This window comes from Pistacia vera, unplaced genomic scaffold, assembly GCF_008641045.1.
Source record: "Pistacia vera cultivar Batoury unplaced genomic scaffold, PisVer_v2 Contig462, whole genome shotgun sequence".
NCBI lineage: Eukaryota > Viridiplantae > Streptophyta > Magnoliopsida > Sapindales > Anacardiaceae > Pistacia > Pistacia vera.
Genome location: NW_022196293.1, coordinates 1,661,819 through 1,733,907, shown reverse-complemented (window position 1 = coordinate 1,733,907; position 72,089 = coordinate 1,661,819). Strand labels below are relative to the sequence as shown.

The 72,089-nt window shown below is 32.4% G+C and overlaps 5 protein-coding genes, 1 long non-coding RNA gene and 1 pseudogene across 9 annotated transcripts in view; 2 read left to right on the top strand and 5 right to left on the bottom strand.

Annotated features, from left to right (window-relative positions):
• LOC116145544 (disease resistance-like protein DSC1) overlaps positions 1–641 on the bottom strand; it is a 2,174-nt gene extending 1,533 nt beyond the window's left edge. Inside the window, exons 1-2 of one of the 2 annotated variants that reach the window (XM_031430993.1) lie at positions 475–641; positions 1–316 (exon numbers count right to left, since the gene is read on the bottom strand). The exon at positions 1–316 is cut by the window's left edge and continues 705 nt beyond it. In XM_031430993.1, the coding sequence (XP_031286853.1) occupies positions 1–207 (207 nt within the window). In that variant the 5' untranslated portion in view covers positions 208–316; positions 475–641. The remainder of the gene's footprint in view (positions 317–474) is intronic. The other variant, XM_031430994.1, reaches the window with a different exon arrangement.
• A 9,121-nt stretch (positions 642–9,762) lies between these two features.
• Positions 9,763–12,668, bottom strand: LOC116145539 (TMV resistance protein N-like). The gene is made up of 4 exons (XM_031430990.1): positions 12,485–12,668; positions 12,015–12,251; positions 11,287–11,795; positions 9,763–10,660 (listed from the first exon to the last, which is right to left on the bottom strand). The coding sequence occupies exons 3-4, from the start codon at positions 11,763–11,765 to the stop codon at positions 9,763–9,765; spliced, it is 1,377 nt and encodes a 458-aa protein (XP_031286850.1). The 5' UTR covers positions 11,766–11,795; positions 12,015–12,251; positions 12,485–12,668.
• Positions 12,669–24,813: 12,145 nt separating this feature from the next.
• On the top strand, positions 24,814–27,215 carry LOC116145538 (uncharacterized protein At5g08430-like). The gene is given in 9 exon segments (XM_031430989.1): positions 24,814–25,141; positions 25,343–25,438; positions 25,441–25,468; positions 25,470–25,500; positions 25,672–25,763; positions 26,137–26,213; positions 26,339–26,370; positions 26,622–26,692; positions 26,828–27,215. Coding segments are annotated over 9 exon segments (957 nt in total). The 3' UTR covers positions 27,030–27,215.
• Positions 27,216–36,548: 9,333 nt separating this feature from the next.
• Positions 36,549–37,687, bottom strand: LOC116145549. The gene is made up of 3 exons (XR_004130386.1): positions 37,581–37,687; positions 37,433–37,500; positions 36,549–36,690 (listed from the first exon to the last, which is right to left on the bottom strand). It is a non-coding gene; the product is annotated as an uncharacterized LOC116145549 (long non-coding RNA).
• Positions 37,688–47,981: 10,294 nt separating this feature from the next.
• LOC116145537 lies at positions 47,982–54,418 on the bottom strand (annotated as a pseudogene).
• Positions 54,419–64,233: 9,815 nt separating this feature from the next.
• LOC116145545 (uncharacterized protein At5g08430-like) lies at positions 64,234–66,991 on the top strand. Its single transcript, XM_031430995.1, has 7 exons — positions 64,234–64,420; positions 64,647–65,544; positions 65,716–65,819; positions 66,076–66,135; positions 66,416–66,466; positions 66,701–66,784; positions 66,933–66,991. The coding sequence occupies exons 1-7, from the start codon at positions 64,241–64,243 to the stop codon at positions 66,978–66,980; spliced, it is 1,425 nt and encodes a 474-aa protein (XP_031286855.1). The 5' UTR covers positions 64,234–64,240; the 3' UTR covers positions 66,981–66,991.
• Positions 66,992–67,504: 513 nt separating this feature from the next.
• On the bottom strand, positions 67,505–70,287 carry LOC116145591 (COX assembly mitochondrial protein 2 homolog). 3 transcript variants are annotated; one of them, XM_031431044.1, is made up of 4 exons: positions 70,022–70,287; positions 68,828–68,895; positions 68,000–68,104; positions 67,505–67,912 (listed from the first exon to the last, which is right to left on the bottom strand). In XM_031431044.1, exons 2-4 carry the CDS (start codon positions 68,870–68,872, stop codon positions 67,817–67,819), a joined length of 246 nt encoding a protein of 81 aa, XP_031286904.1. In that variant the 5' UTR covers positions 68,873–68,895; positions 70,022–70,287; the 3' UTR covers positions 67,505–67,816. The 3 variants fall into 3 exon arrangements, with proteins under 3 accessions (XP_031286904.1, XP_031286905.1, XP_031286906.1); XM_031431045.1 differs by having other exon boundaries at positions 70,072–70,287; XM_031431046.1 differs by lacking the exon at positions 70,022–70,287 and adding an exon at positions 68,973–69,148.
• Positions 70,288–72,089: the final 1,802 nt, after the last annotated feature.

Here is a 72,089-nt window from a genome sequence, read left to right as displayed (position 1 = left end):
TGAGTCTAAATAAAGGCTATATAGACAATCCATACTTCCTATAATCTCTGGAAACTTCTCCAGTTTGTAGCAAAAAGATAGACTAAGTTCTTCTAGAGATTCCATATGAATCTGGTTTGGTAGAGTTATAAGACTTGCACAAGATTCCATATTCAAATAAGTAATCTTTTTGTGAACCAACAAAGACGGGTGAATCTCACTCAACATTGTACATCCTTCAAGAATCACCGTTTTTAGATTTGGCAAATGTGAAATCTGGTGTTTTGATTAGGTACTTACATTTTTCAAAACTGATGGATTCTAAATTGTTGAAAGGCTGTTAAAAGAAAAAAAAAAAAAAAAAAAAGTTAGACAAAGATGTGGGATGTCTTAATTTTCCATATTTATTAAACAATAAAAAGCATAAAATATTCTATATATAGTTATTTTACCCATAAAAATTAAAATAGGAAAGTGTAATTGAATTAATCTTACAGTTATTCCATGCTGCAATTGTTGAATGCGGCTCTGATCCATTTTCAGCTCAATAATTTTGTCCAATTGCAAATTTGGTGGTAAGGATTTTAAAGGATATCCTTTCCAATCAAGTAAATGCAAGTTGTGGGAAGGTAATCAAGCCTTCTAGAAATTGAACCTGCGGATCTTGAGGAATCTTAGATTATCATTTTAAAATGCTTTAGCACAACGGATTTTCTTGGAAAAATCGAGTTTTATACTTTCAACAACTTCAGTTCCCTTGAAATAAAGGAAAAAACAAAAACAAAGAGAGAGAGAGAGAGAAGCAGAAGTACACAGCATATAGAAGTACATATAACACATGAATTTATCTATATAGATAAGAAGTAAAACACAACAATTTATAAGTTTGCTATTAAATTTTAATATAATCTAAAAGAAGTATTTTATTTACATATTTAGAAATTTGTTAAACATATGTTTCCGTCATTTTATATTTTATAGGTTTTTTATATTTTTTTAATTTAAATATATGTTTCCGTCATTTTCACAAAAATAAATAGAATACTTATTACATATTTAGAAATTTGTTTTCATAAAATGATATTAAAACATTCATTAATTTTTAAAATATATATTTAATTGATTTTTTTCCTATTCTTTTTCAAAATAATAAGAATAATTACGTTTTTTTTAAATTATAGATATTACTATTCTAATAAATGTACAAATGTTTTGTTTCATAATATATTTGTTAAGTAAAGAAGCCTATCGTTAATTCTTTGTTAGTATGTCATGTATATCATAGATATCTAAACTAAGGAGAAACAAAATTAACTACAAACAAAAAGATAATTTTGGAAATAAAAGTGCTTTTGAGGAACAAGAGACTTTAACATGCTCAATTGGTCTACAAATTGGTCAACAAATATAGAAAATAATTAAAAAAGAAAACGAAAATTAAACATGCATGTGTACTCTGGAGAGGCTAACTACAGTGCTAACAATTGCTACTAGATATTTAACTAGTTTAAAGCAAATGATGATGAAAATGTGCACATGATTATAACAAAATTGAATGTTACCGTGTTTTTGTCAATACAGACGAATGTCTGCTTCCATCCACAATCTACTGCTTTCCAGGCTTCCGGGCACTCTCTCTTGAAATTTGTTGACCCATTTGTTGTAACAAATCGTGCATCCCCAATGTATTGTTATGAAATAATTATGAGCGATTTATCGATTAGAACATCTATTCCAACAATTGGAGAAAAATCACAACTTCAAGAATTCTTGTCACATAACTATATCTTTCTTTAAAGAAACATGCTATATCAAGAATATTTTTTTCTCTGATTCTTCCAACCCATCAAAGCCTATTTGAAGTACCTCCAGTATTTCTTTCTTACAATCTCTTTTTAGTCTTTGCAATGCTCTTTCATACATGAACTTCTTTTCCACAAAAAAGGAGCCCAAAACTTTAAGAGCTTGGAAGACCACTAGCATATGTACAACACATTTGGATATCGCAATCTTTCTGAAGGTTGTTGTTCTTAAGGCTTTTGAAATGAATAATTGGAGGGCATCATCATCATTTAATCTGCCTCATAAACATCATCTACTCATGGGAGTTAACAATCCTTTGTCTCTTGATGTTTTATGATCCTACTGCCCCTGCCAAACCAATCAGCTTGTTAGCTATTTTTCTAATTGCTCTGGATTGTTCACATCATCTATAACAATAAGAACCTTCTTACACGACAACTCTCTATCATCATTTCCATCAAAGTCATGTATATGTTGATGTCATCTATTTTCATAGCTAGAATGTTGGAAAGAAGCATCTTTGTACATAAAAGCTTCTTTTTGGAATTTTCTTAACATTAGCCAAAAAACTACTACCTTCAAATTCATCAGAAAAAAGTCATAGGCAACTCTAGCATTGTTGTCTGCCTATTCCCCCCATTCCACAATCCCAATCATACGACATCAGAATCATATCGATCATGTGACTCAGGACTTATAAATTTTTTAGTTTTTCCAAACGTGAATCTAGCCTACTAGCCCTCGACACTTGGGTGTTTTGAAAAACTTAATTTACTTGAATTTCCTTCAAAATGTCTGAATAAGTTGTGACTCAACCTGAAGAGTGGAAAATATCAAGAAAAAATGTTGGTTACAACACTAGGTAGTCATGATATACTAATGAATATATAGTGCGTATCATAGAAATTATCTACGACACCTATAGGTTTATACACATGAAACTTTCATTTTTGCTTTTTTTAGGTTTACTTTTAGCATTCAGTCACTATTGTGTTATATTTCTATACTTTTCGTATTATATACTATATGTTTTAGTTACAATAACAAGGAAATTGAATAAAAGTATTCATGGTTGTCTAAGAAAAACCAAGTTATTAATACTGGCCTCCTCATTTTCTATCATTACTCGGTGAAATATGAAAACTATTTTTTAATTATCTTTACATTAATTAATTTATAAATACTGTCTCTACAAATTAAAATTTTAATTAAATATTCATTGTATGAAACTATGAATACCTTAAATTTCTGATAAAGATAAAACTTGGTTTGAATAAGAAATTCAATGCTTAATCTGTAGTATCAACACTAATGACGAACGCATTTAAACAATCAAGTCATAAATATCATTTTCATAATTCATTTTGATAACTAGGCTTTCCACTATAAAGAAGAAGAAAAATTGTCACATACCCATCCTTCAAGTCAATCCAGAGTGATCGGCCACCTTTGTCAAGCATCTCTCCAAGTTTGCACTTCAATATCCTCTCTAAAGTTTTCATGTTTGAAAGGCTTCTCCATATTCTCCTGTTTGTTTTCTAACCATGGAAGGATCCACGTTATAGAAAACTGGAAAAATTTTTAATTCTTGCAATGAACAATTTGAACAAGTTCATCTAAACACCATGGGAAGATGCAGTTTGGAGAAACAACAACCGCAATCTTGATTCTTCAATTGCATGAAGGAGCTCTGGTGATAAACGGTTTTCCTCTCTCAAGTTCTTGTCATCCCTAAAAACATGCAGTCCTTTCTGTTTGAAAGCAGTACAAATGACTATGAAGCTCTTCCTTGTGTCTTCACCTCTAAAGCTTAGAAAGACATCAATTTCCAAGACAAGAAGAAGATGTTGATGAAGAGGCTGTTTGCATGATGAGTTTACAATACGTCCTCTAAGAACCTGAAAATTAATTGGAAAGGTAATTAACTTCTTGCAGACCATCTATAGTATTTTCAATTTCCAGAAGAGAATAAAAATAAAAAAAAAAAAAACAAAAAAAAACACAATTTTCTGTGCATAACCCAATCAAAAACAGACAACAACACAAAAATCACATTTTTATCCATGTGTAACTTAAAACAAAAGAAAAAAGAAGCAACTACCTCCAGAAGCGAAAAGTCGCAAATGTAGCCCTCTCTTAAACAGCCTCAGCAATAACAAAGTCCAATCTCGCGACTCAACAGCCTAACTCGTGAGTGAAATCGCTTCAAAGCCCCAAAGTCAAAAACTCCGTGACAACAACTCTAAACCTTGTTGCACCAAATTTTTACCAACCCAAAATCCAAACTCGCCAACCTAAGTCCAACCGTCACTGTAACTCACCGTCAACACTCAAAAATCATCAAAATATGTATTTTCAATTTCCAGAAAATAATAAAAAAGAAAAAAAAAAAAAAAAGAGCCACTAATTAAATCTTGTAAATCTAAACAAACATGATCAGCTAGCTTGTTAAAATTATTTAATGTTTCACTCTTAAGCAACTAAAAAAAAGTTGAAAATTAAGAAATCAAAGATTGTTGAGAAATTAAACTTACAGTGCTATGAGGGTGGCACTGCATTGTATTGAGAAAGTGTTTTTGAGTGATCAGTTTCAATTGGGTAATTGTTTCAAAGAAAGAAATGCTTCTGTCAAAATTTCTTCGATTTTCTCTCTTCTTAATTTTCACGCTCTTTTAAAAAATATATAGAGAGGAAGAGTAAGCAAATACCACTCAACTTTCAAGAAGTTTTGAGGAAATTACACAAAGGATATTCTCTCCAGTCTTTGAATTTCACTTTATGACAAGTTTTGAATTACTTTTACTTTTCCCTATGCGAGCATGTCATGTGCCTGCTTTCATGCTTTTTTTTTTTTTTTTAATTGATAATTAAATGTTACTCAACCCAAGTAATGTGAATGCTTTTTTGTACTCACATAATCACACTAGAAGACATTACTGTTCTCTGTCCCTCCCTGTCCCCATCAAAAACAAGACCAAGACTATCTCACGTCTTTTATAGACTTTTAACCTCTATCACATCCTTTATTCCTATTTAAGCATATAGATTATCACATAATAATATTTATTAGATGATATACAAATAACGTGTTATAAGTAATTTATTCGAAATTTCCACGTAGATTCCATTAGAGGGTATGAAATGAAACAGTGACGGTGGTGGCAATAACACTTATGACAAGCCCACATGAGAGAGAGAGAGAGAATAGTTTAAATTGTTTGTAAATAAATATCTTGAAGTATAGATGAAGATATTATTGTATTTTGAATTATTCTATTAGTTCATTACTTCATTTAAAATACTTTTAGTTTGTTCTTTTAAAAAAATTATTAATTATACAATAAGATCGTTTTGGATTACTAATTTGTATCGTATCTTAATTAATTTTTCGAAGTCTTAAAATTGACAATCAAGTAAATGACCCATAATGATCATTCTATTAACACCTATACCATACCTAGGTTAATGAATTGTGACTAAGATGACAGTGATACATTAAAAATTGGATTATGATAATATATACTTTTAAGGGTCCTAGATAGATATTAGATAATCAAGATCCTAAGATGCTTTTATCCACTTAAACATATTACATATCTTTATTATAAGTGGGAAAATTAAAAAATTGGTATCATCTATTTGCATTAAGGTGCTGCTAAAACCCTATTGCTTGACTTTGACAAAAACGTGTTTTACACAGTAAGATTTTTTTCTGCAAATTTCATTACAATTATTAGCTTTTCTTTTGTGATTTTTACTTTCACACGCTATCAAAATTCTTGTTGTTTCTTTGCAAATACGTGTGTTCTAATCCAACAGCATAAAAAAGAAGGGGTTGACCCATGTCATATATGACTGTTGAAATCCACAACCAACACACGTATAAAATAAACAAAAAAATAAATAACACATTTTGATTTATTAATTCCTTTTGATAAGAATTATATCCATCATTCAAATAAAGATTTGTATTAGTATCAGAACTCTACAACAATTAAAAATATAATAACGGTAACTACTCTCTATTTTTTAACTAGATTTTCATTGTAATAAATCAATAACAAATCAAAAAATCACGATTAAACTTATCAAATATGGGAGCGGGATCCGAATGCATCTGGGTATAGGACTTTAAATCCATACAAAGTATAAAACATATCTAACCGTTTAACAAACACTTTGACATCATAAAATACGATCGTTTTGGATTCAAAGATTTTTCGCTCCTTAATTCTCACACTCTTCAAATAAAACTATACAGGAAAGAGTAGAGTGAACACCACCGAACTTCACACACATCCCTCTGAGTCTTTGATTTTCCAAGAAGTTCGAGAAAATTACACAACAACTATTCAGTCTTTGACTTATGACAAATTTTTGAATTACATTTTACTTTCCTGCATGTGATCACCCAACTCCATATACAGCAGACCCATGTGCATGCTTTCATCATTATGCTTTTTTTTTTTTTTTTTTTTTTAAATTGATAATTAAATGCTATATTGTTACTTTTTTGCCTTTGACAAACACAGTAAGATTTTTTACTGTTATTAATTTCTACTTTATCATACCAACAACCTTACTAGAGGTTTGGTGGAAATTTCATTACAATTATTAATTTTTACTTTATCAGAATTTACCCTTTTTCTTTCTTGACTTTTGACAAACACCGTATTAGAAATCGCGTCCACAGCTATGCCAAATTCTGGTCATTTCTTCACAAATACGTGCGCTGCTCTAATCTAAAAGCAACACGAAAGAAGGTGTCAGACAAAGACTTATCGTTTAACAAACAATCTGACGCCATACAACAGCGTCATTTTAGATTCACAAAATTTCTTCAATTTTTCTCTCTTCATAATTTTCACACTCTTAAAAAAAGTAATAATAATAAATAAACTACCACCAAACTCCCAAGAAAGTTTTTAGGAAATTACACATCAATTATTTTCTCTCCCAGTCCTTGAATTTCCACTTTATGACAAGTCTTTGGATTACCTTTTTACTTTTTCGGCATGTCATGTGCATGCTTTCATGCTTCTTTTTTTTTTTTTTTAGGGAAAACGACTTATGCATACCTAAAATTTATCGAAACGATAAGTTAGTACTCAAAAGGTTTTGAAACGACAAATAGATATCTTCTGTCATATTCTATTAGTGATTTCTGTTTAATAATAGTGAAATGACTAGAATGTCCTTGAAAGTTTGATATTTTAGTTTTTTATAAATTTAAAAATTTCTAAAAAACCTCATAGGTTTACTAATTTAACTAAATACCCTAAAATATAAAAATTTTATAAAATAACAAAAATACCCCTGTCACTCGCAGTGCCGGATTCTGGCTACCATCGTCGGAATCTGGCCGAAAAATTACGTTACGACACATACCTGTCGGATCTGTGTCGTAATGCGTCGATCTGGTCGGAAAAGGTCAGATCTATGACCAGATCTGGCTGTCGACACCGCAGATAGAGTTTTGCGGCCTCGACGGCCAAATCTAACCGTGTTCATATATTAGGTAAAAAAAAGTGAAGTTATATGACTTAACAATCACATTTTACATTGAATTGCTTCATATATTAAGCTTGACACTTTGAGAGTCAATCTCATTTGTACACAATTGATTGTGATTATCATCATCATTTTTTCATTTTTGATGAATTTCTTTTCAATAGGAGTACTGGAGGTAATTAAAGAACAACAATTTATCCCTCCCTGACAAATAAAAAGGATGCCTTGAAAAGATGAATATTAGGAAATGGACCACAAAAATACTAGAAAAAAAGGAAAATATTCAAATGGTTATTTTCATTGGAGTCGTCAACACTCAAAAATCATCAAAATATGTATTTTCAATTCAGAAAATAATAAAAAAAAAAAAAAAAAAAAGAGCCCCTAATTTAAATCTTGTAAATCTAAACAACATGATCAGCTAGCTTGTTAAAATAAATATTTAATGTTTCACTCTTAAGCAAACTACAAAAAAGTTGAAAAATTAAGAAATCAAAGATTGTTGAGAAATAAACTTACAGTGCATGAGGGTGCACTGCATTGTATTGAGAAAGTGTTTTGAGTGATCAGTTTCAATTGGGTAATTGTTTCAAAGAAAGAAATGCTTCTGTCAAAATTTTTCGTTTTTCTCTCTTCTTAATTTTCACGCTCTTTTAAAAATATATAAGAGGAAAGAGTAGAGCAAATACTCAACTTTCAAGAAGTTTTGAGGAAATTACACAAAGGTATTCTCTCTCAGTCTTTGAATTTCCACTTTATGACAAGTCTTTGAATTACCTTTTACTTTTCCCTATGCGAGCATGTCATGTGCCTGCTTTATGCTTTTTTTTTTTTTTTTTAATTGATAATTAAATGTTACTAAACCCAATAAGTAATGTGAATGCTTTTGTTACTCACATAATCACACTAGAAGACATTACTGTTCTCTGTCCCTCCCTTGTCCATCAAAACCAAGACCAAGACTATCTCACGTCTTTTATAGACTTTTAACCTCTCACATCCTTTATTCCTATTTAAGCTATATAGATGTCTACATAATAATATTTTATTAGTGATATACAAATAACGTGTTATAAGTAATTTATTCGAAAATTTTCACGTAGATTCCATTAGGGGTATGAAATGAAGTACAGTGCACGGGTGGTGGCAATACAAACTTATGACAAAGCCCACATGAGAGAGAGAGAGGAGAATAGTTTAAATTGTTTGTAAATAAATATCTTGAAGTATAGATGAAAGATATATTTGTATTTTTGAATATTTTATTAGTTATTACTTCATTTAAATACTTTAGTTTGTTCTTTTTAAAAAAATATTAATATATCAATAAGATCGTTTGGATTCACTAATTTGTATCGTATCTTAATTAATTTTTCGAAGTCTTAAAATTGACAATCAAGTAAATGACCCATAATGATCATTCTTATTAACACCTATACCATACCTAGGTTAATGAATTGTGACAATAAGATGACAGTGATAAATTAAAAATTGGATTTATGATATTATATACTTTTTAATGGGTCCTAGATAGATATATAGATAATCAAGATCCTAAGATGCTTTTTACCCACTTAAACATATTACATATCTTTTATTATAATGTGGGAAAATTAAAAATTGGTATCATCTATTTGGCATTAAGGGGCTGCTAAAACCCTATTGCTTGACTTTGACAAAACGTGTTTTACACAGTAAGATTTTTTCTGCAAAATTTCATTACAATTATTAATGCTTTTCTTTTGTGATTTTTACTTTCACACGCTATCAAAATTCTTGTGTTTTTTGCAAATACGTGTTGTTCTAATCCAAACAGCATAAAAAAGAAGGTGTTGACCCATGTCATATATGACTGTGAAATCCACAACCAACACACTAATAAATAAAACAAAAAAATAATAACACATTTTGATTTATCTTAATTCCTTTTGATTAAAGAATGATAATCCATCATTCAAATAAAGATTTTGTATTAAGTATCAGAACTTACACAAATTAAAAATATAAAACGGTAACTCACTCTCTATTTTTTAACTAGATTTCTCATTGTAATAAATCATAACAATCAAATCATGATTAAACTTATCAAATATGGGAGCGGGATCCGAATGCATCTGGGTATAGGACTTTAAATCCATACAAAGTATAACACATATCTAACCGTTTAAAACAATTGACATCATAAAATACGATCGTTTTGGATTCAAAGATTTTTCGCTCCTTAATTCTCCACACTCTTCAAATAAAACTATACAGGAAAGAGTGAGAGTGAACACCACCGAACTTCACACACATCCCTGAGTCTTTGATTTTCCAAGAAGTTCGAGAAAATTACACAACAACTATCAGTCTCTGACTTATGACAAATTTTTGAATTACATTTTACTTTTCTGCATGTGATTCACCCAACTCCATATACAGCAGACCCATGTGATGCTTTCATCATATGCTTTTTTTTTTTTTTTTTTTTTAAAATCCTTTAAAGAAACATGCTATATCAAGAAATATTTTTTTCTCTGATTCTTCCAACCCATCAAAGCCTATTTGAAGTACCTCCAGTATTTCTTTCTTACAATCTCTTTTTAGTCTTTGCAATGCATCTTTGCATACATGAATTTCTTTTCCACAAAAAAAGGAGCCCAAAACTTTAAGAGCTAATGGAAGACCACTAGCATACTGTACAACACATTTGGATAGCTCGCTAAAACTTTCTGAAGGTTGTTGTTCCTTAAAGGCTTTTGAAATGAATAATTGGAGGGCATCATCATCATTTAATTCCTCAGCCTCATAAACATCATCTACTCCATGGGAGTTTAACAATCCTTTGTCTCTTGATGTTATTATGATCCTACTGCCCCTGCCAAACCAATCACGCTTGTTAGCTATTTTTTCTAATTGCTCTGGATTGTTCACATCATCTATAACAATAAGAACCTTCTTACACGACAACCTCCTTCTTATCATCCTTATTCCATCAAAGTCATTGTATATGTTGATGTCATCTATTTTCATAGCTAGAATGTTGGAAAGAAGCATCTTTAGTACATAAACTAGATCTTTTTTGGAATTTTCTATAACATTAGCCAAAAAACTACTACCTTCAAATTCATCAGAAAACAAGTCATAGGCAACTCTAGCAATTGTTGTCTTGCCTATTCCTCCCATTCCACAAATCCCAATCATACGAACATCATGTGTTCCACAAATCCCAATCATACGAACATCATGTGACTCAGGACTTATAAATTTCTTTAGTTTTTCCAAACGTGAATCTATGCCTACTAGGCCCTCGACACTTGGGTGTTTTGAAAAACTTAATTTACTTGATATTTCCTCCAAAATGTCCTGAATAAGTTGTGACTCATACCTGAAGAGTGGAAAATATCAAGAAAAAATTGTGGTTACAACACTAGGTAGTCATGAATATACTAATGAATATATAGTGCGTATCATAGAAATTATCTACGTACACCTATAGGTTTATACACATGAAACTTGAAACTTTCATTTTTGCTTTTTGTTTAGGTTTACTTTTAGCATTCAGTCACTATTGTAGTTATATTTCTATACTTTTCGTATTATATACTATATGTTTTAGTTACAATAACAAGGAAATTGAATAAAAGTATTCATGCTTGTCTAAGAAAAACCAAGTTATTAATTACTGGCCTCCATCATTTTCTATCATTACTCGGTGAAATATGAAAAACCTTATTTTATTAACTATCTTTTACATTAATTAATTTAGTATTAAATACTGTCTCTACAAATTAAGAATTTGTTAATTAAATATTTCATTGTATGAAACTATGAATACCTTTAAATTTCTGATAAAGATAAAACTTGGTTTGAATAAGAAATTCAATGCTTAATCTGTAGTATCAACACTAATGACTAACGCATTTAAACAATCAAGTCATAAATATCATTTTCATAATTCATTTTGATAACTAGGCTTTCCACTATAAAGAAGAAGAAATAATTGTCACATACCCATCCTTCAAGTCCAATCCAGAGTGATCGGCCACCTTTGTCAAAGCATCTCTCCAAGTTTGCACCTTTCCAATATCCTCTCTAAAAGTTTCTTCATGTTTGACAAAGGCTTCTCCATATTCTCCTGTTTGTTTTCTAACCATGGAAGGATCCACGTTATAGAAAACTGGAAAAAATTTTATATTCTTGCAATGAACAATTTGAACAAGTTCATCTAAACACCATGTGGAAGATGCATAGTTTTTGGAGAGAACAACAACCGCAGATCTTGATTCTTCAATTGCATGAAGGAGCTCTGGTGAAATCGGTTTTCCTCTCTCAAGTTCTTTGTCATCCCTAAAAACATGCAGTCCTTTCTGTTTGAAAGCATTGTACAAATGATTTATGAAGCTCTTCCTTGTGTCTTCACCTCTAAAGCTTAGAAAGACATCATATTTCCAAGGACAAGAAGAAGATGTTGATGAAGAGGCTGTTTGCATGATGAGTTTACAATACGTCCTCTATAGAACCTGAAAAATTAATTGGAAAGGTAATTAACTTCTTGCAGACCATCTATACGTATTTTCAATTTCCAGAAGAGAATAAAAATAAAAAAATAAAAAAGAAACAAAACAACAACAAATTTTCGTTGCATTAACCCAATCATAAAACAGAACAACAACACAAAAATCACATTTTTATCCATGTTGTAAACTTAAACTACAAAAAGAACAAAAGAAGACAACTACCTCTAGAAGCAGAAACAGTCGCAAATGTTAGCCCTTTAAACAGCCTCAGCGATGAACAAAGTCCAATCTCGCGACTCAACAGCCTAACTCGTGAGTCGAAATCGCTTCAAAGCCACCAAAGTCAAAAAAAACTCCGTGACAACAACTCTAAACCTTAAGTCCAAACTCGCAAATGTTGCAAAACATTTTTAGCCAACCCAAAACTCCAAACTCGCTAACCCTAAGTCCAAACCGTCACTGTAACTCACAGTCAACACTCAAAAATCATCAAAAATATGTATTTTCAATTTCCAGAAAATAATAAAAAGAAAAAAAAATAAAAAAGAAGCCACTAATATAAATCTTGTAAATCTAAACAAACATGATCAGCTAGCTTGTTTAAAATAAATATTTAATGTTTCACTCTTAAGCAAACTACAAAAAAAGTTGAAAAATTAATAAATCAAAGATTGTTGAGAAATTAAACTTACAGTGCTATGAGGGTGTCACTGCAGTTGTATTGAGAAAGTGTTTTTGAGTGATCAGTTTCAATTGGGTAATTGTTTCAAAGAAAGAAATGCTTCTGTCAAAATTTCTTCGATTTTTCTCTCTTCTTAATTTTCACGCTCTTTTAAAAAATATATATAGAGGAAAGAGTATAGCCAATACCACTCAACTTTCAAGAAGTTTTGAGGAAATTACACAAGAACTATTCTCTCTCAGTCTTTGAATTTCCACTTTGTGACAAGTCTTTGAATACCTTTTACTTTTCCCTATGCGAGCATGTCATGTGCCTGCTTTCATGCTTTTTTTTTTTTTTTTTTTTAATTGGATTAATTAAATATTACTTTTATTCTCAACCCAACAAGTAATGTGAATGCTTTTTGTACTCACAAATCACACTAGAAGACATGTACTGTTCTCTGTCCCTCCCTTGTCCCCATCAAAAACGAAGACCAAGACTATCTCACGTCTTTTATAGACTTTTAACCTCTATCACATCCTTTATTCCTATTTAAGCTATATATGATGTCTACATAATAATATTTTATTAGATGATATACAAATAACGTGTTATACAGTAATTTATTCGAAAATTTTCTACGTAGATTCCATTAGAGGGTACGAAAATGAAACACAGGTGAATTTTATGACAAAACCCACATGAGTGAGAGTGAGAGAGAGAGAGTAAGATGAGGTTAATACAAGAGCTCTCTTAGGGGCCATGGATTTTTCTTATACTCTTCCAGTTGTTGCGGGCACATATTCCCAAGAAAAAAAAAAGTCTTGCTTAAGATGAACATGTTGAATAATTGATGAGAGTAAATTGCTTAAGATGATCTTGCAGATATCCTCACCTCTCACTTCTTTTCACATTCATTGTAGGGGAAGACAACAAATAATGGATGTGACCAAAGTTGAAGACAGCTAGATGCTATGTAATTGTTTCTGGTTGTGGCAGAGAGGGAGTACAATAATTGTATGTAAAGACCGAGAAAAACATTTAAAGCTTTACAAAGACTAGCCAACAACTTTGTGCTGAAAAGTTAATACCAAGGCTCTCAAGGTTTTTCAACGTAACTGCTGTTTAGTTAAATTTTCTGGTTATCTTTATTCCTATTTAAGCTATATATATCTACATAATAATATTTTATCAGATAATATACAAATAACGTGTTATAGAGTAATTTATCTAACAAACTCATCGTTTAACAAACAATTTGACATCATAAAATACGATCGTTTTGGATTCAAAGATTTTTCACTCCTTAATTCTCACACTCTTCAAATAAAACTATACAGGAAAGAGTAGAGTGAACACCACCGAACTTCACACACATCCCTCTGAGTCTTTGATTTTCCAAGAAGTTCGAGAAAATTACACAACAACTATTCAGTCTCTGGCTTATGACAAATTTTTGAATTACATTTTTACTTTTTCCTGCATGTGATTCACCCAACTCTATATACAGCAGACCAACTCTATATACAGCTTTCATCATTCATGCTTTTTTTTTTTTTTTTTTTTAATTTGATAATTAAATGCTATATTGTTACTTTTTTGCCTTTGACAAACACAGGCAAAAAAGTAACAATATTAATTTCTACTGTTATTAATTTCTACTTTATCATACCAACAACCTTACTAGAGGTTTGGTGGAAATTTCATTACAATTGTTAATTTTTACTTTATCAGAATTTTCCCTTTTTCTTTCTTGACTTTTGACAAACACCGTATTAGAAATCGCGTCCACAACTGTGCCAAATTCTGGTCATTTCTTCACAAATACGTGTCGCTGCTCTAATCTAAAAACAACGATTTGTGCATACCCAAGATTTACCGTAACAATAAGTTGATACCCAAAAGGTTTTAAAATAACAAATAGGTACCTTCCGTTATGTTCTGTTAGTGATTTTTGTTTATTAATAGTGAAAAGACTAAAATGCCCTTCAAAGTTTCAATTTTAGTTTTTTATAAATTTAAAAATTTCTAAAAAACCCCTTAGGTTTGCTAATTTAATTAAACACCCATATATATAAAAAGTTTGTTAAATGACAAAAATACCCCCACCACCCCAGTGCCAGATTCCGGCCGCCATCGCCGGAATCTGATCGGAAAACTGCATTACGACACAGATCCGTAACGTGCCGATCTGGCCTTTTCCGATCAGATCCTAATTGTGTGTTTTTATGAAGGACATTCTGCATAAAAACACACAATTTATATGTTTAATTAATTAAACTAATTATACGGGTTAATGAATTGTGACAATAGGATGACAGTGATAAATTAAAAATTAGATTTATGATAATTATATACTTTTTAATGGGTCCTAGATAGATATATAGATAATCAAGATTCTAAGATGTTTTTTATCCCACTTAAACTTATCTTTTATTATAATGTGATGGCAATTGGGAAATTAAAAAATTGTTATCTACTCATACTATATTGTTAATGGAATTTGAGATCATCTATTTGGAACTAAGGTGCTAACGAAACCCTATTGCTTGACTTTGACAAATGTGTGTTTCACACAGTAAGATATTTTCCTTCGTGATTTTTACTTACAGACACTATCAAAATTCTTGTTGTTTCTTTGCAAATATGTGTTGTTCTAATCCAACAGCAATAAGAAAGAAGGTGTCGGACTCATGTCATTTGATTTACCTTCATTCGTTCCGATTAAAGAATTACGTCCAGTATTCAAATAAAGATTTTATATTAAGTTTAAGAGCTCTACAGCAATTACAAATATATAATAACAGTAGCACACTCTCTCTATTTTCTTAACCTAGGTTTCTCACTATTATATTATATATATNAAAAAAAAAAAAATTAAATATATCAAGAAGGCATATATTATAGTAATTATATTAATTACGTATTTATTTTCTTACTTTTTCATTACATATGTCTTTCGTTCTACTAATGCTTTTCTATTTTGATTTTTACTTTCACACAATATTTCTTCCATTTTCTCTTCTTAATTCTCACACTCAGAAAACTTTAGACGAAAGAGTAGAGTAAATACCACCACACATCATCTATTTTCTCTCTCTCTCTCTCTCTCTCTCTTAATTAACTTTTTTACTTTTTCTTAAGCGACCACGTCAATACATGTGTGATGATGTGAATCGTGATTTAGTGCTCTACACAACATACCTATGTGCATGCTTTCATTTTTTTTTTTTTTTTTTTTAATTAGATGTTCGACTAATTTACACATATTTCAATTAATCTTTCAAAGCCTTAAAATTAATAATCAGATAAGTCCTTTAGTGGTCATTCTTATTAACACCTACAAAATTTGGAATTCAGGAGTTCATAAAACATTTTTTGCTCTTTCCTAAGTGATCGGTTTCAATTGAGTAATTGTTTCGAAGGAAGAAATGCTCCTCTCAAAATGCCACAGGATTTTGTCTATTTAATCTCTATCACATCCTTTATTCCTATTTAAGTTATATATATGTACATAATAATATTTTATTAATAACGTGTTATTCGAAAATTTTCCACATAGATTCCATTAGATAGTACAAAACTATTCGTATATTATATGAAGGACATTCTGCATAAAAACACACAATTTATATGTTTAATTAATTAAACTAATTATATGGGTTAATGAATTGTGACAATAGGATGAAAGTGATAAATTAAAAATTAGATTTATGATAATAAGATTTTTTACTGTTATTAATTTATACTTTATCATACCAACAACATTACTAGAAGTTTGGTGGAAATTTCATTACAATTATTAATTTTTACTTTATCAGAATTTTCCCTTTTTCTTTCTTGACTTTTGACAAACACCGTAATAGAAATCGCGTCCACAACTGTGCCAAATTCTGGTCATTTCTTCACAAATACGTGTCGCTGCTCTAATCTAAAAACAACGATTTGTGCATACCCAAGATTTACCATAACGATAAGTTGATACCCAAAAAGTTTTAAAATGATAAATAGGTACCTTCCGTGATATTCTGTTAGTGATTTTTGTTTATTAATAGTGAAAAAACTAAAATGCCCTTCAAAGTTTCAATTTTAGTTTTTTATAAATTTAAAAATTTCTAAAAAACCCCTTAGGTTTGCTAATTTAATTAAACACCCATATATATAAAAAGTTTGTTAAATGACAAAAATACCCCCACCACCCCAGTGCCAGATTCCGGCCGCCATCGCCGGAATCTGATCGGAAAACTGCATTACGACACAGATCCGTAACGTGCCGATCTGGCCTTTTCCGATCAGATCCTAATTGTGTGTTTTTATGAAGGACATTCTGCATAAAAACACACAATTTATATGTTTAATTAATTAAACTAATTATACGGGTTAATGAATTGTGACAATAGGATGACAGTGATAAATTAAAAATTAGATTTATGATAATTATATACTTTTTAATGGGTCCTAGATAGATATATAGATAATCAAGATTCTAAGATGTTTTTTATCCCACTTAAACATATCTTTTATTATAATGTGATGGCAATTGGGAAATTAAAAAATTGTTATCTACTCATACTATATTGTTAATGGAATTTGAGATCATCTATTTGGAACTAAGGTGCTAACGAAACCCTATTGCTTGACTTTGACAAATGTGTGTTTCACACAGTAAGATATTTTCCTTCGTGATTTTTACTTACAGACACTATCAAAATTCTTGTTGTTTCTTTGCAAATATGTGTTGTTCTAATCCAACAGCAATAAGAAAGAAGGTGTCGGACTCATGTCATTTGATTTACCTTCATTCGTTCCGATTAAAGAATTACGTCCAGTATTCAAATAAAGATTTTATATTAAGTTTAAGAGCTCTACAGCAATTACAAATATATAATAACAGTAGCACACTCTCTCTATTTTCTTAACCTAGGTTTCTCACTATTATATTATATATATAATAGAAAAACTCTATCCCTTTTAGGCTTATTCGAATCTAACCCGTCATAAGTCCAAATATTAGTAAATCAATAACAAGTCTCATCATTAATTAAACTTGCCAAATGAGAGCAAGAACCCCGAATGCATCTGCGTATAGGACTTCAAACCCATACAAAGTATAAATCATATCCAACAACATACTCATCGTTTAACAAACAACCTGACATCATAAAACAACCTCGTTTTGGATTCACAGATTTTTCACTCCTAAATTCTCACACTCTTCAAAGAAAACTATACAGGAAAGAGTGGAGTAAATACCACCAAACTTTCAATAAGGTTCGAGGAAATTACACCTTTCTCTGAGTCTTTGATTTTCCAAGAAGTTTCAAGACATGTGATTCACTCAACTCTATATACAGCAGACCCATGTGCACGCTTTCATCATTCATGCTTTTATTTTATTTTTTTATTTGATAATTAAATGCTATATTGTTAACCTTTTATTCTCAACCCAATAAAGACATGCACGATTCTTCAGCCCTCCCTTGTCCCCACCCCATCAAAGACCAAGACTATCTCACGTCTTTCATAGCCTTTGAGTTGACGCCGAGTCTTTCTGTTTTTCTTTTTGTAATTTCTTAAAGAAGTTTTGTGCAAGTTCTGAGTCATTTCTTCAAGGAATATGCCAAATTTCCTTTAAGTTTCTTCGTATAGGAAACGTTGATTCAATAGTTGAATCACACTACTTATTAATAACTGGCTTTATTATTGAATATGCCAAGAGAAAGATACATGTCTCTTGCTCTATTATTAATAACTGGGCCTCATTATCAATTAAAATATTTATTAAGGTATTAAAATTTAACATGCATACACAAAATAAACGAGGGTTAGAAAAAAAAAAATAAATAAATAAAGAAACAAAATTTTGATTAGAGAAACGGGCTCACAAACACATTTAGAAGAATTAATTATATAATAAATATAGGCAGTAGCGGATCCAGGAATTTCTTTTAGGGTGGGCCAAAATAAAAATTTATTATATATTACTATTTTTGTCAATTAATATTTTTGTTAGGGTGGGTCAAAATATATAATTTATACATATTAATATTTAAAAAAAAAAAATTGAGGGTGGGCCATGACCCATCCAAAAAGTGGTTGGATTCGCCCTGAATATAGGCGTTTCAACAAAACAAAATAAAGATTAAAGACTTCAAAAAATTTCATTAGAAGTTATTCCTTAAAGTTTTTTTTTTTTTTTGTACAAAAAGATGATTCCTTCAAGTTCTTTGTACACATCCTCAATCTTATCATAAATTTCTTATTTCAAATAATTTCACTAGTTATATAGGTGATTATTGTATTACAAAAATGTTGATAAACATTTGGAAATAATATTATTAGTTAATAATGTTTATCAATAGATTAAAGTTTACCAATTATATTATGTGATAATGACAAATTATCAGTATGATGTTTTTTTTTTATAAAATCTATGACAAAATAACTTTATCACTATTATATAAAATTTTATCAAAAATATTGTATAAAAAATCTGATAATCTAAATAAATAAATAATGTATATTTTATAATTATTATGGGCCTATTAACATGCACTCGGTCTTCCTAGAATTTTCTCAAATAATTCTAAATTCATGACTCTTATGGGTTTCATTCTTTTACCTACCCATTCCATTGGGCTTTCTGGCCCAATAAAAATTTTATAATTATTGTTAACAACAATTAAGATAAATGGATATGGAATTGGTAATTCTATGAATGTGCCAATAAAAATTCCTATGTTTATGTCAATTTTATGTATAATTCCAACAAGAAATTGTTTTGATTTAACAGTAAAGTAAGTTATATATGAGTTTTGGGTGTGATTTTATACCACAAATTATTTGATTGAAATAAAATAAGAATTTATTTTAAGTCATGCATGTAATGTGTTAGTTTACTACCTCGGATGATCTGATGATAAAAGACAAACAAGGATTAACATGGTCCCCTAAATTCGAATTCCCTTAATGAAGAGAATCTAATATGGTGTCCTGAGTTTGAATCCACACGACCCCTAGTAGGAGTTGTCACTGAGAGTCTTACCTAGTCAATAGTTTCAGAGTCTCGAAGGATTAGTTGAGGTACGCACAAACTAGCCCAAATACCCTTGGTCATTTAAAAAAAAAAAAAAAAAAAGGAGGAGGTGAAGTTATGCTTGAAATATATGACTCTACTATCACATTTTACATTGAATTGCTTCATATATTAAGATTGACACTTGAGTTAATCTAAATAATAATATTCTAATAAATATATACATAATTGATTGTGATTATATCATCATGTTTCATTTTTGATAAATTTCTTTTCAATAGGAATACTGGAGGTAATTAAAGAACAACAATTTATCCCTCTCTGAAAAATAAAATACACTCTGATTAATTTTTTATCATGTCAAGAGTGTAAAGGGATACCAATGGACCACAAAATACTGGAAAGAAGGGAAAATATTTCAAATAGTTATTTTCATTGGAGTTTCAATATGATTAGGTAAAATAAAATGTTGATTATGTCATTTCTTACCTTTATTGTAATTTAAATTTAAATTTAATATTTTAATCATATGTTTTATAATCTAATTAATACAAAAAAAAAAAAAAAAAAAAATTAGAATCAAAGGATTGTGGTTGGATGACAAGATATAGTTATTTGAGAGGATTACCTAGAGATTTGTATTCGAGTATCCGTAATGGCTACCTACCATATTTGTGACATATAATTTTCACAATATCTATCTTTTTATTGATATGAATCAAGCCATTAGAATAATCATATAAAATCTAATATTTATAATTTTATATATAATTATCCATTATAATTAAGTTATCCAGCATATATAAATTATAAATGCTCCCTTTTACCTTTGTATTATTTGCAAAAGTACCTTTTTACCCTTTTTATTATATTAAAAAGGCAAAAATTAGAGACAAATTTAAGCTTAAGAAAAACAAAGCATTACAATTTTTTAATTAAAATTACTACAATTAAATTAAAAAAAAAAAGATGAATAATGTACATTCAAATTTTTATATTCGGAATTTTATATTGCAATTCTTGAATTCTTTTCATCGATATCTCGTTAATTATGCAAGATCAAGTCATTAGCGATAGGGGGTAAATGTAATTTCTCAAATGTCAAGGCATAAAGTTATGTATCTATAATAATTCGAATACTAAATTAGTAATTGGATGCAGCCAACATAGCTTAATAATTTAGTCCTTGATTGGAATTTGGAAACGCGTAATATCTCAATGTAATTTTCTCTTTTCGAGGCTGATTTTTATTTTTATTTTTTCTATAGAGAATAATTTCAAGAATATTTTTCACCTGATTCATGCTTTGAGCCAGACGCCATAATGCTTACTCAAGACTCAATGTCATATGTCCAATCATTTTGATTCTTTTTCATATTTAGAATTATTCTCCCTCTTGGAATAAGAATAATTCTTTAAAGCCCTCCGAGTTGGAGGATTGACATGGTATATTCTACACTCACAACTTCTCTTCTTCTTCACTCCCAATTTCTTCCTCTTCTTCAGTCCCATTTTCGTCAAAACTACTCTCACAACTTTTTTTTAATAATAAATTTACGAGTGTGTGATTTTATTATTCTAATAAATTTGCTATAGATTAAGGTCTATGACTATGGTGTTGAAATGAATTTATGATTTCACTATTAATGTTGTGAGATGATGACGAGTTTATGATTTTGTTGCTTGAATGGAGTAGATCGTGAATGGTTTTATGTCTAGACCGGGGGTGCTTTGGATGTGGGCTAATGTTTGCTATTGGCAGTGGGGTGTGTGGGTTTTGGCTTCTGTTTTTTGATCTATCAAGGTTGGCAGTGGGTGTTTTGCTCTTGTCCTTTTCTGGCAGGTCTGGTTTTCTTATTCTAGTTTCTTATACAGGCCGCTGCTATTGGGGGTTATGAGGGATTTGCTGGTGAGGGCAGCAACGATCTCTGTAGTAGGCAGGCTTTGCCCTGTCTGCTATTTTGTTTCGGTTATGTGGTGTGGAAGGATGGTAGTGATGTTGTTACAGGGAGAGAGGACGTTGGCAGTTGCTTGCTAGGCTGTGGCGGACGACAAGTTTAGCTATTGGAGATGGTGGCCAAAACTCGGTCCGATGCAATTCCTGCCTAATAAGTTTTGATTAAAGGTTAGGGTGTTTTTGTCTTTACAGTCTCACATTTGATTAACAGATATAACATAAAGTAGATAATTGTCATTTTGAAACTTTTCGAGTAGTGAATTGTCATTTTAAAAACTTTTTGGATAGTGAATGGTCTTTAAAGCAACTTTGGGGGACGATGTCGTTCGGCCTACTGGTATCATCATATTTTACACTGGTATCATCATATTTACACGATGGCTGGTGTTGTCATGCCGTGGGAAGGTGCAATCACTATAATTAAAATTTTTAATCTATGATTTCTTAAACCAACATATTATAAAACCAGCACAAAAGATTTGAATAAAACATTAAAACAATAATCAAACTATGAATTAACGGTACTTTCCTTTGAATCATTAAATTATGCTCTAAACTGACTTTTTTTTTTTTAAAATTTAAGGCTCTAAAAAAAGTTATATTACTTCCATAGATTACCTTACTTTAATATATATAAGGTTTATTTATTTTCGAAAAAAGGTAATTTTCATAAATTTTCTTCCTATTTTCGAGACAGATTTATTTCATTTTTTTGGGTTTTTCTAGAGAATAATTTCCAGAAAAATATACCCCGAGCAAACGTCATAAATGCTCATAAAACTATTTCGATTCTCTGTTTCAACGCTTCTCTATAACTAAAGGGTTGCCTCCAAAGCTCCATTTTGGCCTGTAGTTCTCGGTTTCTTCAGCCGCAAGGTGGTCATTGCTTTGTTTCAAATGGGTTTGTGTTTTTGTTTTGTTCTAGTTTTGGACTGAGAATCATGGCATTTGCGTTTGAAAAATGACGGCTTTATTATTTTTGAGTTTTTTTAATGGATTTTTGATTATTTATCAAAAACCCATTTGATAATCACATGCAAAACTGAAGCGTTTTATAAAAGTTCAAAGTTTCCCTTTATTTAAGGGATTTTCGGTGTTGTTTTAGTGAGATATTTCTCCTTAATGCGTTCAAAGTTCTAGGTTTTTTTTTTTTTTTTTAAAGTCAAATGAAGCTTGATATGAGTCAAAAGAAGCTAATGATCAAAGTTCCTAAAAGTCCATAACTTTTTACTTTGTTGAGGTGGGTTTTTTTTTTTTTTTTTTGGCGCACTGTTTATCGTGATTTCAAGAAATTGCAAGATTTTCTCATTTATTTTCTTGATTTTGCCGGGTTTAGGAGAAGTTCTTGCAATCAACCTTTGGGTTGGTCTTGAAATTGCATTTTGGGATTAAAGTTGAGAGCTTTTGAGAGATGGGAAGAAGAAAGAAATTAAAGAAGGAAGAAATAGCCGAGGATTGGTGCTTCATCTGCAAGGATGGCGGCTCTCTCGGATCTGTGACTACAGGTAAGTTTCAGAAACTTTCTATAAGCATTTATATCAGATTTTCAGAACAAAAATGTCCAGTTTTGGTGTGGTCTTTTGGACGAAGTCTTTGAGTTTTTTTTTTTTTTTTTTTTTTACTGTTAGAATGAAGGGATGTTCGTCTTTTCACTGTGGCCTTTGGTCGCTGTTGATGAATGAGGTTGCTGATGCTGGTTCTGAGATTTGTTTGTTTTATTGTATTTTTTCTCTTCGGCCCACTATTTCTTTTTTTAAGTATATTTCCCATCTACTTGGCATCTGCTGCATTTACTTTCCAGTTTGTGACGTTTTTAGCTGTTGTTAAGAGTAATGGTTCCTTAAAACTTTTTGTTGTAATGTACCTAACATATATACAATAACCTATCCTGTCAATTTTGAGGTACATTATTCACTTTTGTTTTATATTTTTTTGAATATGGTGATATTCTTTCTTTTATAATCAGGAAAATGAAAATATAGAACGTGTTTAGTTTGAAGATGATAATATCAAGCAAAGATATGATTATTCTGCATTTTATGCTGTCAAAATACTTATTATAAGTTTGATAAGTCTAAAATGACTTTTATTTGAAGGTTTGAATATTCAATTTTTTTTCCCTTATTGACAAGAAAGAAATTGCTTTAGAAACTTCTAAAACATTAATCTGCCCTTCAGAAAGTAAGTTTGGTCATTACAAGGCACAGGATATCTTAAGCTAATTTTAATGATGTCTCGTTGCTATATCCTCTACTTTCATGGCTTGATAGAGGATGCTGTCTATCCCATTAACTTGTCATAGCCATTGCCTGCAGGGACTGTCTTAAGTCTTATCAGCCAGACTGTTTAGGCAGGATTATTCTCTACTGGAAAGTAAAAGATCAGTGGACTTGCGGTAATACATGTTTGCGTATGTGCATTGTGCTGGACTGCCAATTCTTCTGCCATACTTTCTGTTTTCCACTATTTCATGTTTCTGCTTCATGTTTCTGCACAATGCCTGAGTTTATAGATACATCGCTTAATGTTCCTAGCAACATGTACATTACAGTCTTGCATGGTTTGGAAGAAAAAACTATTTGGCTAGGAGAAGAATTCCTGCCCTTTCATCATATGAATTTGAATATGTAGTGTACTATTAACATCAACAGTTTGGTGCTTACTCTCGTGAAAAGAACTATGGACAACAGCAAGTTTACTTTTTGATAGAATTTTCTCTTTCTTCATTTGTTTTACCTTTCTTTCTTGCATCAGTTTGTAGTATTCTCTGTGCTAGCTTTTGAAATGATAATTCTTATTTCAGGTTGGCATTTTTGCTATGATGCAAGAAAGCTCCGAAGTTTTATTGCTTGTGCTGCCGTCTGCTGTATGTGGGACACACTGCCTCTGTGATTCTGGGTTTGCAGTAGTTAGAGGGAGTAAAGGATTCGCGATAATTGCTTAGAGCTTGTGGTGCTATAGAAGAAAAGAAAGATGTTAACCCAAATGGGGTATGAGCTTGTGTGTTCCTTCAGACCAAGCTTTCTAGGTTTATTGTGATCTTTTAATATTTTGGCTTTGGGTTAGTTTAGTTTACCTATTAATAATTTGTGTAGAAGAGACCAGTCGTGGCTTGGCCCTATAGAATTTAACAAATCTTATTATTTGTGTTTTCCGTGTGTTTTCTTTTAACAGGAAAAAATAGTTTCTATGCTGAAGACACAATAGAGTTCTATTTTAATGGGTATGGCGATAGTAAAGGAAAAAGAAGGATTACTTCAGAACATGTTATTTCGGCATATAATCTATTGAAGAAGGGGAAAAATCATAGGTCTCCTGATTCGTATGAATATGACGAAGGGAGAAGATATTGAAGAATTTGTAGATGAAGTCAACTCGTGTATCTGATTATGATGATTTAGGTGACACAGCAGACGACAAGAAAATTGGGAAGAGGAATAGATCAAAAAGAAGCAATCTGCCACGAAAAGAAAGGCGAGTTCAAAGAAAAGGAGTTCATTGGGGGATAAAAACCCTACTAGACTTTCTTGATTCCATTGGTAAAGATACAACTGTGAACTCTCGCTGTATGATATACAACCATTATTACCGAATACTGCAAGGAAACCGGTTTTCACACCAGAAAGAAAGAAAATTCATTTGTGATGCAAGGCTGCAGCCTCTCTTGGGAAGGAAGTCAGTGAATAGAAACAGTATAATAACCGACTGACTGCCGACCTTGCTGAGAACATAGATCATTCGGAGAGTGAATCTAAAAGTAGTTTGGAAACTGTTGATGAATGGGACTCAGTGGTGGAAAAAAGAATGGAAAATTAAGCTCATTTAAAAAATCTGATCACAAGGAAGTAGCTGCAGAAGTCCAGAAAAGCTGTTTTGCTTCTGTAGTCCCTAAGAATATAAGCTTGTCTACTTAAGGAGGAGTTTAGTGGAGGATCTTGCGAAGCAACCAGAAACTTTCGATGCTAAAGTAATTGGAAGTTTTGTGAGATTGAATCGGACCCAAATGATTATTTGCAGAAAATCTCATCAGCTTGTTCAAGTTATAGGTAATGTCTTGGCAACAACTATAATAGTTCAGCTAATTTATCCACTATTGGATTCCTTCATAATCAGTTTATTTGAATTCTTTTACCCCAGAATGCTACTTTATATTGTACTAGTGTCTTTTGGCTTAGTCGATCTTCTGCACATTATCATCTTAAATTAGTACAGACATTAAGAGACCATCAAGCTTGAAACAGAAATTCTTCTTCAACTTTCCAATAGGGTGAAAGAGTTATCCATTTCCAAGTTGTCAGACGATGACTTCCATGAGTAAAGACAACGTTAGTTTGTATTCCTTTCCAGAAAGATTTGATACGTACAAACAAAGAGTTTAACTCATATAAGACAAACTATGGAACACATTAAAAGTTTCAGTCTTTTTAACTGATAAACAGTAGTTTGTCATCTGTCACCCCAAAAAGGAAAACAAAGATAGAAGAAAAAAGAGAAGTTCTTTGAATCCATACGAAACTATCGAAAATCAATAATATTATAGTATAAGTGTTATTATTTGCGGATGAGTGTGAGGATTTGCGGCAGAGAGTGATAAACGGCCGTTTGAAAAGGCCAACTGTTGTAAGTTTTTTCATACTCTCGGCAATTTGATTTGCAATCTTAACTTCATATGCATCATTTCTGGCAGCACTCCAATGAGATTTAGTTCTGCTAACTTTTTCTTGGAGCTATTGTCCTTCATGTCTCTTAGGGCTATCGCATTTTGTTTGAACTTACATATCAAGTGCAACGTTGTCTCATAATAAGGTGGTGAGTAAATCACATAAAAGTAAAGCATTTAAACAGCCTCTTGACCGGAATGTGTTGACTGCAGGTGGAACGAACATAAGGCGAGAGCTTGCATGAGGATATAACTAAACATGGGTGTAACTTGTGTAACTTCTTAATATAGTCACTGTTTTTTTTCCTTTTTGTTTTTTTTTTTTTTTGGTAACTTTTGATGCCCCATTTGAGTGTTGATATGCTTTCTAAATTTGTTGAATGATTACATTCATTGTACTTTTAAATGCTCCTCAATATCTTTTATTTTCTGGGTTATGTGAACTTCTATCTTTTTCCTTCACTTGCTTTTGATATATTTTTTTCCCACTTGGCATTTTCCGTGAAACATAGTGGATTGCAAGGGAGCTGGTTTCATTACAAAACCGCATTGATAGAGCAAATGAGAAGGGATGGAGGAGAGAATATCCGATGGTGTTATTTCTTATTCCATTGCGTAGTTTTACACTAATAAATTATGCATCATATCCAAACTACCTTTCTCTATAGACATTAAAAAAAAAAAGGTTACTGATCCTTAACATGCATCTTTTGTATACACTTGCCGAGTACATGGATAGTCTGCTGCTGCTTCAGACACCATCAGAGCAAGCACGGTTACAAAATGAGGCTCCTCAAGTAATTCCAGACGAAGTAGAACCTGAACCCGCTTGTGAGGAATCTACAGAAAAAGCTGAACAAGAACATAATGATGATTCACCGGAATCATTCCCTGAAAGAGCTTCGAAGGGTACTAGTTGAGTCTTATAGGCAATGGAAAGTGTCAAGCTTAGGGGATTGCCCTGAGGGTGGTGTTTTGTTATTGATTTTTAGCTAGATTCCTTCTCATGAGTCTTATCTGCCATGTTGGTTTAGATAGGTTCCAAGAGAATTGTATAGCATCAAGCTTAGGCATTTGTTTATTTTTTGCACCCTACGCGGGGATGTCCTGATAATGTAATTGACAGGCATGGTAAAAGCTGAGCCTCCAAGCATTGGCACAAATGAACAGCAACATAACAATGAATCTCATAATGTTTCTACTAGACCCCTTCGAGTACCCATTCTGCTGTCTCCTGCACAGCAACCAAGTGGTAGTGAAGCTCCATGTTTTGCTCAGGAAACTTTTAGTTAATGATGGTAATATTTATTATTAACTATAAATTTTGCATTCTATCTACATAACACGTATTTGTTATATATAGCTTCTGGTACAATTTAAGCGCTGTAACATTACAGAATCAATTTTCTTTTTGGTAACATGGAGCTTTACAGTTTTAGGATGGAACATAGTGATTCTTGTGAAAGTCATTTTTGTTTTAAGTTGACATTCTACAATAGAAGTTCAATGTTTCATATTAGAATTGTAACATTTTATGTTACTGAAAGACACTTTTTATAAAATTGCAGCACAGCCTTTATGTAGTATGAGCCATGAGAACAATTCAAATGTCTAAAATATTCATGTCATGTACTTGATTATGACAGGGTCAAGTGCTGCAACTAAAAGGAGTCGAGAAACAAGTGCAAAATTCGGTCCTTAAGATCATGGTCTGAGGGACTGATCCAAGGATATGTATTGACCCTGTAACTTTACCACACCAATTACAGGCATTTCCCTGCAATCAAAACACTAATTGAAGATATTGGTTGTGGAAAGCAATTTCTAGAGCCATTTTAGCAGTAACAGATAACTTGCAGCAAATTTGGTTTCAAACTTTCAGTACTCAGTACTTGCCAAACCATCCATCTTTGTAAAAGCAGAAACAGATTCCTTAAAACTGTACTTTAAGAAACTCCCATTGTTGCTATCATAATGATAGATTTATAATGACCCATTTTTATCTCGGACGGGTTTCTTGTTTCTCAAAGATTGTAGGGATTGACAGAGGTTTTACTTTTAAATTTGGGTTCTTAACGTGACAAAGATTTCTATGAAAACAATGGTTTCGAATTCGGATATATAAAGTNCCATTATAATTAAGTTATCCAGCATATTATATAATTATAAATGCTCCCTTTTTACCTTTGTATTATTTGCAAAAGTACCTTTTTACCCTTTTTATTATATTTTAAAAAGGCAAAAATTAGAGACAAATTTAAGCTTAAGAAAAACAAAGCATTTACAATTTTTTAATTAAAATTACTACAATTTTAAATTAAAAAAAAAAAGATGAATAATGTACATTCAAATTTTTATATTCGGAATTTTATATTGCAATTACTTGAATATCTTTTCATCGATATCTCGTTAATTATGCAAGATCAAGTCATTAGCGATAGGGGGTAAATGTAATTTCTCACAATGTCAAGGCATAAAGTTATGTATCTATAATTCAATTCGAATACTAAATTAGTAAATTGGATGCAGCCAACATAGCCTTAATAATTTAGTCCTTGATTGGAATTTGGAAACGCGTAATATCTCAATGTAATTTTCTCTTTTCGAGGCTGATTTTTATTTTTTATTTTTTCTATAGAGAATAATTTCAAGAATATTTTTCACCTGATTCATGCTTTGAGCCAGACGCCATTTAATGCTTACTCAAGACTCAATGTCATATGTCCAATCATTTTGATTCTTTTTCATATTTAGAATTATTCTCCCTCTTGGAATAAGAATAATTCTTTAAAGCCCTCCGAGGTTTGGCAGGATTGACATGGTATATTCTACACTCACAACTTCTTCTTCTTCTTCACTCCCAATTTCTTCCTCTTCTTCAGTCCCATTTTCGTCAAAACTACTCTCACAACTTTTTTTTAATAATAAATTTACGAGTGTGTGATTTTATTATTCTAATATAATTTGCTATAGATTATAGGTCTATGACTATGGTGTTGAAATGAATTTATGATTTCACTATTAAATGTTGTGAGATGATGACGAGTTTATGATTTTGTTGCTTGAATGGAGTAGATCGTGAATGTGTTTTATGTCTAGACCGGGGGTGCTTTGGATGTGGGCTAATGTTTGCTATTGGCAGGTTGGGTGTGTGGGTTTTGGCTTCTGTTTTTTGATCTATCAAGGTTGGCAGTGGGGTGTTTTGCTCTTGTCCTTTTCTGGCAGGTCTGGTTTTCTTATTCTAGTTTTCTTATACAGGCCGCTGCTATTGGGGGTTATGAGGGATTTGCTGGTGAGGGCAGCAACGATCTCTGTAGTAGGCAGGCTTTGCCCTGTCTGCTATTTTGTTTCGGTTATGTGGTGTGGAAGGATGGTAGTGATGTTGTTACAGGGAGAGAGGACGTTGGCAGTTGCTTGCTAGGCTGTGGCGGACGACAAGTTTAGCTATTGGAGATGGTGGCCAAAACTCGGTCCGATGCAATTCCTGCCTAATAAGTTTTGGATTTAAAGGTTAGGGTGTTTTTGTCTTTACAGTCTCACATTTGATTAACAGATATTAACATAAAGTAGATAATTGTCATTTTGAAACTTTTCGAGTAGTGAATTGTCATTTTAAAACTTTTTGGATAGTGAATGGTCTTTAAAGCAACTTTGGGGGACGATGTCGTTCGGCCTTACTGGTATCATCATATTTTACACTGGTATCATCATATTTTACACGATGGCTGGTGTTGTCATGCCCGTGGGAAGGTGCAATCACTATAATTAAAATTTTTAATCTATGATTTTCTTAAACCAACATATTATAAAACCAGCACAAAAAGATTTGAATAAAACATTAAAACAATAATCAACATATGAATTAACGGTACTTTTCATTTGAATCATTAAATTATGCTCTAAACTGACTTTTTTTTTTTTTTAAAATTTCAAGGCTCTAAAAAAAGTTATATTACTTCCATAGATTACCTTACTTTAATATTATATAAGGTTTTATTTATTTTCGAAAAAAGGTAAATTTTCATTAAATTTTCTTCCTATTTTCGAGACAGATTTTATTTCATTTTTTTGGGTTTTTCTAGAGAATAATTTCCAGAAAAATATACCCCGAGCAAACGTCATTAAATGCTCATAAAACTATTTCGATTCTCTGTTTCAACTGCTTCTCTATAACTAAAGGGTTGCCTCCAAAGCTCCATTTTGGCCTGTAGTTCTCGGTTTCTTCAGCCGCAAGGTGTGTCATTTGCTTTGTTTCAAATGGGTTTGTGTTTTTGTTTTTGTTCTAGTTTTGGACTGAGAATCATGGCATTTGCGTTTGAAAAATGACGGCTTTATTTATTTTTGAGTTTTTTTAATGGATTTTTGATTATTTATCAAAAACCCATTTGATAATCACATGCAAAACTGAAGCTTGTTTATAAAAGTTCAAAGTTTCCCTTTATTTAAGGGATTTTCGGTGTTGTTTTAGTGAGATATTTCTCCATTAATGCGTTCAAAGTTCTAGGTTTTTTTTTTTTTTTTTTTAAAGTCAAATGAAGCTTAGATTATGAGTCAAAAGAAGCTAATGATCAAAGTTCCTAACAGTCCTAACCTTTACTTTGTGAGGTGGGTTTTTTTTTTTTTTTTTTTTGGCGCACTGTTTATCGTGAATTTCAAGAAATTGCAAGATTTTCTCATTTTTTTCTTGTTTTTGCCGGGTTTAGGAGAAGTTCTTGCAATCAATCCTTTGGGTTGGTCTTGAAATTGCATTTTGGGATAAAGTTGAGAGCTTTTGAGAATGGGAAGAAGAAGAATTAAAGAAGGAAGAAATAGCCGAGGATTGGTGCTTCATCTGCAAGGATGGCGGCTCTCTCAGGATCTGTGACTACAGGTAAGTTTCAGAAACTTTCTATAAGCTTTATATCATTTTTCAGAACAAAAATTGTCCAGTTTTGGTTGGTCTTTTGGACGAATGTCTTTGAGTTTTTTTTTTTTTTTTTTTTTTTTATCTGTTAGGAATGAAGGATGGTTCTGTCTTTTCACTGTGTCCTTTGGTCGCCTGTGTGATGAATGAGGTTGCTGATGCTGGTTCTGAGATTTGTTTTGTTTTTATTGTATTATTTTCTCTCTCGGCCCACTATTTCTTTTTTTAAGTATATTTCCCATCTACTTGGCACTGCTGCATTTACTTCCAGTTTTGACGTTTTTAGCTGTTGTTAAGAGTAATGGTTCCTTAAACTTTTGTTGTGTACCTAACATATATACAATAACTCTATCCTGTCAATTTTGAGGTACATTATTCACTTTTGTTTTATATTTTTTTGAATATGTGAATTCTTTCTTTTATAAATCAGGAAAATTGAAAATATAGAACGTGTTTAGTTTGAAGATGATAATATCAAGCAAAGATATGTATTATCTGCATTTTATGCTGTCAAAATACTTTTATAAGTTTGATAAGTCTAAAATGACTTTATTTGAAGGTTGAATATTCAATTTTTTTTCCCTTATTGACAGAAAGAATTGCTTTAGAAACTTCTAAAACATTAATCTGCCCTTCAGAAAGTAAGTTTTGGTCATACAAGGCACATGGATATCTTAAGCAATTTAAATGATGTCTCGTTGCTATATCTCTTACTTTCATGGCTTGATAGAGGATGCTTTCTATCCCATTACTTTGTCATACCATTGCCTGCAGGGACTGTCTTAAGTCTTATCACCAGACTGTTTAGGCCAGGATTATTCTCTACTGGAAAGTAAAGATCAGTGGACTTGCGGTAATAACATAGTTTTGCGTATGTGCATTGTGCTGGACTGCCAATTCTTCTGCCATACTTTCTTTTTTCCACTTTTTCATGTTTCTGCTTCATGTTCTGCACAATGCCTGATGTTTATAGATACATCGCTTAATGTTCCTAGCAACATGTACATTACAGTCTTGCATGGTTTGAAGAAAAATCTATTGGCTAGGAGAAGAATTCCTGCCCTTTCATCCATATAATTTGATTGTAGTGTACTATTAACATCAACAGTTTGGTGCTTACTCTCGTGAAATAGACTATGGACACACAGACAGTTTCTTTTTGATAGAATTTTCTCTTTCTTCATTTGTTTTTACCTTTTCTTTCTTGCATCAGTTTGTAGTATTCTCTGTGCTAGCTTTTGAAATGATAATTCTTATTTCAGGTTGGCATTTTTCTATGAATGCAAGAAAGCTCCGAAGTTTTATTGCTTGTGCTGCCCGTCTGCTGTATGTGGACACTGCCTCTTGATTCTGGGTTTGCAGTAGTTAGAGGATAAAGGATTCTGCGATAATTGCTTAGAGCTTGTGGTGCTTATAGAAGAAAAGAAAGATGTTAACCCAAATGGGGTATGAGCTTGTGATGTTCCTTCCAGACCAAGCTTTCTAGGTTTATTGTGATCTTTTAATATTTAGGCTTTGGGTTAGTTTAGTTTACTCTTATTAATAATTTGTGTAGAAGAGACCAGTCGTGGCTTGGCCCTATAGAATTTAACAAATCTTTTATTTGTGTTTTCCGTGTGTTTTCTTTTTCAACAGGAAAAATAGATTTCTATGCTGAAGACACAATAGAGTTCTATTTTATGGGTATTGGCAGATAGTAAAGGAAAAAGAAGGATTTACTTCAGACATGTTATTTCGGCATATAATCTATAAGAGGGGAAAACATATGGTCTCCTGATTCGTATGAATATGACGAAGGGGAAGAAGATATTGAAGAATTTAGATGAAAGTCAACTCGTGTATCTGATTATGATGATTTAGGTGACACAGCAGACGACAAAAAATTGGGAAAGGAATAGATCAAAAAGAAAGCAATCTGCCACGAAAAGAAAGGCGTTCAAAGAAAGGGAGTTCATTGGGTGGGATCAAAAACCCTACTAGACTTTCTTGATTCCATTGGTAAAGATACAACCTGTGAACTCTCGCTGTATGATATTACAACCATTTTACCGAATACTGCAAGGAAAACCGGCTTTTTCACCCAAAAGAAAGAAAATTATCATTTGTGATGCAAGGCTGCAGCCTCTCTGGGAAGGAAGTCAGTGAATGAAACAGTATATATAACCGACTGACTGCCACCTTGCTGAGAACATAGATCATTCGGAGGAGAATTAAAAGTAGTTTGGAAACTGTTGATGAATTGACTCAGTGGTGGAAAAAAGATGGAAAAATTAAGCTCATTTAAAAAATCTGATCACAAGGAAGTAGCTGCAGAAGTCCAGAAAAGCTGTTTTGCTTCTGTAGTCCCTAAGAATATCAAGCTGGTCTTTAAGGAGGAGTTTAGTGGAGGATCTTGCGAAGCAACCAGAAACTTTCGATGCTAATAATTGGAAGTTTTTGTGAGATTGAAATCGGACCCAAATGATTATTTGCAAAAAATTCTCATCAGCTTGTTCAAGTTATAGGTAATGTCTTGGCAACAACTATAATAGTTCAGCTAATTTATCCCACTATTGGATTCCTTCATAATCAGTTTATGAATTCTTTTACCCCAGAATGCTACTTTATATGTACTAGTGTCTTTTGGCTTAGTCATTGACATTCTGCACATTATCATCTTAAATTATTACAGACATTAAGAGACCATCAAGCTTGAAATCAGAAATTCTTCTTCAACTTTCCAATAGGGTGAAAGAGTTATCCATTTCCAAGTTGTCAGACGATGACTTCCATGAGGTAAAGACAACGTTAGTTTGTATTCCTTTCCAAAGATTTGATACGTACAAACAAAAAGTTTACTCATATAAGACAAACTATGGAACACAATTAAAGTTCAGTCTTTTTAACTGATAAAAACAGCTAGTTTGTCATCTGTCACCCCAAAAAGGAAAACAAAGATAGAAGAAAAAAGAGAAGTTCTTTGAATCCATACGAAACTATCGAAAATCAATAATATTATAGTTATTAAGTGTTATTATTTGCAGGATGAGTGTGAGGATTGGCGGCAGAGAGTGATAAACGGCCGTTTGAAAAGGCCAACTGTTGTAAGTTTTTTCATACTCTCGGCAATTTGATTTGCAATCTTTAACTTCATATGCATCATTTCTGGCAGCACTCCATGAGATTTAGTTCTGCTAACTTTTCTTGGAGCTATTGTCCTTCATGTCTCTTGGGCTATCGCATTTTTGTTTAGAACTTACATATCAAGTGCAACGTTGTCTCATAATAGGGTGGTGAGTAAATCAACATAAAAGTAAAGCATTTTAAACAGCCTCTTGACCGAATGTGTTGACTGCAGGTGGAACTTAACATAAGGCGAGAAGCTTGCATGAGTATATAACTAAACATGTGTGTAACTTTTGGTCAACTTTCTTAATATAGTCACTGTTTTTTTTCCTTTTTTTTTTTTTTTTTTTTTGGTAACTTTTGATGCCCCATTTGAGTGTTGATATGCTTTCTAAATTCTGTTGAATGATTACATTTCATTGTACTTTTAAATGCTCCTCAATATCTTTTATTTTCTGGGTTATGTGAACTTCTATCTTTTCCTTCACTTGCTTTTGATATATTTTTTTCCCACTTGGCATTTTCCGTGAAAACATAGTGGATTGCAAGGGAGCTGGTTTCATTCAAAACCGCATTGATAGAGCAATGAGAAGGGATGAGGAGAGAATATCCTTTGATGGTGTTATTTCTTATTCCTTGCGTAGTTTTCATCCTAATATATATATGCATCATACCAAACTACCTTTCCTATAGCATTAAAAAAAAAAGGTTACTGATCCTTAACATGCATCTTTTGTATACACTTGCCGAGTACTGGATAGTCGCTGCTGCTTCGACACCATCAGAGCAAGCACGGTTACAAAATGAGGCTCCTCAAGTAATTCCAGCCGAAGTAGACCCTGAACCCGCTTGTGAGAATCTACAGAAAAAGCTGAACAAGAACATAATGATGATTCACCGGAATCATTCTGAAAGAGCTTCGAAGGGTACTAGTTGAGTCTTATAGGCAATGGAAAGTGTCAAGCTTAGGGTTTGCCCTGAGGGTGGTGTTTTGTTATTGATTTTTAGCTAGACCTTCTCATGAGTCTTATCTGCCATGTTGGTTTAGATAGGTTCCAAGAGATTGTATGCATCAAGCTTAGGCATTTGTTTATTTTTTGCACCCACGCGGGGATGTCCTGATAATGTAATTGACAGGCATGGTAAAAGCTGAGCCTCCAAGCATTGGCACAAATGAACAGCAACATAACAATGAATCTCATAATGTTTCTACTAGACCCCTTCGAGTACCCATTCTGCTGTCTCCTGCACAGCAACCAAGTGGTATGAAGCTCCATGTTTTGCTCAGAAACTTTTAGTTAATGATGGTAATATTTATTATAACTATAAATTTTGCATTCTACTACATAACACGTATTTGTTATATATAGCTTCTGGTACAATTTAAGCGCTGTAACATTACAGAATCAATTTTCTTTTTGGTAACATGGAGCTTTACAGTTTTAGGATGGAACATAGTGATTCTTGTGAAAGTCATTTTTGTTTTAAGTTGACATTCTACAATAGAAGTTCAATGTTTCATATTAAATTGTAACATTTTATGTTACTGAAGACACTTTTTATAAAATTGCAGCACAGCCTTTATGTAGTATGAGCCATGAGAACAATTCAAATGTCTAAAATATTCATGTCATGTACTTGATTATGACAGGGTCAAGTGCTGCAACTAAAAGGAGTCGAGAAACAAGTGCAAAATTCGGTCCTTAAGATCATGGTCTGAGGGACTGATCCAGGATATGTATTGACCCTGTAACTTTACCACACCAATTACAGGCATTTCCCTGCAATCAAAAAACTAATTGAAGATATGGTTGTGGAAAGCAATTTCTAGAGCCATTTTAGCAGTAACAGATAACTGCAGCAAATGTGGTTTCAAACTTTCAGTACTCAGTACTTGCCAAACCATCCATCTTTGTAAAAGCAGAAACAGATTCCTTAAAACTGTACTTTAAGAAACTCCCTTGTTGCTATCATAATGATAGATTTATAATGACCCATTTTTAGCTCGGACGGGTTTCTTGTTTCTCAAAGATTGTAGGGATTGACAGAGGTTTTACTTTTAAATTGGGTTCTTAACGTGACAAGATCTATGAAAACATGGTTCGAATTGGATATAAAAGTCATTCAGGAGATTCTGAAAACTAAAAAATTAAAAGCCCTACTTGAAACTAAGCATTGACCATTCTGAGATGAAAGTTCTAGTAAACTTAAGCATCAACCACTGGTCATTTATTAGGTTACTAAACCAAATTTAAACTGTGACCTGATATGCAGAAACAATCAACATTAAGCTTCTGCTTCAGCATTTTCCTTCCTCAATGCTTGAAGCCTTTCTCTCAATTTCTTACCTCCTCGAAGTTCGCCTTGCGCTTCACTGCTTTATATGAAATAAACTCAAGGTTTTATCACAAGACATATATGGATTTCAAACAAGAAACAGAAAAGTGTTATACAATCAATATAACTCACTTCTGTCGAAAACATCGATCAAGCTTTATTTTGAGTTCTGTACATTCGCCGAAGAATTTCCCAATAGGATGGTCAATATGACATTTCTGAAACTCCTCAATAATCTGATATTCAATGAAGACCAGAATTAAATAAACTTCTAGTTATAAATTATATCTAGTGTGCATTTGGAAATACTTCATTCAAAAGTGCCGTTTTTAACCCATTTTGCGGCGTTTAAGTCAAGCATTTCGCAGTACTTTTATAAAAAGCACTTCAAGTAAAAACACCTTAAATGTTCAAAAACCTAGAAGCGCTTTTCTCTATTGCACACCAAATTCTACAAAAGAAACCTCCAAATGTATTTGAACCTCCAAATGTTTGAAAGTACTTCAACAGGACCTAAAAGCCCTTTTTATTTAAAGAGAAAACAAAACGGAATTGCCAAAACAACTCCAAAAATTTATTCTGAAACACTTATATTGAAAACACTATTGAACAACTAAACGCAGAAGCACTTTTTTATTAAGATTAAAAAAGGTGAAATTGCTAAATGAACTCCCAAATCTATTTCAAAGTAATTATACAAAAGCATTTTGAGCAAAACAGTTGATATAAAAACACCAGAAAATTCTCTACCAAGAAGCGCTTCTGTCTAATACCAACCAAAACACTACAAAAAAGACACAACCCAAAAAAAAAAAAAAAAAGCACTTTTTGAAATTAGGAAAAGCACTTTCAGATGCACCCTTTTAGCCAATCTTTCCTAACTGGGTGCTTTTCCAGAAACATCAACAATCAAAAGCACTTCTGAAAAAGCACTTCCAAAACCACAAAATAAATAAAAATAAAGGCAATAAAACTCACTTCAGCACACATGGGGTGTCTATGCAACGTCAAAGGAGGATGCATATTCTTCTTTTTCTTTAATTTATCTGAAAAAAATTACAAAGAATAAAAAAATCAATACAATAAAGCAACAGCAAATCAACAGAGAAAGAGGGGCGAAACTCACCATTTTGGTCTATTAATGGCGGCTAATTTGCGGTTTCTTCTCTGTCTTACCGGTGGTGACATAGAGAGACAAACTAGATAGAGTGTGAAATTGAGGTAAGAGTTGTGAAGTGATGAATGAAACGCCACGTTTCGTCTGGGATCTGAACGAGAGTTTCAGAAAGCTCTAAATCTGATGGGCTGCTTCCATTTTAGTTTGGTGTCATTAAAATCATCGATTTATAAGAGAGAATAGTCTATAGATGGATTTTTGTGAGAAAATGAAGAACGTTGGGGTTTGTTGGTAATATCCATAGTTAAGGATTTTCACGGGCTAATTATAACATCACCGCTGAGATTTTTGTTATTACAAGAAACCCCTTTAGTTTGAAAATTTTGGCTCATCTCCTCTAAAGTTTTCTCTAATTATTGCTAACCACCCCTTTGCTAGGGGAGGTTAGGTAATTAAGCAAAATTTAAGGGACATTTAGGATACTCATAGAGGAGGAAGTTATGATTAACAAATTATAGGGGGCGCTTTAACATGCTTAAAGTTAGGGTAGGTCAGAGACCAACCTTTTTCCTAAAAAAGAGTCAACTTAATTATTTTGCAAGAAATTTTAATATTTAGATATATTTTCTAAGAGATTTTTGGAAAATTTACATTTGAAATGGTTACTTTTATTAAAAACTTAAAAATATAACTTTGTAAGGATCTCGAAATAAGCATTAAAAATCCTTACATGCATATTGTAATTTAGACGAAAGAACTCCCAACTTTCAATTCAATCCTTAAGCAGGCTGCTACTCAGCACAGCACATTTTGGAAATACAAAAGAAGGCTGCTATTCTGTATATATTTGTACATATCAGAATCCTCATCAAACATCTCCACAATACGAACAACGTCTGAGAATACTACACCACGTACGATTAGACTAATTAGTTTCCAATCTCATATAACAAAGCTACAAAAACCGACATGCAAATGTCTTCAAGCCTGAAACTTGGTCCAGTCCAAGCCTGCATAAAAGTGAATTTGAAACCAAATCAAATGCGTCCAACTTGCTTCCATTGTCAAATTTCTGGTGTGTTTCCTTCTGCTTTCCACAAGAAGTGAGATGATGCTAAAGCTACTGTTTTAAGGTATGTCTAGAGTTACAGATTCCTATGAAGGGGAGAAATATATCTCAAACCTTGTGATGAAACTGGTTGCTGGCTTATGCGAGACAAAAGGAAGGAAACTTGTTCGGTAGCAAGATCTAGCCTCTCCTTTGACATAGCAGATTCTGCAATCAGAGATGATACCACGCTCTGAAGTAACTGAACCAGCTCTTCATGCTCGCTTAGACAACTTTGAAGTTGCTTTATGGAATGTGTGCTGATCCGACGCCAATGGATGGGAAAATACCTTTCTGGAGTCTGAAAGCAATTTCCTGTTGAGAGGACTCGAAAGGGGCATGTCGACAGAGAATTCCAGAAAATTCAAATTGATGACAGCTGCAACTTATGATGTCTTCTTGAGGAACCCAATATGCTTTCCGGCCTCCCTCAAGTTTTGTGTGGTGTCTCACAAGGAAACCATCGTTCATATGAAATGATTCATGATGAGCAGCCAAAACAAATTGCTTTTGCAGCTTAGAGAAGGCAAAAGGAGTGAGGACAGAAGCCGCATGGGATTCCATTGGAGCTCCAGTCTTCATGCAGATGTTTTGGAGACTCTACTGCATTGTCTGTTGTTCTGCAGCTTGATCTTTAAAATCAACATCAACTGCCACCTGCTTTTTGTAAGCTACGTCAGCAAAATGTAAAGTTAAAGAACTAAAAGGTTATCCCACACGAGACATGATTTTAACAAACATTTTTTGCCGTAGTACTTGTTCAACAAAATAAAACCATTCTGCATGCTTTAATGTAGCATTAAAATGTTAGTAAAAGGTTCATGCAGAAGAATTTTAAAACCACTTATTCAGTCTGCCCCAAGTGATAGGGCTGGCACATGAGGGCCTAGAAACCAAAATTGAAATATTTATATGTATAATGATAATATATTCACAAAGCTATACCAAAAGCTAACCAGAGTCTTTAAGTAAGACAAACTAAAATGGAAAGTAACAAGCTGATGGAAAATTCTGTCTGGAACTTGGAGACCACTTAAGAATGTCATCATAAGAACCTGATATAACAAATTTACAATAATATTAATAGATATGACAGAAAATTAGAAAGTGGACGTACTTGTTCTACAAAGTGCGCAAGTCGGGTTAGTNAAGTTATTTTTGTTTTAAAGTTCTTTATATCATTTAATTTATTTATGAATTCCTAAAGTTTCTTCTTATTTGCTAATTGATTAAAAATAATAGAGATTTATTTATTGTTAAGATGTCTTTCTCTACTTTTCCATATTGAGTATATATAATGAAGACTTTTGTGTAATAGGACAAAGAATGAGTAGGTAAGAGTCGTTAAAGTAAACGGCCTATTATATTTATCTATGCAATCCTTAATTTTGAAGTTGTTTATTTCATTATTAAGATATACCTTCCTCTACTTTTCTATATTGAATATGCTCAAGAGTCAAGACTTTAGTTTAATACGAAAAAACAATCAGTACGTAAGATTCGTCAAAGTAAATAGCTTATTATCTCCATCTGTAAATCAATTCAACATGTGTAATTTATTATTAACATTTATTTTTTTTTTTTTGGTAACTAGATATCTGGACTAACTTATACACACATAAACTAATTTTCGAGATTTATTAAACACCTTAAAAACTTAAATGACTAAGGTTGCGTTTGTTTCGGTATTTAACACTTTTGAAAAAAGTTTTCTGACAAAAGTTGGTGGAGTTGTATTTAAAGTTTTCTGAAAAAGTGTTTGCATTTGGTGGAGACTTGTTTATTTATTATAATTATCAATAGATGTGTCAGAAAAAAATTGTTTGCATTTAATAATGTGCTGCGCGCCTGCGCCTTGTGTGTCACCTTATTCCCACGCCACTCGCGCCATCGGTTAGCTGAACGCAGGGGTGTTTTTGATAATTATTGAACTTTTCAATTCATATTTAAATAATATTAATTAGTTGTTTGGTAAATTTTTATGGGTTTAATTAAAAACAATTTCTCCATAAGTTGTTCAACTACTAATATATCATTTAAAAATACAACATTAATATATATCTAAATTAATAATACAAAGCTATTAATAATCATCCCTCAAAATGACTTGTACCCCAATATTCAGTTATCAATACGAAGACAGTAAATATAAAAATATCTTATATGTCAACAGAATCAATAAAGACTAACAACCGAAAATAAGTTCAACAACAAAGTCCTAAACCGTCATCTACGGACGACGGATATCATTATAAACCCAATATTCCCTGTTCGCATGTGACATGTTCACCATAAGCTGACGCCACTCTGGGTTGGCAATTAAGTACTTCATAGCATCCAAATATACTTGCGGTGGAAGTTGCATACTTTCCAAAATTGATTGACAATTTTCCATGGAATATCGATCCGTCCAACCACTTGTGTTCTCTTGGGTCCCATCACCGCCACTGCGAGTTGATGCCGCAGATCCCATAGTCTTATTGGAAATAGCTTGCGNAGGATGAAGACGTCCCCAAAACAGCCTTTCGAACACATGACGGTCATTATGAATTCTTGGTTATGCCGTTCGGTTTGACCAATGCTCCCTCAACGTTTCAGTCCTTAATGAATAGCATTTTCAAACCAGTTCTGCGTAAGTTTGTGCTTGTGTTTTTTGACGATATTTTGATTTACAGCCCTGACTTGGAATCACACATCAGCCATCTACAGCAAGCTCTTATGATTCTGGATGATAATGAATTGGTTGGGAATTTTAAGAAATGTTTATTCGGGCAGCAGAGGCTGGAGTATTTGGGGCATCTAATTTTGGCCAATGGGGTTGAGGCTAATCCGCAGAAAGTTGCCGCTATGGTTTCTTGGCCTACACCCACTAATGTGAAGAGTCTCTGTGGATTTTTGGGATTAACGGGATACTATCACAGGTTTGTAAAGGGTTACGGCAGCATCGCACAACCACTCACAAGATTATTGAAGAAAAATTCTTTTAGTTGGGATTAAGAGGCGCAACAAGCCTTTCTTGCCTTAAAAGATGCCATGACCTCAGTTCCTGTTTTTGGCAGCCCCAGATTTCAACTCGCCATTCGAGATCCACACTGACGCATCGGGATAGGGAATGGGGGTTGTATTGGTTCAGAAAAGACAACCCATTGCTTATTTAAGTAAAGCCTTCTCCCCTCAAGCTAAACAAAAATCTGTTTACGAGAGAGTGTTTATGGCTGTCGTGTTCGCAGTGCACAAATGGAGCCCGTACTTATTAGGGAGGAAATTCATCATTCGAACAGACCAGCGAAGCCTCCAATTCCTCAAGGATCAGCGGATTAAAACCCCAGAATAGCAGAAATGGGTGTCCAAATTGATGGGGTTTACGTTTGATATCCATTATTGGCCGGGAACCACTAATACAGTAGCTGATGCTTTATCGCGGCAAGAAGAGGAACCAGAATTATCTTCCTTGACAGTGAGACAGTTTACGGAGTATGAGGATTTAGCAACTGAAGCCCATCAAGACCCCAAGCTTTGACAGCTGATTCAAGATCTGGTTTTGGCACCCAACAGTCGACAGCACTACAAACTTCGCCATGGCTGCTTATTGTACAAGGATAGGTTGGTTCTACCCAAGGGTTCTCGTTTCATTCAGAAACTATTATTTGAATTTCACTCCAGCCCAACTGGTGGTCACTCAGGGTTCTTCCGAACGTATAAAAGAGTAGCCAATGTCGCTTATTAGGTAGGCATGAAGAAGGATATCCAGAATTTCGTTCAGACCTGTACCATATGTCAAGTTAATAAGCATTTAGCCTTGAAACCGGCTGGATTACTTCAGCCACTTCCGATACCAACTCAGACTTTTTGATGACTTGACGATGGATCTTCCATTGAGCGGTCTCCCACGCCACTAGGGGTTTCGACACCATATCAAGTTGTTGGTACACAACACCGATTAAACTAATATGGCCATTTAACTCCTTGTCGCAAAATCCTTCAATTCGCAAACCAACCGCCAAAGGAGGTGCCTTAATATTCTAACGAGATAGTGTAAGCTACACAGGGTTCCCTTAATCCTCATTGCGACAAAGATACTTTTCATGAGGTCGTTTTTGGCAGTAGGATTTTTAGAGTTTTTGGCTACAGCTTGAATTTAGTTCCGCTTACCACCACAAACGGATGGCCCATCCGAGTGGTAACAGATGTTTGGAGGCAACCTTCTCCTGCTTTGCATCTCACAGCCCCGTCAATGGCCAACCATGGCCTTCCATGGTCTGAATTTTGGTACAACACAACTCTCATCATCATACGCTCCCCAAGATGCACCCTTTTCAAAGCCTTATACCGACCGTGACCCCCCGATCCTCCTAAAGTTCACAGACCCTGCCCCTCCTTCAATGAAGCACCAACAGATCCAGGAATGAAATGCCATCTTCAGGACCCTCAAACACACCCTGGAAGCAACACAAGTGTCCATGACAACACAATCCAGAATCGGTCATCAATGGAAGTTCAATTTTCACAAGGAGAGTATGTTAATCTTCGCACTACACCTTAATTTAAAACCCTGGCCACACGGTTGAAATGAGAAACTGATTCCTCTGAACTTTTATGGGCCTTATCCAGTCTTGGAGCAAAATCGGCCAAGTAGCATACCAATTAGAATTACCCCCCAGCCGTATTCCTCCTGGTTTTCCCGTAGCCCAATTGAAGCCCAGCTTGCATAGGCTCGTTTCAGTGACAGCCTGCCTTCCTTCTCACCAATGACCTTGGAATTGCAGTTCCAGCCTAGCTGAGGTACTGGATGTAAGGTTCTCTTATTGAATGGCTCCACTGAATGCCTCATCCGCTGGTACGATCTGCCTATTTTTCGATGCACATGGGAACCTTGTGATGTCATCAATAACCATTTCCGCCCAATTTCACCCTTGAGACAATGTGGCACTTCAGGGCGGGTATTGTTAGACCCCCCCATATATAAGGTCCTATAAATATAAGGTGGGAATGAATAAGGATAACGGGACACGTTGATATGGTTTTGTTACAAATGGTGAGGTTGGGGCATAAGGGTGGTTAGGATGTGATGAGTTTGTGTTAGAGGTTGTACACCTGGCTGTCATAAGGTACAGAATTGAAGAATTAGCTTATAAAAATGGAGAGTATGTGGGAGAGTAAGCATAAGTAATTTTTCTCTGGAATTGTTTGGGGCGGTCCCCAGCTCCTCGACTTGCTGGTCTTCAGTTGTTTTAAATTGTTCTGTTTTCATATTTGTTCATATCTATCAATACATTTGCTTTTGTCTTCTTTTCGTGTCATATTGTTTGTTCTGTGTTTGTGTTGTTGTTTTGGGGAACTTTGGCTTTGCAGGAGGTTTCCAACATATGCACCATTTCATAACTTCTCCACAATATAGGCACTGCATTACAAGAAACACAGCCATTTCAAAATTTTCTACATTCACATAAACCTTTTTTACTTCTTCAATCTGCAAAATCCTTAATCCCATCTAGTCAAACTCAAGACAAACTAGCCCCACCGAATCCATTAATCTTAAGGAACCAAAAAACCAAAATATTTATGATTTTTCACACGTAGGTGGTCCTTAATCCATTTAGTCAAACCAGACAAAACTACCCACCGAATCCATTAATCTTAAGGACCAAAAAAACCAAAAATATTATGTTTTTCACCAAGTAGGTGGTCCTAATGGGTCTAACTCCAAACTTGTGGTAGCTATCAGCTATGTCCACACACAGAACTAAACTACAACAAATTACTCAACTATCACAAACCATTCATAAATTCCCACATTACTCAAACCACCCATCAAAATTGAAACTTTGCAAACAAGTCCTCTCTGTCAAACCATATAACTACAATCACAAGACACATACATACACCAAAATTCCACCATATTCACAACACATTCTGCAAAATTAAACCCTACTCATTTCCAGAAACACAAAAAACACAACTAGGTTTTAAATTTCACCACAAAAATCATACAATAAAAATTGCCATTTTTTTTTTCAGTTTCATTTCATTAGGGTACAAAATAGTAATATGTAAAGCTTATAAATTGAAAAAATAAAACTAAAAATAAAATTTTGAAAGTGGAAGGTACCAACAAATCAGTGATGCGTTTGATTGAAACTGAGAATTGTTCAAAGAGTAGCCCTAATTTGCGCAGGGAGGTGATGAAAGCCGTTTTATATATCCTGCGCATTTTTCTTATCCTACGCTTTCTCGCTTTCCAAACATCGCTCTTGATGACTCAGAGAACGACGTCGTAGAAGGATTAAAAACCAACAAAATTTCATTTTTCTCAAACTTTCCTGCCATAAGTTTTTGTTTTTATTGCAAAAAATATATACTAGATTTATGTCCCTTTTCTTATAGTTAATAGTTGATTTGTCTTAATAATATATTTTTTAAAACGTGCCTTAAATTAATTTTATCATTTTCATTTTAAGGAAATATATGTATATATACATTTTGAAGAAATAATATTTATGGTTCCACCTTTAAATTATATGATTCCTAATGTATAAAAAAATAATATTACAAAACTACTTTTTGTAAACAAACTTAAACATTTTCTTTGAACAAATAGAGAACTCAAACAGATGGTTTTATTTTCAATACCGATTTTTATCTCTTGATTACATTTTTTTTTTTTTTCTCTTAATTCTTTCCTTGTGTCTTTTGATTTTTGATATATGTTTTAAGGTTATTGATATTTTTTTAATATCTCGTTTGACTTTTATATTATATAATCAAATAGATTTACATTTATACAATTTATAACGTTAAATTAAACTGTTTTAAATCGCTAGGTGTCCTATTTTTATCTTTTAATAAACTTGTGCCTTATTTTGATTTCTCCTTAGTTTAATTAGCTTTTCAATTTATTCATAAATAATTATATATTTTTCTTATTTGTTATTCAATTAATAATTTATGTAAATAGGTGGATGGAGGTCATAAAACTGGTTGCTATNCTTCTCCAACACAAAAATATAAGAGCCAAAGATGGTCTGACACAGCCTTGCCCAAATTGTCTTCAAATTGAATCCTAGGTTCATCAACTAGATGGACATTGGTCACTCTGCAGCCAATCCCATTTCTGCCCATGTAATAACTTTTACTAGGGTAGGCTGATGCTCATGGACATAAAAAACGCAGCAGACAGCATATCCCACCATCTCGTTATCACAAGAATCTGGAGGCCTTTCTATTTTAATTGAAGAAGTCTCACTCTGATGTTGGAACCACTCTGGAATTTCGCTTCCAGGAATAGCCATCCCAAATTCAATAATATGCCTCCTAGGTCTGTCTTTTGGCTTTGACATTGCCTGCACTTAGAAAAAGAAAGAAAAGTCATTAGGAATAGCCCCTTCCTCCATATTGCAGTCAACGAGATTTAATCTTATTAAAGATGTCAACAAACCTGACTAAGTCGGCAAAAAGTGTTTTAAATCGTTAGGTGTTCTATTTTTATTTTTTAATAAACTTGTGTCTTTGTTTTGATTTTCTCCTTAGTTCAATTAGCTTTTCAAATTATTCATAAATAATTTATATATTTTTCTTATTTGTTATTCAATTAATAATTGATCTAAATAGGTGGATGGAGGTCATAAAACTGGTTGCTATAATTTGTTTTGCAACGGATTTGTGCAAATTGCAGGCCATTTGTTTATTCCAGTTTCTAAATATGATGGACCTACTTATGATGTCAAAATCAATATCTTTTAGGTAAATTAAATTAATTAACTTTATCATTCCAATAATAATTTAAAGGTTTTCTTCTCTTTCTTTTTTTCTTTCTTCTTTTTTTGAGGGCAAAGAATTTATTATATCAATGGTTATTTTCTCGAGTCAAATGGGTGAATATGATGTGTAAACTCGAGCAAAGTTGAATAATTGGAGCATAATTTCATTTAATATATGGTAAAAAATCTATACAAAAATGGTTAACTATAAGCAAATAAGCATTAATTTATTAATAAGATTCTTAAATAATAAATGCTATAATAAATATGAACATAACTTTTTCCAAAACATATATAAAAATAAATTATTATATTATATATTTTTATCATTTATAATGTTATAATATTATGGTAGAGGTTTACTTCATGAAGTTCCAACCACTAATTGTATTCCTTCAAAAAGTTGTAGGAAGTGCCGGAGTTATAAAAAGGTTCTTATGCACTGGTTCTCCCACTCGCTAACCACCGGTCCAAACGGTTTTGGCACAAAACCGGGTCACTGCATTTTGTAAATTCCCAAATTCATTTCAATTTTCATTTTAGAGATTCAGTCTATGTCTATCTACCTCCATTGTCGAACTTCAGTCTTCGGCATCTTCAGATCTTCAATCTTCACTACTTGCTTCAATAAGCGACTTGTGTGCCAAATTCATGCACCGCCAGCCGCTCTGCAATCGCCGTCCCCGTCGAAGTGTCCTTATCATTTCATCTTCAATTCATCAGTTCATCTTAGATCTTACTTGTAAGTTGTAATGATACTTCAATTCATCTCAGATCTCACTTGTAAGCTATAATGATACTTCAGTTCATCTCAGATCTCACTTCATCTGTTTTTGTTTCGTGATACTGTGAAATGTGAATCAGTGATAGTATAAAAGTTAGTTTAGGAGAGTAATGGTGATTGGTGCGATTTGTGTATTTGATGAGAACCACCCCAAATCATCTTTTTTCATACTAATTTGTAGACTGATACACTAATATTCATTTTTATTTATTTAATAAAAATATTTATATTAAAAAAATATTTAAAAACTTTAAAAACCAGTTTAACATTCATTTTTTAAATTAATAAATACTAAAATTTTCTTCATTTTAATCTTTTTTCTAATATTTGCATTATTTATATCAATAATTATGACATTTTTATAGTAATTAATTGTAAGAAACTTGAATGGGAGATATATTCATTAAAAAAATTAATTATAATTATGATTTTACACTTTATTTAAACAGTAAAGGTTAAAATTTTAATTTAATTTTTTTGGCACTCTTCGTGGATCGTTCATCATTTTTAATCTAGTATGACAAGATTGATCAATAACAATAGATGATTTATAAGATGTGTCAAAAAATTAAGTAAAAAATTTGAGTCATAATATTGTGACCCAATAAATAATTATTTTCGTACTATGAACAAATTTTTTTTTATCATTCAATATAATATTATAATTTTAAATATAAAATTAAATTAAATATACAAAAATTAATTGAAAATATTTAATAATATTATTTTTAAATCTAGAAATTATTTAAGAAAATATAAAATAAAATCCATAAATTTTAATTATTATTTTTAAATCCAAACACAAGTAAAATTGACACAATCATAAAGCTTATGTTATAGCAAAGCCAAACAGAAAGCTCACAACAGCCCATTTATTGCCACAAATCAACTTATGAACTCTTCAATCTTTTAGGTTGCATTGGTACATCATCAGCTGAAAAATATATCACATCTTCGTCTTCTGCCTCATCACAGTCAACATCCGCCGTTGATCCAAGAAAATCTTCATCCAACTCATATGAATTCCAAAAGGTGGAGCTATTGGATTTCTTGGCCCTTGGCTTTAACTCTTCAATTTCTTTCTCATATATTGGATGTATCCCACACTTCTTCACCACCAATTCTGAACCAATTGGTATAAATGAAAGCTCAACAAAATCTTGATTGAGTCTTTCAGCCGAAAAATAGAACAGCCAAAGATGGTCTGACACAGCCTTGTCCAACTTCTCTTGAAAATTAATGCAAGGTCTTTGATAATCTGGATGGGTATTGGTCACTGTGCAGTAAATGCTATGTGTGCCCTTGTAATAAACTTTACCATGGNAGCTCAGCGTTTCCCACGTGCGAGTCGTTGGCGTCCAAAATCAAGCGTCAACAGGATGTATCCCACACTTCTTCACCTCTAAACCTGGACCACATGATTTAAATGAAAGCTCAACAAAATCTTGATTGAGTGCACTAGCACAAAAATAGAACAGCCAAAGATGGTCTAACACAGCCTTGCCCAAATTGTTTTCAAACTGAATCCAAGGTTCACTTAATGGATCGATATTGGTCAGTTCGCAGACAATCCCATGGCTGCCAATGTAATAACCTTTACTAGGGGTAGGCTGATGCTCATGGACATAAAAAACACAGCAGACAGCATATCCCACCATCTTGTTATCACAAGAATCTGGAGGCCTTTCTATTTTAATTGAAGAAGTCTCACTCTGATGTTGGAACCACTTTGGAATTTCACTTCCAGGAATAACCATCTTAAATTCATTAATCGGCTGACGATGCATCCTACCTCTGTTTGTTGGCTTTGACATTGCCTGCACTCAAAAACAGAATGAAAAGTTGTACAATGATGTTTAACTCAAAAGATGAAGAGAGAGAAAGAGAAAGACACTGACCTTAAGGAATTCTCTGGGCATTGAAGATGCCGGATTGTTGCAGCAGATCAATTTCAAGCAGTTTACACATGAAAGTATTGACAACGTGGAATTGCATAACCTTAATGCATTTGATGTTGTTTCCAGTGCTACACAACCATTTACTTTAATATGTCTTATCTTGGATGGAAGTTCTGGTAGAGATTGAAGTCTCTTACAACCGTCCAAGTAAAGAGAGTGAAGCTTAGAAAGATGATTGATGCTTCCAGGTAGTGAAACAAAATTGTTTTTGCTTAGTTCTAGGGACCCTAATGAAGGAAAGCTATCGAAAAAGTCATTAGGAATCGCCCCTTCCTCCATATTGCAGTCAACGAGATTTAAGCTTGTTAAAGATGTGCACACACCTGACAAAGTGGGCAATCTATAAGTCTTGAGGAAGAGTGAAGACAAAGATGTTGCTAGTGGCCTTTTGTATCCACGAAAATTTAACGTTGCAAGATTCTTCATAAGAAAAATGGACGCCATTGGTCGTCTTATCGCAGTTCCTCTTACATCAAGTCTCGATAGCTTTTCAACTTGCCCCAAAGTCTCTGGCGAGTTATCAAGTTTGGAGCATCCACGAAGTTCCAATGTTTGAAGAGATTTCAAACCATTTATAGTGACTGGAAGACTCACAAGATTTTTGCAGTCGTACAAATAAAATTGTTGAAGCCCACGCAAAAGTTCAATTGACATTGGCAGTCCTTTAATAGCAGTACTGTTTAAAGACATCATAAGTAGACAATCCATACTTCCTACAATCTCTGGAAACTTCTCCAATTTGTAGCACGAAGATAGACAAAGTCCTCTTAGAGATTCCATATGCATCTGGTTTGGCAGAGTTGTAAGACTTGTACAACGCTCCATATTCAAATAAGTGATTTTTTTGTGAACCAACAAGGATGGGTGAATCTCACGCAACATTTTACAAGATGTAAGACGCACATCCTTGAGATTTGGGGCAGATGTGAAATCTGGTGTTTTGATTAGGTACTCACACTTTTGAAAACTGATGGATTTCAAATTGTTGAAAGGCTGTTAAAAAAAAAAAAAAAAAAAAAAAAAGTTAGACAAAGATGTGGGTTGTCTTAATTTTCTATATTTATTAAACAATAAAAAGCATAAAATATTCCATATATAGTTATTTTACTCATAAAAATTAAAATAGGAAAGTATAATTGAATTAATCTTACAGTTATTCCCTGTGGCAATTGTTCAATGTGGCTATGATCCATATTCAGCTTAATAATTTTGTCCAATCGCAAATTTGGTGGTAAGGATTTTAAAGGATATCCTTCCCAATGAAGTAAACGCAAGTTGTTGGAAAGGTAATCAAGACCTTCTAGAAGTTGAACATTGCAGATCTTGAGTAATCTTAGATTGATCATTTTCGAAAATGCTTTAGCGGAACAATAGATCTTTTCTTTAGAAAAGTTGAGTATTATGCCTTCAACAACTTCAGTTCCCTTGAAATAAAAGAAAAAACAAAAACAAGACAGAGAGAGAAAGCAAGTTAAGAATTAATAACACATGAATTTATCTATATAGATATGAGTGCAGTCTACTTGAACAATCTAATAGAAGTATTTTTATTTTACATACTTAGAAATTTGTTAAACATATGTTTCCGTCATTGTTATATTTTAAAATTGTTAAATAATATAGGTTTTTTATATTTTTTTTAATTTAAATATATGTCTCCGTCATTTTCAGAAAAATCTAATATAAGTATTTTTATTTTACATATTTAGAAATTTGTTCTCATAAAATGATACTAAAAGCTTTCATGAATTTTTAAGATATATATTTAATTGATTTTTTTCCTTATTCTTTTTCAAAATAATATAAGAAATAATTATCAATTTTTTTTTAAATTATAGATCTTACTATTCTAATTAAATGTACAAATGTTTTGTTTCATGTTATATTTGTTACAGTAAAGAAGCCTATCATTAATTCTTTGTTAGTATGCTCATGTATATCATAGATATCTAAACTAAGGAGAAACAAAATTAACTACAAACAAAAAGATAATTTTGGAAATAAAAGTGTTTTTGAGGAACAAGAACTTTAATATGTTCAATTGGACTACAAATTGGTCAACAAATACAGAAAATAATAATAAAAAAACAAAAACAAAAATTAAACATGCATGTGTAATCTAGAGAGGCTAGCTACTGTGCTAACAGTGCACTAGCTCACTCCTCATATAGATATTTAACTAGTTAAAGCAAATGATATTGAAAAGGTGCACATGATTATAACAAAATTGAATTGCTTACCGTGTTCTCTGTCAATACATGACGAATGTCTGCTTTCATCCACAATCTACTGCATTTTCCAGGCTCTTCGGGGCACTCTCTCTTGACAATTTGTTGACCCATTTGTTGTAACAAATTGTGCATCCATAATCTATTGTTATTTTAAATAATTATGAGCGATTTATCGATTAGAACATCTATTCCAACAATTGGAGAAAAATCACAACTTTCAAGAATTCTTGTCACATAGTCTCTATTCTCTTCTTTAAAGAAACATGCTATATCAAGAAATATTTTTTTCTCTGATTCTTCCAACCCATCAAAGCTTATTTGAAGTACCTCCAGTATTTCTTTATTACAATCTCTTTTTAGTCTTTGCAATGCATCTTTCCACACATGAACTTCTTTTCCACACAAAGAGGAGCCCAAAACTTTAAGAGCTAATGGAAGACCACTAGCATACTGTACAACGCATTTGGATAACTCCCTAAAACTTTCTGTAGGTTGATGTTTCTGAAAGGCTTTTGAAATGAAGAATTGGAGGGCTTCATCATCATTTAATTCCTCAGCCTCATAAACATCATCTACTCCATGGGATTTTAACAATCCTTTGTCTCTTGATGTTATTATGATCCTACTGCCCATGCCAAACCAATCATGCTTGCCAGCTAATTTTTCTAATTGCTTTAGATTGTTCACATCATCTATAATAATAAGAACCTTCTTACACGACAACCTCCTTCTAATCATCCCTATTCCATCAAAGATATTGTATATGTTGATGTCATCTCTTCCCATCAGAGTTTGCGAAAGAAGCATCTTTTGTAAAGAAACTATACCATCTTTTTCGGAAATTTCTGTAACATTAGCCAAAAAACTACTACCTTCAAATTTATCAAAAAACAAGTCATAGGCAACTCTAGCAATTGTTGTCTTGCCTATTCCTCCCATTCCACAAATCCCAATCATACGAACATCATGTGATTGAGGACTTATAAATTTGTTTAGTTTTTCCAAACGTGGATCTATGCCTACTAGGCCCTCAACACTTGGGTGTTTTGAAAAACTTAATTTACTTGATATTTCCTTCAAAATGTCTTGAATAAATTGTGACTCAGACCTGAAAAGTGGAAAATATCAAGAAAAAATTGTTGTTACAACTTACGACACTAGCTAATCATGAATATACTAATGAATATATAATGCGTATCATAGAAATTATCTACATACACCTATAGGTTTATACACATGAAACTTTCATTTTTGCTTTTTGTTTAGGTTTACTTTTAGCATTCAGTCACTATTGTAGTTATATTTCTATACTTTCCTTATTATATACTATATGTCTTAGTTACAATAACAAGGAAAATTGAATAAAAGTATTCATGCTTGTCTAAGAAAAACCAAGTTATTAATTACTGGCCTCGGTCATTTTCTATCATTACTCGGTGAAATATGAAAAATCTTATTTTATTAATTATCTTTTACATTAATTAATTTAGTATTAAATACTGTCTCTACAAATTAAGAATTTGTTAATTAAATATTTCATTGTATGAAACTATGAATACCTTTAAATTTCTGATAAAGATAAAACTTGGTTTGAATAAGAAATTCAATGCTTAATTTGCAGTATCAACACTAATGAAACACTAATGACTGACGCATTTAAACAATCAAGTCATAAATATCATTTTCATAATTCATTTTGATAACTAAGCTTTTCACATTAAAGAAGAAGAAATAATTGTCACATACTCATCCTTTAAGTGAAATCCAGCGAGATTGGCCACCTCTGTCAAAGCATTTCTCCAAGTCTGCACCTTTCCAATATCCTCTCTATAAGTTTTTTCACGATCGACAAAGGCTTTTGCATATTTTCCTGTTTGTTTTCTAACCATGGAAGGATGCACGTAATAGAAAACTGGAAAAAATTTTATATTCTTACAATGAACAATTTGAACAAGTTCATCTAAACACCATGTGGAAGAAGCATAGTTTCTTGAAAAAACAACAACTGCAGATTCTGATTTTTCAATTGCATGAAGGAGCTCTGGTGAAATGGGTTTTCCTCTCTCAAGTTCTATATCATCCTTAAAAACACGCAATCCTTTCTGATTGAAAGCATTATACAAATGATCTATGAAGCTCTTCCTTATGTCTTCACCTCTAAAGCTTAGAAACACATCATATTTCCAAGGACAAGAAGAAGATGTTGATGAAGAGGCTGTTTGCATGATGAGTTTACAATACGTCCTCTATAGAACCTGAAAAATTAATTGGAAAGGTAATTAACTTCTTGCAGACCATCTATACGTATTTTCAATTTCCAGAAGAGAATAAAAATAAAAAAAGAAAAAAGAAACAAAACAACAACAAATTTTTGTTGCATTAACCCAATCATAAAACAGAACAACACAAAAATCACATTTTTATCCATGCTGTAAACTTAAACTACAAAAAGAACAAAAGAAGACAACTACCTCCAGAAGCAAAAACAGTCGCAAATGTTTGCCCTCTCTTAAACACCCTCAGCAATGAACAAAGTCCAATCTCGCGACTCAACAGCCTAACTTGTGAGTCGAAATCGCTTCAAAGCCTCCAAAGTCGAAAAGACTCCGTGACAACAACTCTAAACCTTGTTGCACAACATTTTTAACCAACCCAAAAATCCAAACTCGCCAACCTTAAGTCCAACCCGTCACTGTAATTCACAGTCAACACTCATCAAAAATATATATTTTCAATTTCCAGAAAATAATAAAAAGAAAAAAAAAATAAAAAAGAAGCCACTAATTTAAATCTTGTAAATCTAAACAAACATGATCAGCTAGCTTGTTTAAAATAAATATTTAATGTTTCACTCTAAAGCAAACTACAAAAAAAGTTGAAAAATTAAGAAATCAAAGATTGTTGAGAAATTAAACTTACAGTGCTATGAGGATGTCACTGCAGTTGTATTGAGAAAGTGTTTTTGAGTGATCAGTTTCAATTGGGTAATTGTTTCAAAGAAAGAAATGCTTCTGTAAAAATTTCTTCGATTTTTCTCTCTTCTTAATTTTCACGCTCTTTTAAAAAATATATATAGAGGAAAGAGTAGAGCAATTACCACTCTAACTTTCAAGAAGTTTTGAGGAAATTACACAAGGACTATTCTCTCTCAGTCTTTGAATTTCCACTTTATGACAAGTCTTTGAATTACCTTTTTTCTTTTCCCTATGCGAGCAAATATATATAGAGGAAAGAGTAAAGTAAATAGTATACTACCCAACTTCCAAGAAGTATCGAGGAAATTACACATCGGCTATTCTCTCCCAGTCTTTAATTTCCACTTTCTGACAAGTATAACCTTTTAACTTTTCCCTAGGCGAGCTTGTCATGTACCTGCCTCATTGCTTTTTTTTTTTTTTTTTTTTTTTTTTTTTTTTTTTTTTTTATTTTAAATTTGATAATTAAAGTACTTTTATCTCAACCCAATAAATATCGCATCAATTGTAATGTGAATGCTTTTGTATTCACATTAGAAGACATGTACTGTTCTCTGCCCCTCCCGTTCCCCATCAAAAACCAAGACCAAGACTATCTCACGTTTTATAGACTTTTATCTGGTGCCGAGATTTGTGATTTTTTTTTTTTTTTTTAGTAATTCTTTAAAGGGAGTAAATTGTAATCTTGAAGAGGTGTAACGTGAGTTATGAATGAGCCATCAAATTTACATTGTTATGAGTTTTTTAAATTACTAAATTATTCTATTATTGCAGTTTTGATACTTATAACTTTATAATAAAAGGATTTTTGTTTAAAGAATAAATTTTCTCATAAAACAGCATGACTTAACATAATACCCTTATAAAATAAAAAGAACAAAAATAACCAAGTTTAACACCATTTAGTATGATCTAAGTATGTTTTAATTAGATTTTATTATAATTTAAATATTTATGAATAAAAATCTTGAATTATAGATGATAGTTTAAATTATTTATAAATAAAAATCTTGAATTATAGATGATAGATATTATTATATTTTTGAATTATTCTTATTAGTTCATTTCAACACTTTTAGATTGTTCTTTTTTAAAAATTATTAAAGATCACCAATAAGGTATATATTTTTGTTATTAGTATAAAAAGTAATTAATTAAGTAATAAATGAGTTGAATTTATGTATAAAAGTAATTACAAATTTTGCTTAAATATTAACGTTGGTAAAGACTAAAGACCTCTATTTTTTGTTTTACATTTTATTTTCTTAAATATTAAGTTTTCCGTGATCAGTTTTAATTGGGTAATTGTTTCAAAGAAAGAAATGCATCAGTCAAAATGCCAGCGAATTTCGTCTGTTCAACCTCTATCACATCATTTATTTCTATTTAAGCTATATAAATCTACATAATAATATTTTATTAGATATAGAATAATTTATTCGAAAATTTTCCACATAGATTCCATTAGAGGGTATGAAAATGAAACTATTTTATGGCAAAACCCACATGAGAGAGAGAGAGAGAGAGAGAGAGAGAGAGAGTTAGATGAGGTTAATACAAGAGCACTCTTTTCCATGTATGAGGTTAATAAATAAATGTATATTTATATAATATTCGGGGTCTATTTAACATGCACTCAGGCTTCTTGAACATTTTCTAAAAAAATTCTAAATTCACCACTCTTAATGGATTTCATTTTTTAACCTACCCCATTTTGTTTGGTTTGTTATTTTAGATGGAATTTTAAATATAGTATTGAATAGTTAAGTTGGGTGATTATTACGAAGTAAAATTTAAAAATTAACAAAAAAAACCTTTTAGGTTTGCTAATTTAACTAAATACCCTAATATATAAAAACTTTTTAAAATAACAAAAACACCCTCACACACCCACAATGCCAGATTTCGACCACCACCACCAGAATCTGGTAAGAATCTAGTGTTCGACACAGACCGGTCGGATCTGGTTGATCGTGCGTCGATCTGACCTTTTTTCGGCCAAATCCAACACAGATATGGCTAGAAAATGGCAGATCAACGGCCAGATCTGGCCGTCAGTAATAGCCAAAGATATGGCTGTCGTTGTCGGTTAACGACAACTAAGAGTTAGCTAAATTCTCAAATATAGGGGGTTAAAAGAATTTATTCAACTAAGAATAATAATAATATTAAAAATGAAAGACAATTTAGTAAAATTTCTCTCAATAATATTTTATCCTTTCTAGCTAAATATCTTAATTATTTATATTCACTAATTTAATCAAATATATTAATATAACATTCACTTAATCTTTTAAAATTATCTACCTTCAAGATAATTTTTATTTTTATTTTTCTGTTAATTCAATATTTTCAAAACCAACCGGAGTCCAAGTGAATTAACTTTTACAGACTAAGTCTTTGATAAACTATTGCACATTGACTTTTTACAAAGCTTTGCAAAGACCAGCCAACAACTTTGTGCTGAAAAGTCTTCTAAGCTGTTTCACCAAATCTTAGAGTTACAAAGACTAGCCAACAACTTTGTGCTGAAAATTTAATACCAGTGCAGTGCTCTCAAGGTTTTTCAACGTAACTGCTGTTTAGTTAATTTTTCTGGTTATCTATATATATCTACATAATAATATTTTATTAGATAATATACAAATAACGCGTTATAGAATAATTTATTCGAAAATTTTCCGCGTAGATTCCATTAGAGGGTATGAAAATGAAGCACAGGTGGGGGCAATAACTATTTTATGCAAAACCCACATGAGAAAGAGAGAATAGTTTTAAATTGTTTATAAATAAAAATCTTGAATTATAGATGAAAGATATTATTTGTATTTTTGAATTATTCTTCTTAGTTCATTTACAACACTTTTAATTTGTTCTTTTTAAAAAAATTATTAAATATATCAATAAGGTCGTTTTGGATTCACCGATTGTTCGCTCCTTAATTCTCACAGTCTTCAAAGAAAACTATACAGGAAAGAGTGGAGTAAATACCACCAAACGTTCAATAAGTTTCCAGGAAATTACACCTCTCTCTGAGTCTTTGATTTTCCAAGAAGTTTTAGAGAAAATTACACAACAACTATTCAGTCTTTGAATTATCTTTTTCTTTTTCCTAAGCGAGCATGTCAGTACATGTGATTCACTCTATATAATTATAATTTCTTAAAGAAGTTTTGTGCAAGTTCTGAGTAATTTCTTCAAATATGTCAAATTTCCTTCAAGTTTCTCCTTATACGAAACGCTGATTCAATAATTCAATCACACTACTTATTAATAACTGGGCCTATTATTGAATATGTCCAGAGAAAGACACGTGTCTCTTGTTCTATTATTAAATATTAATAATTAGGTCTCATTATCAATTAAAATATTTAAGGAATTAATCTGGTAGTAAAAAAAATTTGTTTTTTTAATTGAGTTTTTAAGTTTCAAACTTAGATTATCTATCATATTATGACTTATCTTATCTTTTAAGCTTGTTAAGTGTTGAATAAACCCTAAAAATTAAGTGAGGTGTGTGCAAAGGTAAAAAAAAAAAAAAAAAATATATATATATATATATATATATAACTTTTTTATGGTAAGACAAATTCAGCTCAATAGATTTCGTTTTCATCTTTAGTATGGAGAGGTTCAATAATTTAACACTTTTCCACAATATTAGGTGAGTTTGCCTGTGGTTGCATGGCGTCCCAGCTGTTCTTCATTTCCTTAAACCGAAAACCCTCAATCCATTAATCTCTCTCTTACCTTGACCACAAATCCAAATTCATGAAACTAAAAAATATTAATGAAGTATAAATATTGGGTAAATATTATTTAAAGAGGAATTTTATTCAATAAAAATCATAAAAATTATCACTTAATGATTCAATGATCAACTAAAACTTTTGAATATATTATTTAAAAAATTTTAAATTTGATTCACCTAAATTATTAATAAAATAAAGAGAACGTTTACGGAAAATCCATCTTGTGCTCAAACTAATCATACAAGTGAGAAAATGTGAATGGAAACACACTTTTCAAGACTTTGAAATTATATAGAAAAGTTGAGATGGCTTCGGCTTTTTTACCAATGTATATGCTACTCCTAAAATCAAATGTGTCTGGACTTGTTTCTACTTGGAGATCCGATGTGACTTGACTTGGGTGACAAGTCCTTTTATTATTTGAAGTTATGTTAATATTTTGGAAATTTCTAGATTTTCTAACCTTATTATGGTAGGAGAAGGCATAAGCTTTGCACAAAATAAATAAATAAATCAAATCTTGCTTGCCAAGTAATTAAATGAAGATATCGAGAAGGGATAGGCTTTGCAAAAATAAATAAATAAATCTTGCTTGACAAGTAATTAAATAAAGAACACAAAATTTCATGTTTATTATATTTATCTATTTTTTTATTTGATAATTAAATGCTATATTGTTACTTTTCATTCTCAACCCAATAAAGACATGCACGGTTCTTCATCCCTCCCTTGTCCCCATCAAAGACCAAGACTATCTCACGTCTTTCATAGCCTTTTAGTTGACGTCGAGTCTTTTGGTTTTCTTTTTATAATTTCTTAAAGAAGTTTTCCTTTAGTTGACGCCGAGTCTTTCTGGTTTTCTTTCTAAAATTTTCTGGTTTTCCTTTTATAATTAGGGAAACGACCCAACGTTTGGTGAAACTACATTAGTACCCAAAAGGTTTCAAAACGACAAACAGGTACCTTCCATCATCTGCTGTTAATGATTTCCGTTTGTTAATGGTGAAAAGACTAAAATGTCCTTAAAAGTTTGATATTTTAATTTTTTAAAAATTTATAAAAAAACCCCTAAGTTTGCTAATTTAACTAAATATCTCAATATATAAAAATTTTGTAAAATAACAAAAATACCCCACCACCCGCAGTGCCAGATTCCGGCCACCACTGCCAGAATCTGGCCAAAAATTGCGTTACACTATAGATTGGTTGGATTTGGCGGATAAAGAGTTGATATGATCTTTTTCAGCCAAATCCACAACAGATCTGGCCAAAAAAGGCCAAATCTACGGCCAGATCTGGTCGACGACAGACGTAACACTCGATGTGGCCATCGTTGACAGTCAACGACGACCATTTCTTTGGTCGTCACTTTCCTCTCAAATCTGGCATTTTCACGTCAGATTTGGCTTTTTCCGACAAGGCCAGATCGGTGAATTACTGGCCATTTCCGGTGGTGGCATAGACCATTGTTGAAACCCTATATAACAAATATAGGGTTTCAACAAACAAAATAAAGATTAAAGACTTCAAAATTTTTCATTAGAAGTTCATTCCTTGAAGTTTCATTTTGTACAAAAAGATGATTCCTTCAAGTTTCTTTGTACACATCCTCAATCTTATCATAAATTTTTTATTTCAAATAATTTCACTATCTATATAGGTGATTATTGATTATTACAAAAATATTGATAAATTATTTGGAAATAATATTTATTAAGTTAATAATTCGTTTATCAATTGATTAAGTTTTATCAATATTATATTATTGTGATAATGACAATATTATCAGTATGATGATTTTTATAAAATATATAATAAAATAACACTTTATCACTATCATGTAAAATTTTATCACTTAAAATATTGTATCAAAAATATCAAATTTAACTAATATATAAACGTATATTTATATATTATTATGGGCCTATTTAAGATGCACTCAGGCTTCTTGGACATTTTCCCAAATAACTCTAAATTCACCACTCTTAATGGGTTTTCATTCTTTAACCTACCCCATTCCATTGGCCTTTCTGGCCCAATAAAATTTTTTATAATTATTATTAACAACAATTAAGATAAATGGATATGGAATTGGTAACTCTTATGAATGTGCCAATAAAAATTCCTATGTTTATGTCAATTTTATGCATAATTCCAACAAGAAATTGTTTTGATTTAACAGTAAAGTAAGTTTATATATGAGTTTTGGGTTGATTTTATATACCACAAATTATTTGATTGAAATAAAATAATGAATTTTACGTTAAGTTATGCATGTAATTGTGTTAGTTCAACCACCACTGGATGACTTGATGGTAAAAGAGTAAACGACGATCCAATATGGTCCCTTAAATTCAAATTCCCTTGATAGAGGAGGATCTAATATGGTCTCCTAAGTTTGAACCCACACAACCCTTAATAAGAGTTGTCACTGGAGCTATTATCTAGTCGGTAGTTTTAGGGTCTCGGAGGATTAGTTGAGGTGCACACAAACTGGTCCAAACATCCTTGGTCATTTAAAAAAACAAAAAAAAAAAAAAAAGGTGAAGTTATATGACTTTACACTCACATTTTACATTGAATTGCTTCATATATTAAGATTGACACTTGATAAATTTCTTTTCAATAGGAATAATGGAGGTAATTAAAGAACAACAGTTTATCCCTCTCTGACAAATAAAAAGGATGCCTTTAAAAGATGAATATTAGGAAATGGACCACAAAAATACTGGAAAGAAGAGAAAATATTTCAAATAGTTATTTTCATTGAAGTTTCAATATGATTAGGTAAAATAAAATGTTGATTATGTCATTTCTTACCTTTATTGTAATTTAATATTTTAATAGTATATTTTATAAAACTAATTAATACCAAAAAAAAAAAAAAAAAAATTAGAATCAAAGGAATTGTGGTTGGATGATAAGACTATAGTCATTTGAGTGGATTGTCTAGAGATCTTATGTTAATGGCTACCTATCATATTTGTGACTATATAACTTTCACAATATTTATCTTTTTTTCATTGATATGAATGAAGCCATTAAGTGTATCTCCAGTGGTGTTCTTTATTTTGAATAACATCTTTCATATAAATAAAAGACATCTTCGTTAATTTTTAAATATAAAAAATACAATTTTTATTCAAATCTAATAGACTCTTTAAATTTAATGAAGATATTCTTTATTTTTAAGAAAGAGGCTTAATGGGAGAGAGAATTAATAAATAAAATGCATAGGAGTTTGTAGTTTATTAATTAAAATTAGGATAGAGAGTGAAATTTGACTCTCTAAATAATTTATATTTTAAAGATAAAGAGTATATCGGACTCTTATTTTTGTGGATAGACTCTTTATAATAAAGAGTTTGAGTTATATAAAGAGTCATTTGAAGATGCTCTAAGAATAGTCAATTATAAAATTCCAATATTTATTAATTTTATATATAATTATTTATTATAATTAAGTTATCCAGCATATTACATAATTATAACCGCTTCCTTTTTAACCTTGTATTATTTGCAAAAGTATTTTTTTACCCTTTTCATTATATTTAAAAAAGGCAAAAATTAGAGACAAATTTAAGCTTAAGAAAAACAAAGCATCTACAATTTTTTAATTAAAATTACTACAATTTTAAATTTAAAAAAAAAAAAGATGAATAATGTACATTCAAATATTTATATTCGGAAATTTATATTGCAATTACTTGAATATTTTTTCGTCGATATTTCGTTAATTATGCAAGATCAAGTCATTAGCTATAGGGGGTAAATGTAATTTCTTAAAATGTCAAGGCATAAAGTTATGTATCTATAATTCGATTCGAATACTAAATTATTAAGGCTATATTGGCGCTATCCAATTTAGAAAAGCGTAATATCTCAATGTAATTTTCCCTTTGCGAGGCTGATTTTTATTTTTTATTTTTTCTATAGAGAATAATTTCAAGAAGATTTTCATCTAATTCATGCTTTAAGCCAGACGCCATTTAATGCTTACTCAAGACTGAATGTCATATGTCCAATCATTTTGATTCTTTTTCATATTTAGAAGAGTAAACGACACATTCGCACCCAAAGTTTGTCGAAAACCTATTGATACCCCAAGTTTCATTTATTCCAATTCCCACCCTTATAATAACCTATACAAGAGTAAATTTGAAAATAAAATTAACTATCTTATTTTCAAATTACTTCCATTACACTCTCGGTGACTGCGCACCCTTATAATAACACTTTACAAGAGTAAATTTGAAAATAAAATTAACTATCTTATTTTCAAATTACTTCCATTACACTCTCGGTGACTGCACACCCTCTCGGTTTTTGTCAGATCTGGGCTGTTTCTAATGGCATTGAACCCCCTAGTCACCTCTGTCACCTTTCCCATCGTTCGTCGTCCCAAACCCCTCTGGTTCCTGACTCATTGGCCCCTCTGATCGTTGGCATAGTAAGGCTTATGGTTTCGCTGGATTCCAGTGACAAAAATCCAATTGGACATCACCATTGGAACTAGCGTCTCCAACTCTCTAAAACTCACATATCCCCAACAACCATTTAGTCGTCATTCCCCAATGGAGACTGATAAAAACCAGTCGTATGCGACGACTGTCGTGGTTGGCGATTAATGAGTGATGAGGGGTTGTGAGGGGTAAGATTTCGTAGAGGGGAAGATGAAGGTTCAAATGGTGGTAACAAGTTGATTTTGGATGGAAGAATGGTCAGAAAATGGTGAAAAACATTGGGGGCGATGTTGGCTAACATGCATGGAGCACTATTAGGGGCAGCGATCTACTAATGTGCGCCTCCTCCTGCAAAATGATCAATTTACCCCTGAACCATTATATCCAACGATTTTTCGTCACTTTAAGGGTGAGAATTGGAATAAATAGAATTTGGAGTACCAACTTAGAATTTTGTTAAACCTTGGTTGGGAATATGTCGTTTACTCTATTTATAATTATTCTCCTTTTTGGAATAATTCTTTAAAACCCTCCGAGGTTTGGCCGGATTGACATGGTATATTCTACACTCACAACTTTTTCCTCTTCTTCTTCTTCTTCTTCAGTCCCATTTTATTTCAAAACTACTCTCATATCTTCTTTTCTAATAATAAATTTATAGGTGTGTGATTTTATTTTTCTAATATGATTTACTATAGATTATGGGTCTATGACTATGGTGTTGAAATGAATTTATGATTTTACTATTAAATTTTGTGAGATGATGATGAGTTTATGATTTTGTTGCTTGAATGGAGTAGATCGTGAATGTGTTTTTGTCCAATCGGAGGGTGCTTTGGATGTGGGCTAATGTTTGCTGTGGGCAGGTTGGGTGTGTGGGTTTTGGCTTCTGTTTTTCGATCTATCGAGGTTGGCAATAGGGTGTTTTGCTCTTGTCCTTTTCTGGCAGGTCTAGTTTTAAGTTTTGGATTTAAAGGGATAGGGTGTTTTTGCCTTTACAATCATTTTGAAACTTTTTGGGTAATGAATTGTCATTTAGAAACTTTTGGGTGGTGAATTGTCTTTAAAGCAAACTTTGGGGGAAGGAGTTGTTCGGCCTTATTTGTATCATCATATTTTACACGATGGCTGGTGTTGTCATGCTCTTGGGAAGCTGCCATACAAATTAAGGTGCAATCACTATACTTAAAAGTTTTAATCTATGATTTTCTTAAACCAAAATGTAATAACATAGTTTTGCGTATGTGCATTGTGCTGGACTGCCAATTCTTCTGCCATACTTTCTATTTTCCTCTATTTCATGTTTCTGCACAATGCCTGATGTTTATAGATACATCGCTTAATGTTCCTAGCAACATGTACATTACAGTCTTGCATGGTTTGGAAGAAAAATACTATTGGCTAGGAGAAGAATTCCTTCCCTTTCATCCATATGAATTTGAATATGTAGTGTACTTTTAACATCAACAGTTTGGTGCTTACTCTCGTGAAATAGACTATGGACAACAGACAAGTTTACTTTTTGATAGAATTTTCTCTTTCTTCATTTGTTTTTACCTTTTCTTTCTTGCATCAGTTTGTAGTATGTCTCGGTGCTAGCTTTTGAAATGATAATTCTTATTTCAGGTTGGAATTTTTGCTATGAATGCAAGAAAGCTCCGAAGTTTTAAGTTTTGTTGCTTGTGCTGCCCGTCTGCTGTATGTGGACACTGCCTCTGTGATTCTGGGTTCGCAGTAGTTAGAGGGAGTAAAGGATTCTGCGAAAATTGCTTAGAGCTTGTGGTGCTTATAGAAGAAAAGAAAGATGTTAACTCAATTGGGGTATGGATAGTTTGTAAATAGTCGTGTGGAAAGTACTTTTAACATTGTGATGTTGCTTCCAGACCAAGCTTTCTAGTTTTATTGTGATCTTTTAATATTTAGGCTTTGGGTTAATTTAGTTTACTCTTATTAATAATTTGTGTAGAAGAGACCAGTCATGGCTTGGCCCTATAGAAGTTAACCAATCTTATTATTTGTGTTTTCCGTTTGTTTTCTTTTTCAGCAGGAAAAAATAGATTTCTATGCTAAAGACACAATAGAGTTCTATTTTAATGGGTATTGGCAGATAGTAAAGGAAAAAGAAGGCTTAACTACAGAACATGTTATTTCGGCATATAATCTATTGAAGAAGGGGAGAAATCATAGGTCTCCTGATTCATATGAATATGATGAAGGGGAAGAAGATATTGAAGATTTTGTAGATGAAAGTCAACTCGTTGTATCTGATTATGATGATTTAGGTGACACAGCAGACGACAAGAAAATTGGGAAGAGGAATAGATCAAAAAGAAAGCAATCTGCCACGAAAAGAAAGGCGAGTTCAAAGAAAAGGGAGTTCATTGGGTGGGGATCAAAAACCCTACTAGACTTTCTTGATTCCATTGGTAAAGATACAACCTGTGAACTCTCGCTGTATGATATTACAACCATTATTACCGAATACTGCAAGGAAAACCGGCTTTTTCACCCGGAAAGAAAGAAAATTATCATTTGTGATGCAAGGCTGCAGCCTCTCTTGGGAAGGAAGTCAGTGAATAGAAACAGTATATATAACCGACTGACTGCCGACCTTGCTGAGAACATAGATCATTCGGAGGATGAATCTAAAAGTAGTTTGGAAACTGTTGATGAATGTGACTCAGTGGTGGAAAAAAGAATGGAAAAATTAAGCTCATTTAAAAAATCTGATCACAAGGAAGTAGCTGCAGAAGTCCAGAAAAGCTGTTTTGCTTCTGTAGTCCCTAAGAATATCAAGCTTGTCTACTTAAGGAGGAGTTTAGTGGAGGATCTTGCGAAGCAACCAGAAACTTTCGATGCTAAAGTAATTGGAAGTTTTGTGAGATTGAAATCGGACCCAAATGATTATTTGCAGAAAAATTCTCATCAGCTTGTTCAAGTTATAGGTAATGTCTTGGCAACAACTATAATAGTTCAGCTAATTTATCCCACTATTGGATTCCTTCATAATCAGTTTATTTGAATTCTTTTACCCCAGAATGCTACTTTATATTGTACTAGTGTCTTTTGGCTTAGTCGATTGACATTCTGCACATTATCATCTTAAATTAGTACAGACATTAAGAGACCATCAAGCTTGAAATCAGAAATTCTTCTTCAACTTTCCAATAGGGTGAAAGAGTTATCCATTTCCAAGTTGTCAGACGATGACTTCCATGAGGTAAAGACAACGTTAGTTTGTATTCCTTTCCAGAAAGATTTGATACGTACAAACAAAAGAGTTTAACGCATATAAGACAAACTATGGAACACAATTAAAAGTTTCAGTCTTTTTTAACTGATAAAACAGCTAGTTTGTCATCTGTCACCCCAAAAAGGAAAACAAAGATAGAAGAAAAAAGAGAAGTTCTTTGAATCCATACGAAACTATCGAAAATCATAATAATATTATAGTTATTAAGTGTTATTATTTGCAGGATGAGTGTGAGGATTTGCGGCAGAGAGTGATAAACGGCCTTTTGAAAAGGCCAACTGTTGTAAGTTTTTTCATACTCTCGGCAATTTGATTTGCAATCATTAACTTCATATGCATCATTTCTGGCAGCACACCAATGTGCATTGATAAAATATTTGTAGTGTATCATGAGATTTAGTTCTGCTAACTTTTTCTTGGAGCTATTGTCTCTTAGGGCTATCGCATTTTTGTTTAGAACTTACATATCAAGTGCAACGTTGTCTCATAATAAGGTGGTGAGTAAATCAACATAAAAGTAAAGCATTTTATACAGCCTCTTGACTGGAATGTGTTAACTGCAGGTGGAACTTGACCGTAAGGCGAGAAGCTTGCATGAGGATATAACTAAACATGTGTGTAACTTTTAGTCAACTTTCTTAATATAGTCACTGTTTTTTTTTGGTAACTTTTGATGCTCCATTTTAGTGTTGATATGCTTTCTAAATTCTGTTGAATGATTACATTTCATTGTACTTTTAAATGCTCCTCAATATCTTTTATTTTCCAGATCATGTGAACTTCAATATTTTTCCTTCACTTGCTTTTGATATAATTTTTCCCGTTTGGCATTTTCCATGAAAACATAGTGGATTACGAGGGAGCTGGTTTCATTACAAAAGCGCATTGATAGAGCAAATGAGAAGGGATGGAGGAGAGAATATCCTTTGATGGTGTTATTTCTTATTCCATTGCGTAGTTTTCATCCTAATATATAATGATGCATCATATCCAAGTCACCTTTCTCTATAGACATTAGTAAAAAGGGTTATTGATCCTTAACATGCATCTTTTGTATACAGTTGCCGAGTAAATGGATAGTCTGCTGCTGCTTCAGACACCATCAGAGCAAGCACGGTTACAAAATGAGGCTCCTCAAGTAATTTCAGACGAAGTAGAACCTGAACCCTTTTGCGAGGAATCTACAGAAAAATGCTTAGGTTTTCTAATTTGATTACCGTATTGCTCTGTTATGGCTATGAAGTTTTCTAATTTGATCTATGAGAAACTGAGAAAGATCTTTTGATTAGATCTGATTATGGATGGCAAATCTTTTTCAGATATGCTGTTCAAAATTTTGTAATGAAGTTTCTGATGGTTTATTTATGTGATCAAAGTTGGCAACATATCATATGCCAAATTGCATCTAATCAAGTAGTATGATATACAATATGCAAAATTCGGTCCTTAAGATCATGGTCTGAGGGACTGATCCATGGATATGTATTCATCCTGTAACTTTACCACACCAATTACATAGCATTTCCCTGCAATCAAACCAGTAATTGAAGATACTGGTTGTGGAAAGCAATTTCTAGAGCCATTTTAGCAGTAACAGATAACTTACAGCAAATCTGGTTTCAAACTTTCAATACTCAGTAATGATAGATTTATAATGACCCATTTTTAACTCAGACAGGTTTCTTGTTTCTCAAAGATTGTAGGGATTGACAGAGGTTTTAGTTTTGAATTTGGGTTCTTAATGTGACAAAGATTTCTATGAAAACAATGGTTTTGAATTCGGATATGTAAAGCTATTCAGGAGATTCTGAAAACTAAAAAACTAAAAGCCCTACTTGAAACTAAGCATTGACCATTCTGAGATGAAAGTTCTGGTAAACTTAATGCAATCAACCACTGGTCATTTATCAGGTTACTAAACCAATAATTATAAACTGTGACCTGATATGCAGTAACAATCAATATTAAGCTTCTGCTTCAGCATTTTCCTTCCTCAATGCTTGAAGCCTTTCTCTCAATTTCTTACTCTCCTCGAAGTTCACCTTGCGCTTCACCGCTTTCTATGAAATAAACTCAAGGTTTTATCACAAGACATATATGGACTTCAAACAGAAACAGAAAAGTGTTATACAATCAATATAATTCACTTCTTGTGGAAAACATCGGTCAAGCTTTATTTTGAGTTCTGTACATTCGCCAAAGAATTTCCCAATAGGATGGTCTATATGACATTTCTGAAACTCCTCAATAATCTGATATTCAATGAAGACCAGAATTAAATAAACTTCTAGTTATAAATTATATCTAGTGTGCATTTGGAAATACTTCATTCAAAAGTGCTGTTTTTAACCCATTTTGCGGCGTTTAAGTCATGCATTTCGGAGTACTTTTATAAAAAGCACTCTCAAGTAAAAACACCTTAAATGTTCATAAACCTAGAAGCGCTTTTCTCTATTGCACACCAAATTCTACACAAGAAGAACCTCCAAATGTATTTGAAAGTACTTCAACAGACCTAAAAGCCCTTTTTATTTAAAGAGAAAACAAAACGGAATTGCCAAAACAACTCCAAAAATTTATTTTGAAGCACTTATATTGAAAACACTATTGAACAACTAAACGCAGAAGCACTTTTTTATTAAGATTAAAAAAGGTGAAATTGCTAAACGAACTCCCAAATCTATTTCAAAGTAATTATACAAAAGCATTTGGAGCAAAACAGTTTATATAAAAACACCAGAAAATTCTCTAACAAGAAGCGCTTCTGTCTAAAACCAGCCAAAACACTACAAAAAAGACAGAATCCAAAAAAAAAAAAACTCTTTTTGAAATTAGGAAAAGCACTTTCAGATGCACCCTTTTAGCCAATCTTTCCTAACTGGGTGCTTTTCCAGAAACATCAACAATCAAAAGCACTTCTGAAAAAGCACTTCCAAAACCACAAAATAAATAAAAATAAAGGCAATAAAACTCACTTCAGCACACATGGGGTGTCTATGCAACGTCAAAGGAGGATGCATATTCTTCTTTTTCTTTAATTTATCTGAAAAAAATTAAGAATAAAAAAATCAATACAATAAAGCAACAGCAAATCAACAGAGAAAGAGGGGCGAAACGCACCGTTTTGATCTGTTAATGGCGGGTAATTTGCGGTTCCTTCTCTTTCTTACCGGTGGTGATACAGAGAGACAAGCTAGATAGAGTGTGACATTGAGGTAAGAGTTGTGAAGTGATGAATGAAACGCCGCGTTTCGTCAGGGATCTGAAAGAGAGTTTCAGAAAGCTCTAAAGCTGATGGGCTGCTTCCACTTTAGTTTGGTGTCATTAAAATCTTCGATTTATAGGAGGTAATAGATGGATTTTTGTGAGAAAATGAAGAACGTTGAGGTTTATTAAAAGATCCATAGTTAAGGATTTTCACGGGCTAATTATAACATCACCGCTGAGATTTTTGTTATTACAAGAAACCCCTTTAGTTTGAAAATTTTGCCTCATCTCCTCTAAAGTTTTCTCTAATTATTGCTAACCACCCCCTTGCTAGGGGAGGTTAGGTAATTAAGCAAAATTTAAGGGACATTTAAGATACTCATAGAGCAGGAGGTTATAATTAATAAATTATAGGGGGTGCTTTTTCAATATACTTAAAGTTAGGGTAGGTCAGAGACCAACCTTTTTCCTAAAAAAGAGTCAACTTTAATTATTTTACAAGAAATTTTAATATTTAGATATATTTTCTAAGAGATTTTTGGAAAATTTACATTTGAAATGGTTACTTTTATTAAAAACTTAAAAATATAACTTTGTATGTATCATCTAAAGACAATGATCGTTGGTCCGAAGGATCATCATAAACCACCAACATATGTCCAGCTTCATCAGTTATAATATTGTCTCATCAATCCACTTGAGATTAACTGAATACTCTCTGTCCATTATATAATTAAAATTAATAATTATTCAAATCAACTCCAATAAACAAAAATTACATTGAAAAACAATAATATGTGAGCATAAGTGTGAGTGATCTCATTCTGCGTTTAATCAAAATTTTGGTGAAACACACANTATTCTTCTTTTTCTTTAATTTATCTGAAAAAAATTACAAAGAATAAAAAAATCAATACAATAAAGCAACAGCAAATCAACAGAGAAAGAGGGGCGAAACGCACCATTTTGGTCTATTAATGGCGGGTAATTTGCGGTTTCTTCTGTGTCTTACCGGTGGTGAGATAGAGAGACAAACTAGATAGATTGTGAAATTGAGGTAAGAGTTGTGAAGTGATGAATGAAACGCCGCGTTTCGTCTGGGATCTGAAAGAGAGTTTCAGAAAGCTCTAAAGCTGATGGGCTGCTTCCACTTTAGTTAGGTGTCATTAAAATCATCGATTTATAGGAGAGAATAGATGGATTTTTGTGAGAAAATGAAGAACGTTGGGGTTTGTTAGAAATATCCATAGTTAAGGATTTTCACGGGCTAATTGTGCGTTTGGTTCAGTATTTCTACCCATATTCCCAATTATATTTCTCAAATATTGTTTGGCACATTATTTCAGAAATATTAGTGAATTTTTTAAATTACTTTTAAACCCCTTAAGTTTATTAATTTCACTCAATACCCTCCAAAAAAAAGTTTAAAAATTAGCAAAAAACACCCCCACCCATCCATACTTGCCAGATTCCGACAACCACCAGCTGGAATCTATCACAACAGCTTAAACCAAGCCCGAAATTGATCGGTTATTCACCGATCTGACCTTCTCCGGTCAGATCCACAATGGATCTAGCCGTCAGCGACGGCCAAAGAAATGACCATCGTTGATGGTCAACGAAGGCCAAGTTGCTAATTGTGCGTTTGGTTCAGTATTTCTACCCATATTCCAAATCATATTCCCCAAATATTGTTTGACACATTATTCCAGAAATATTAGTGAATTTTTTAAATTACTTTTAGACCCCTTAAGTTTATTAATTTCACTCAATACCCCCTAGAAAAAAGTTTAAAAATTAGCAAAAACACACCCATCTATCCATACTTGCCAGATTCTGGCAACCATCATCGGTGGTAGCTGAAATCTATCACAATGGCTTAAACCAAGCCCGGAACTGATAGGTTATTCACCAATTTGGTCGTTTCCGGCCAGATCCATAGTGGATTTGGCCGTCGCTGAAATGGATCACCGACGGCCAAAAGTTGGCTATCGTTGACCGAAAACGATGGCCATATCTTTGGCCGTCACTGACCGCCAAAGATGGACCTTTGCGGCCGTCGACGACCATATTTGGGCGTAGATCTGGCCTTTTCCGGCTAGATTCGTGGTGGATCTGGTCGGAAAAGGCCATAGTGATGCATTACGACACAGATCCGACCGGTCTGTGTCGTAACAAAATTTTTCGGCCAGATTTCGGCAGTGGTGGCCGGAATCTGGCACTGTAGGTGGTGGGGGTATTTTTGTCATTTTACATATTTGGGTGTTTAATTAAATTAGCAAACCTTGGGGTTTTTTTCATAAATTTTTAAATTTTATCTCGTAATACTCCTCTATCCAACTACCCAAAATTATTCCCAAAATCCTATCCAAAATAATGAACCAAACGCACCCATAATATCACCGCTGAGATTTTTGTTATTATAAGAAACCCCTTTAGTTTGAAAATTTTGGCTCATCTCCTCTAAAGTTTTCTCTAATTATTGCTAACCACCCCTTTGCTAGGGGAGGTTAGAGTAATTAAACAAAATTTAAGGGACATTTAGGATACTCATAGAGGAGGAAGTTATAATTAACAAATTATAGGGGGCGCTTTACATACTTAAAGTTAGGGTAGATCAAAGACCAACCTTTTTCCTAAAAAAGAGTCAACTTTAATTATTTTGCAAGAAATTTTAATATTTAGATATATTTTCTAAGAGATTTTTGGAAAATTTACATTTGAAATGGTTACTTTTATTAAAAACTTAAAAATATAACTTTGTAAGGATCTCGAAAAAAGCATAATTAGCATTAAAAATGCACGTATCACATCGTTCAAGTGCACCAAAAACAACTTTTGCTCATGAGTAAATCATAAAATAATGAATCGATACATACTAGGACAGTCACAGGTTGAAGAATGTGCATAGATTATAGAAAATTAAATGATGCCACTAGAAAAGACCATTTCCCTTTACCCTTTATTGATTAGATGTTAGAGAGACTTGCGGGGCATGAGTTTTATTGTTTTCTTGATGGGTACTCTGGG

Bases quoted from the DNA above. Each gene is read 5' to 3' on its own strand.
- LOC116145539 (XM_031430990.1), bottom strand. From the start codon at position 11,765: ATGCAAACAGCCTCTTCATCAACATCTTCTTCTTGTCCTTGGAAATAT. The intron at 10,661-11,286 runs GTATGTGACAAT...TCCACTCTTCAG, and splicing joins GGATTGGACTTGAAGGATGG to GTATGAGTCACAACTTATTC.
- LOC116145545 (XM_031430995.1), top strand. From the start codon at position 64,241: ATGAATGCAAGAAAGCTCCGAAGTTTTAAGTTTTGTTGCTTGTGCTGC. The intron at 65,545-65,715 runs GTAATGTCTTGG...AAATTAGTACAG, and splicing joins TCAGCTTGTTCAAGTTATAG to ACATTAAGAGACCATCAAGC. The intron at 65,820-66,075 runs GTAAAGACAACG...TATTATTTGCAG, and splicing joins CAGACGATGACTTCCATGAG to GATGAGTGTGAGGATTTGCG.
- LOC116145591 (XM_031431044.1), bottom strand. From the start codon at position 68,872: ATGCATCCTCCTTTGACGTTGCATAGACACCCCATGTGTGCTGAA. The intron at 68,105-68,827 runs GTGAGTTTTATT...ATTGAATATCAG, and splicing joins GACACCCCATGTGTGCTGAA to ATTATTGAGGAGTTTCAGAA. The intron at 67,913-67,999 runs GTGAATTATATT...TTTATTTCATAG, and splicing joins ACCGATGTTTTCCACAAGAA to AAAGCGGTGAAGCGCAAGGT.